The sequence below is a fragment of the Lolium rigidum genome, chromosome 4 (genome assembly GCF_022539505.1).
Source record: "Lolium rigidum isolate FL_2022 chromosome 4, APGP_CSIRO_Lrig_0.1, whole genome shotgun sequence".
NCBI lineage: Eukaryota > Viridiplantae > Streptophyta > Magnoliopsida > Poales > Poaceae > Lolium > Lolium rigidum.
In genome coordinates, this window is record NC_061511.1 from 51,250,763 (window position 1) to 51,322,851 (window position 72,089).

Consider the following 72,089-nt stretch of genomic DNA (forward strand, 5'->3'; position numbering starts at 1 on the left):
ACACTTATGGATTTATAGATATGTAAAGAAAAGTATGATAAATTATAAAAAACCCCTGGATTTACCATGGCCAGATTCGAGGCAAGTGATTTTGCAAAGGGCAAATACTTTTATCCATGATGATTTGGCTACAAAGTTTCCATCCTTGATACCTTTCAAGATTTAGTTTCGCAAAAAAAAAACTTTCATGATCTAAATGTCGGATTCATACAACCTCCAAGAAAGATAAAAAAGGAGAAAAAAGTTGTTTACCAAGTGTTAGTTGCAAGCACTCAACAAATATATTTTCTTGAGTGTCCGCCAAATGACACTCGGCAAAGATTCGTTGGGCAAGTTCTTTTCTTTTTCAATAAAGAAAATATATTAGTATTTGGTGGGTAAATAAAAAGGACGTGGGAGATTTTTTTTGAAAACAAAGAGTGGAGAAGGACCCGGCGTCCAGCAGGGATCAGGTGTCACGCTGCAACATGCACCCCCTAGATGCCCTACAATCCTCATCCAAAGGCCCAGAATAACCTAAGGCAAAAAAGATCTCAGAAATTTAGATTGCTTCAGATTCAACGTTTTGAACATTATAAACAGCACAGAACAGTTACTTAAGAGTTTTGAACATTACATAATACAAACATCATCCTTTCACTGGTTAGACAGTAAAACAATATTTCTGAACAGTATATACTACAAACAGTATACTGTGAACAACAGTACGTACAAACAGTATACTTTACCAGATTTACATAAGTTAACTTTGAGACATTTCTAAATAGTAAAATAACAGTAATTTAACAATACAAATTCAGTACCACTTGCTTGTACACTTAGGCCACAAAATAATATAGTTAACCCATACCAGAACAGATTTGGCCATACCTATTAGATATCTTGGTATTCCAATTCATCACCGTATGCTACGTAATTCTGAATGGAATCCGGTGGAAAATAGATTTGCTGCAAAGCTAGGTTGTTGGAGGGGAAAGATGCTATCATATGGAGATCGCCTAACCCTTATCAATTCAGTTCTTACTAGTTTGCCTATGTTTATGCTATCTTTTTTGGAGATTCCGATAGGAGTGAGAAAGAGACTTGACTATTATCGATCTCGTTTCTTTTGGCAATCTGATGAACATAAGAAGAAATATAGATTGTCTCGTTGGAACATAATTTGCAGACCGAAGGATCAAGGGGGTTTAGGTATTGAAGTTCTTGATCTAAAAAATAAATGCTTGCTAAGCAAATGGCTCTTCAAATTACTAAATGAGGAGGGAGTGTGGCAACAATTGTTACATAATAAGTATCTCAAACATAAGACTTTAGCCCAGGTTGAGGAGAAACCCACTGATTCTCCATTTTGGAAGGGCTTAATGCGGGTTAAATCTGATTTTTTCAAGAGGGGCAAATTCAAAATAGGTGATGGGTCGAGGACTAGGTTTTGGGAAGATGTATGGCTGGGTGATGTACCGTTAGCACAAAAATATCCATCTTTGTACAATATTGTCCAAAGAAAAAATGTGTTGGTATCTACGGTTTTGGGTCAAGTGCCTATTAACATTGATTTTAGGAGATCTCTAAATGAACATAAGTGGAATCGGTGGTTGCATATCTGTGAGCGTTTAATGTCGGTACATCTAACTAATGAAACTGATAAGTTTATCTGGAACTTAACAGAGTCGGGTGTATTTTCAGTTAAATCTATGTACTTGGATCTTATGAACGGCCATACTAGATTTTTGCGTAAGTATCTTTGGAAGATCAAAATCCCACTTAAGATAAAAGTTTTCATGTGGTTCCTAAATAATAAGGTGTTGTTAACTAAAGATAATTTGATAAAGAGAAAGTGGACGGGTTGTCAAAAATGTTGTTTTTGTGATGAGAATGAGACTATAGATCACTTGTTCATCTCATGTCCGTTCGCAAAACTAATTTGGAGGATGGTTTTCTTCTCTTATAATATTCCTCCTCCATCCAACGTTACTAATATGTTCGGTAATTGGTTGAATGGAGTGAATAAGAAAGATAAAGAACATATACGTATTGGTGTTTCAGCCATTTGCTGGTCGATATGGACTAGTAGAAATGATATTGTGTTTAATAAACAAAAGGGAACCAATTTTTTGCAGGTTATTCTTCGTGCGGCGCATTGGATACAGCTATGGGCATATCTACTTCCGGAGGAGCAGCGGGATACTATGGCTACTGGATGCAACCATCTATTGACGGTCACACGGGATTGTTATTTCCAGGCTACTGGATGGCGGCATATTAGAAGAATTGAAGATGAATAGTCTTTGTATTCTTTTCATCTTTGTTTGGCTGGTCCTTGTCGCGACCTTGGATACTGCATGATTGTAATAAGTATACACTGTGAACAATTTTTAATAAATGACATGGCTGTGTGCATCGATTGATGCAGAGGCCGAGGCTATGCTCCCATATCGAAAAAGAACAGATTTGGCCACAAAAGGGCCATTTCAAATTCTCCACGAAATGGCCATTTCGCTTGTACACTTAGGCTACAAAATATAGTTCCATGCTAGATCAGATAATGTTCACCTCATCACCATGTACAAAATATTATGTAACAAGTTCCATGCTAGAACAAATTATCAAGGTCAAGCTCGTAATATTTTTGCACTTGAAGCACCAAATTTCCATGCTAGAACAAATTATCAAGGTCAGCCGTCAAGACTAGTGCCTCCGCGATGGTCTGGTTCAACGGCGGCGCGGTGGTGAGTCTCCTCCACGGCAGCGGCGCGGTGGTGAGTCTCCTCCGTGGCGTGGGGATCTCCGCGGCAGCGGAATCGGCAACGGCGGAGGGATCGGCTGCGGCGACGCACGGCAGCGGCTGGTTCGGCAGCGGGGCACTCGGCGGAGCCGGGATCGGCAGCGGCTAGGGCTCGGTGCGTCGCCGCGTCCTCTTGCAAGCACTGTTGCAGCATCGCGTTGGCGGCGTCGTCCTTGAGCATCTCGAAGGAATCGACTATAGCCCTCTGCTCCGCCGCCCTCTCCTCCGGGGTAGGCGCATCAGGATCATCGGAAGACCATGATATGCCGGATTCGGAGTCCTCTGCGGCTGCGGCGGCCGCCACCCTGCGCTGTTCCAGCTCGGCGTCGACCGCCGCATGGGCATCCCGCTCCTCCTTTGCTTCCTTCTCCGCTTCAGCCAGGGCCTCGGTGTCCCTGATCGGGTCGAGGAGGTCGGTGCTGTCGTCGGAGTAGAACTTCTCGTCGGAGCTCGAGGCCAGGGGAGGTGGAGTGGGAGGTGGAGGTGGAGGTGGAGACGCGACAGCCTGGCCGCTGCCGGCGCTGCTCATGGTGGCTCCGGTGGAGGCTGAGCGGCAGCGGCGGTATGGTAGAGGTTGTGCGGCGGCTAGGCTTTTGTGGGGAGGAGATGAGATGCTCGCGCCCCTGTTTATATAGATCGGAGGCAGGGCGACGGCCGTGGCACGCGTGACATCGCCATTACTTCGTGCGCAAAGGTAGGCGGCGGCCGCGCCACGCGAGGCATCGCCATTTACGCGGCCGCAGACTGTCGAAGCGACGCCTCGGTGCCAGTACTAGCGGAGAAGACGCATCGAAGCTCGGTCATTGCCAGGCGGGCCAGACGAAACGTCCGCCTGATGCGAGCATACACTTTGCGCCTTGGTTTGAGATCTTTTTTCTGTTGACAAACTAGTTTAAGATCTTCTTTGTAAACTGTATTCTCACCACTCTACCAAAGAAGTCCACGGTAACATTGTGAAGAAACAGGCCGTTGTTGCGTAACGTGCGGACTGTGTGTCGGTGTCGGTGCGACCGCGGCGGGTGAGTCGGTGGCCGGTCAGTCAGTTGCGATGTCGCCTGAACGTGAAGGTGATATGGTAGGGATATGCGTCGGTGCGTACGTTTGTGTTTTTCTTCCAGGTTACGTTCAGACGACGTGTTGCCACGTGTTCACTTTACGTGACATCCCATGGTTTGACTTGACTCAATTGCTGCCTGATTCGCTAGCTGTTGCTGCCTGGACTGCAGCCAAAGTCAGTTGACTACTATTCTACTCCACACTCTCCAAGCTTTACCTGTACTACTTCAGTTGACTACTACTCTACACTTCAAGCTCTTAGCTGTACGCCTGTATACGTCTTGATGCACGTCACAACTTTTGACTTTACAAAACAGAGTAGTACTCCGTAGTATATCCAGGAGTATATTACCTTTTGCTTGCGCCGACAGTCAATTGTGTAGTTATTACAAGGATATTTTAGCAGCGCAATTCACATATACAACAGAATTTGCTAAAATTGTACACGCAAAAGTGCTTACATGACATGTTGCAAAATAACTTAGTATGTGTAAACCGTAAAATCATTTAAATGCTTTTGAAATTTAAAAATTCATTGGACTATTTTTGAATAATATCTAGAACTTTCATAAAATCAGTGGAATATGTTGAAGGCTTTGTACTAAAAAGTTAACCGAGTGATATATTCCTTTGTAATTTTTGTTTCTTTGTAGAGAAGGGAATAAAGGAAGGAATGCATAGCAATACCTGTATATCACAAGTGCACGGTCCGAATCTCCAGTCGAGATGGACACGGTAGATTCTTTTTCTTTTCAAGTGGCGATGGAGTTTCCTTTGCTCATTGGGCACAGCTATATCGTTGGCTACCAAAACAGAGACAAAGTCAGGTGCAGACCCCTCCCAGCCAGTGCATGCATCATCGAAGATTGAAAAGAGCTAATGCAGCTGGAACGGATTTCCTTCAGAATAGTCGACAGATCATAGTTCTTAACTTCAGGGCTGAGACTAAAGTCTGAGAATCAAACTAAAAAATCACTCGGTTTAAGCCAAGTGCAGTCGCTCCTTCTGTTTTGATGCCGCCAAGCACGCTTCCGTCTCGGCCTGGATTCTTTGCCGGCACAAACCGTACATGTTAAGAAATGACCTTTCACCAACGGATCCAACTGCCTAGAAATCTTTTATGTTCACAACGTCTATATACACTGTCTAGAGAGCATAAGTGAAAATTTTCATTATGAGAGAGCACAATTTCTCTACAGATGTGCCAACATTTGCCAATTTTTTACACACAGAGATGCTTACATGGCATGCTGTAAATTTACATGTATGGCTGACGAGAAGTGCAAACCCTTCTCTCCGCTCCTCTGTAAGCCCGGTGGGGAAAAAAGACAATACGATTATAACATGTCTTTGAATAAAACCATGATGCTACTTATGCTAGTACAACATCGCCGCCATCATCTACAACCTGCAAGGGCTGCTGCCGCAATTTTACTTCGAACTCCTCCAAGTACTCTCTGCTATTCAGCTCCGTCAGCCTGCAACGACAGTCGACAACACGTCAAAAATTCAGAACAGGAGCTGCTGATTCATTCAGCCTGCTAAAGCACACACACACACTATCGCATTTCCCATTACCTGCTGATCGTACGGTCTTTGGCGAATCCGAGCTCGTTGTCCACACACAAGTCAGGATTATCGCTCTTGCTCGAGCGTGAAGACCTTGGCGAGCTTCTCTGTGCTTCGGCGACCGTCACTATGTTCTCAAACAGCTCTATCGGTCTGGCCTCAGCTGTGCATAATAGCCTCGCCTTGTTCTCGTACATGACCTGGGAAACCATTTGTGCCGTTAGAGTTCAAGATTATTTGTGCTGCCAGTAATATAGTGCAGTCTACTGTTAGCAGAGAGTTTCACATGCTGTGTAAATTTATTCAGATCATCAACATTAAAAAAATAATATTTTACTACAATGAACCTTTTTTTATGTATAATCAGATCTAAATTAGATTCAGGAGAATGCATTACTACTAAGGAAAGAGTATATCAGCCACCCATGTACGGTTCAAATCATCAAGATATCTAGTTCAAAAGTAAAACAACGGAGGAATGACTAAACATGGGGATAAGGTAAACTAAAATATAAATGATGACAGAGTGAGGTTAGATGAAACATACGTCGACTAATGTGACAAACCGATACGCTGCTGCTCTGTTGTGAAATCCAAACTTAGGGACACCGTCAACCGCGAGGGTGTGAAACCGTTCTGTGCATTAATATTTTTGTATCAGTTAAATCAAATCAAGAGTAGCATTTTATGATCCCTAACTGTAGAAACTGCACTGAACCAATACACTTACTGAACAGCCCAAAATAGTCTGCTGCACCAATAGGCCTGTCACAAAGATCTTCAAACGTGAAATATGCACATCCATTTGCTCCTAGTGGAACCTGCATAGCCAAGGTTCAGTAATTAGTGTTTGAATGAAACAAAAGTAGCCCCACTGAATATAGTATGTAGCTTCCAGGACCTGCAATTTCCGTCCCATCACGACTTCGACTGTTTGAGGAGTAGGTTCCTCATCTCCAACTAGAGATTGGAATTTCTCTTTAAGAACAGTACTGCATTGGTCTCCAACAAAGTAGAAACCTTCTTCAGCCTGCTCATAAATACCAGAGTGAAGATGTCATAAAATGGGAAATCGAAACAATAAGACACCAAGTAACTTGCAAAAGTAGGCAACATACCGAACCCAGCTGACGATAGTCTACTGCAGAGCCAATGGGGTGCGCAATGCACCTGTCCTGGAGCGATCCCCAAAATTAACATGAGCATACTACCAGATTAAACTTCAGATAGCAGCTAAATTGAAAAATAAAACAGTACGTACTTTCAAGGTTGCAATGAACGGTAAAAAAAGGTTTCGCTGCAAGCCACCTTCGTATAGCTGCTCTGGAGGACGATTAGAGGTCGAAACTAGGATCTGAACAAAAATAGCCATGCAAAAGAATCAGCATGAGGTATTCTTGTGCGAACAAGAAGGTCATTTCGGTGCCATTAATAAAAGGAAATGCAGGGGTGAGGGGTCACATACAACGCCTTTGCTGAACAAATGTTTGAACAGCCGGTTCAATAACATAGCATCAGCAACATCAGTTACCTGTATGGTTTGTTTAAGATATGTTAGAAAGCAGGTATAATGATACATCATGACACAAATACAATATTGCCATAATAAGGATAAGGATAATAAGCATACCATAAACTCATCAAGACATAATATTATCGCTTCATCTGAAATCTCAGCTGCTACCATATCAAGGGGATCTGAAACACCTTTATGCATCTGCATATAGATGGATGTTTATGAAGAAATCAACTTAACAAGACTGAAGAAGAAAGCTGCACATCCTACAATAAAAAAGAATACCTGCAGACGACTATGTACATTCAACATGAAATCATGAAAGTGAATACGTTTCTTCCTCCAATTAGCTGGCCTGCCAAGAAGTAGTACCGTTAGGATAGCATCGGATTATTGAAGAAAAAATATCTTATGCAAGTCCCAACTGATTGTCTAATTACTACCACAAAGCTGAAGGACAAAAGGAAATCAGAATTAATTTTTTCAGCCAACTGAGTTATGCTGATTATTAGCATGTCACTGTAGATTCCCAACTGTTGGAAGTTGGAACTCTAACAGTAAATGGAGCTAATAGCTTGTCAACAGCTTTTAGGCAAATCTCAAAATAACCGAAAAGAATTAGGTACACTATTTGACTATTGCAAATACTCCACCCAAGCCTTTCTTAACCATATACACTGAATACAAAACTGTTGCATATAATCAATAAAGGTTTCCATGTTAATTCTAGAATGTCAAGCCTCACCGATTACCATTAACAATTCCCTCATGTGCAACTCACTGTGAATGATTTCAGGTTGACTTATTTAGCTTAACTCCTCTCATAAGGTTCTGACAAATCTTTTACTCACAAAAGCAGAAGGTTCTGGTTTGGTGAACAAGAAACAATATAGCCTCAACTAAACTAAAACAATTCAGCCTTTTTTAACACGGTCTTCTATGAACATACACAAAAATACTTCGCTTGATGTTTAATCATTTGATTCATTTCTATAATTGGCAAGCCCCACTGATTCCCATTAGTACTTCTCTTATTATTCAAGGGCCCAAGAACTGCAACTCATAGTGAGTGGTTTTCAACCAACTACAAGTTTTTTTCCCCGAGAATGGACCAACTACATGTTTGGAAGAGTTATTTGGACAATTCTCCCAAACTTTTTTTTATATGATCGAGGCCAAGGGCTACCTACAATGCACTAGCTAAGCTCAAAGTAGAGTACATGTGCGAGCTGCAGATTAGAATCAAGAACAAAATGTATGCACTAAAGAGTTATCTCACATGTTCTCCTTGACAGTATTAAAAAGTAACATCGAGAAATTTCAACAAATATGTAGGTGTTGCATCTTTATGTATCTACTAGACTACTAGTGCGTGGTATCACTATAATAAAGTAAAAACTGCATAAATCTGAAGCATCTAAAGCTCTCGAGAGCTTAAAACGTTGATAGTAGCATCAGTATGGACAGCTAACTTCATGAAAGAAAAGGAATTCAATGATGTTACTCGCATGGATTACATGCCATCAGTCTTACGACATGTGGAGAACATAAATAGCCAAAAAGGATAACTGAGCACTGTATTGTTGCAATATGATTGTGATATGAATGCATTCATGTAAACCAATCTAAGGAAAGAACACTAAATATATTTCTGAACTGACAGACCTCCGTGAATTTGTCTAGTGGCATGTTCAGTAGTATGTCCTTGTGTAGTTGTGTGCATTATGAAATTCGTAATCCTTAACTCAAACCAGCACGAAGGAAGTCCCAAAATTTTATAGATTCACTTACAGTTGTTCATAGAAGAGGTCCATAAGCATTGTCTTCCCTGTACCGACCCCTCCATATAGATACAACCCCTTTACAGGTGCATGGCTAGTAGGCGGAGCCATGATACGAGACCATAGCCATCTACTCCTGTTAAACAGAAACCAGTAAGGTTATGATAACTGGATCAGTCCCTTGCCATGTGAAATCAGTGCTTTCAAACTGCTCTTACCTTCCAGATTTCTCGGATGACTGGTATCTATCCAACTGGCAGGCTTCTTCATTCTCTACAAGATCCTCGTAAAGCCTTTGTAATTGCTGAATCGTGTCGACCTGCACCAATTGGTAAAACATAAGAAAAATCTCAAACAAAGCGTTTAAGGAAGCCATCCAAGAAAAAAAAATCGACCAGGACCAATTCAACAACCTGAAAGCTATCACCATCCACAAGCTCCCCTGATGCAATTCTCTTCTCATATTCCGCCATTGGACCACTTTGTGGAACATCTGCCACAGTTCAGGAAAGTAATCAGGTCGATCAAATGCTCCCAACAGAAAATAAGGCTCCACGCATAGAAAAGGAAGAACACTGATACCTTTGACTGAATCAGCCGCTATGGTGGAGAACATGTTCCTCAGTATCTCCACGCCTGGACTCATAAATCTGGTAGCTTCATCATTACGACGTAATATTGTGCTGAGTGAACTGAGCGAACGGGATGTCGAACTACACAAGATCACGGCATTCTGCTGCCTGGTCACTCTGTTTACTGATGTGTGTCCTCCCTCTGCATGGTGCTTTGTGAGACGGCGAAGGTGCCGTAGCGAGCGAACTAGCGCTCTCATCTTGCACTGTCTAGGCAAACTTGGTAGGCAGAGTTGTGAAACCTACAATCACAGCAGAACTAGAATATATTAGCAAACTGTAGGTAGCTTCTCCTGAGATGAAATACTCAAACACAAGTGGAATAAGCTGGAAAGTAAATACTGATAGGGAGGGATCACGTGGTTTGGAATCTGGTAGAATTATTGGGAAAATGACTTGCAAAGGGTGGACAATAATAAAGAGAAATGCAACTAAGTCCAATGGACAAAAAGGAAAGGTTTCCGCGCCGATGGTTTCTCAGGTCCAACAGTGGATTTAGGAGAATCTCCTTTCTTTTCTAGCCAGTTGCTTTCTAAGTTCAACGAACTAGGATCAAATTGATCAGAAACAATGAATCCGCATCAATCAGCTTGGTAACTGCTATTATAGCCTTAAAGATGAAATATTTCGCCAGCAATCAGCATATTCCCGGACAAGGAGCTTGGAAAAGGGTGGCCAATAATAAAGAGAAATGCAATTAGTAAGTCCAATGGACAAAAAGAAAAGGTTTCCACGCCAATGGTTTCTTCCAACGGATTTAGGAGAGTCTCCTTTCTTTTCTAACCAGTCGCTTTCTAAGTGAAACGAACTAGGATCAAATTGATCAGAAACAGCTGAATCTGCATCATCAGCTAGGTAACTGATATTTATTTAGCCTTAAAGATGAAATATTTCGCCAGGAATCAGCAGATTCCCGGACAAGGAGCTTGGAAAAGGTTGGCCAATAATAAAGAGAAAATGCCACTTTCTAACTCCAATGGACCAAAAATAAAGCTTAAAACTTTCCGTGCCAATGTATCCAAAAGGATTCACAAGGAGAATCTTTAGACTTATCTTATCAGTGGCTTTTCAAGTTGAATGAATACAGAGAATACTCAAAAGTAAGCCAGCAAAGCAACAAACTAGGATGAAACTGACGCAGAAACACGACAAATCAGCTAGGTCAGTGATACGTATTAGCCTTAATAAGGTGGGACGTCTCGCCAAATTCCGGGAGGGAGCTGAAGGACAGTAAGCTCCATGACGGTGGGAGGATTATTCGAGATATAAATCTAGAAGGAAATCCCGAGTCCCGAGCATTTGGGAGCGACGAACAAATCAAGAATCGCGGGAAGGAGGATTTTGGCGCACCTAGCAAATCAAGGAAAGATCCAATCTTGGCGCCGCAGAAAAGCCGCCGCCCGTCCGTCCGTTCGTCCTCGCCGGCGCGGAGGAGAGGGATGCCTCTTTGTGGGGGCGCGCTGCCGTACCTGTTCACTCGTCCGGCGGCGTCGGCGGTCCGCGGCCTCCTCCGAAGACCTTCCCAATCGAATCGCGGCGGAAGAGAAAAACGTGAGCGAATAAGAAGAGGCTCGGTGGCAGTCAGGGAGCGCAATGAATAAACCGAGACGGCGACGAGTATTTACCTACGGACGGAGCAGTTAAGATGGACGAAGCCAAGACCGAATCGAATTTGGTCAGTGCAGCCAAGAACCCGGAACCGCGACGGCCAACCTCGCCGTGGCGTCGCCGCGTCGCCGCGTCGCCGAGGAAACTATTCCCGTCTGTCTGTCCGTCCGTCCCGAGTTCGAGGAGGCAGCGGGGAACGGACTCCGACTCCGCGTCGCCGGCGCCGAGGAGAAAAGAAAGATGGAAAGAAACAGGCGCAAGATGGGAATTGGGAACAGGATGAGAGGCGTGAGCTGGAATAGTGTTGGCGCCTGCGTGTTCCTTGGGATAAATAATCGCGTGCTGGACTCCTCCTCGTGCTCGTCACTTGGTCGCCGCCGTCAGGGTCGGAACTCGGAAGCCGCGCGCGCCACACTACTTGCTCTGGTTTTCCAGAGTGGAATTGGTGAACAAGGGGATAATTGTTACCGCTAAATTAGTTTCCACCATGTCTAATCAGCGGTTGACTGGTAATGTCTGGCATAAAGAATACTCCTGGGAAGAAGACCATATATCAGAACGAAGAACCAAACTGCTGCTCGTACCTTCTTCGTGCTTGGAGGTCCGGTCGAGCTAGTCGGAGACGAGGACGAACGAAGGCGGCTCGCGCGGGGAGAAGGTATGGCTAGAGCGAATCTGACCAGTGCGACAGCAAAATAAACACGAACCGGGACCAACCATAGGCATGTACGTACACATCACCAGTTTAGGTATATACTCCTGATTACAATATCGTGGATCACGTTTGTCAGCACACCCACGACATGACAGACACCCACCATTATACTAGTGCATTGTGCATAGTGCATAGTATGTCCTGTCAGCTTTGCCGTGTCACTCATCGCACTAGCGCTACTTCACCTAATCTATCTATACCCATCTAAAATAATTTTAGCTAGGAGGCTTGAGCGGAGCGTGACTTTAAATTAACGAAGTTATTAATAGTCTAGGAAATACATAAGGCTACACACCGTAACACAACGCCACACACCACAACGTGCCATCGGCTGAGCAATGCCAGCGAGAATACATAGACACACAAAAGGTGTTGATGAACAACTTACAACATGACATACAACAATAGAACAGAGAACCAACTTATAGTTGTCGATGCTCTGGACTACGAACGAAGCACCATGGGAGGTCGAAGACGATCGTCAGGGAGAAACTCCAACGAGCGAGGTCGAACACTCCAACATCTACTAGGACGAGTGAGCCATCACCTGACCAACCTCCTCCATGACCGAAGAGGGCCCCCCTGCCCTCTCGCCCTGGCTCAGAGGCCGCCGAACCGTTGACCATGGGGATGCTCACCCTAGAGTAGAGGAAAGGACCACTGATCAAGATGCTGAAAAGGCCAAACATTAAACCTGCCACCGCGCGGCACAAAGCCAACCTTGTAAAGCCTTGCCGTCGAACATGGAGTCAAACACGAGGAGAGGAAGCTGCTTGGGGAAGCCGTTGATGAAGAAGGTGTAAAGAAGGAGAGCCACTGCCACGTCGTCGAGTGTCAGAACAGAGCCTGCAAGAAGCGTCGTGCTCACGTCGTCCTAACACGCCGCTACAATCGGGGGAGGGGAACACTTCCCCTCACTGCCTAGGCATGAGGGCACCGATCCTCCCGTGAGTGAGCGCAAGGGGTTGTCGAGAACACCCAAAGAGGATGTAGGGGACCTAACCCAATACTAGCAGCGCCACCATCATGGCTCCAACCTTGGCACCGACAACCCGAACCAGAGCACGCCCACTACCATCTCACCCAAAGCACCACAAAAGAATCATTGGCACGCATGAAGCTCATCTCTCCAAAGTTTATGTTTCTCTACCCGCAACTTTGGGAGTGGTGTAAATAGGGGGTGCCATTTCGTCGGCGAGAGATGACCGAATTCTTCTCGCAGGATTTTCCGAATGCGGTGAACTCCCACCATCTCTCTCTTGCACGAGCTTGGCGTAAAATTTTCCTAGCGAGCGTGAGAACAGGTTGGCTCACCAGAGACGGCTGAACTGAGCGTGCCTTCTCATATAGGTTCTGGGCTTCTTTAATAAATATGCACTGCATGAAAAAAATTCGCCATGTGCAACGAAACGAGCGAGTTCCTTCTCCCTTGATTCGAGAAATGACTCCGCCAGAAACCATACATGTGGCAAATGATTTCCAACCCAATTATTTTCCATGTAGACACGGTGTCATGTTCCCAACATCCATCTAAAGATTGTGAACAGTAGAGGGCTTGAAGAGGGATGTGCGATCAGTGGCGGACCCATGATCAAGGAGCGTTCCGAGCCACCTTCAGTGATAGAGTAGCTATGTAGACTTAGGGCGCGTTTGGTTGCCTGAGCCGATTTCTTGCATCACTGGCGCAGCGGGAAGGAGCCCCCTGCGTGTCCAAGACGGGCCATGGGCCATAAAAGGGACTTTGTTTGGTGGCCTGCACGGAGATTTTTTTGGCCCCGTGGAGATTTGGGCTCTGCCCATTTGGTTGGTCGGTTTTCAGGCCTTGTAGCAGCCCAGAACGGCGCACCTGCTGTTTGGTTGCAACACATAATCCGGTTCTGGTAACCTCTTCCCTTCAGTGGTGAGGTTACCAGCGATCAACATCACAAGTAAGAACACAATCATAGAGGAAAGATAAATTAGTAGTGATCATAGATTACACAAGTTCACGGCACAACAATTTTCAGACACGATTTTAGTTTTGGACACGACAAACAGGATCATAGTTCAACACTACATATGAGCAGCAACTAGACAGGACATGGTACCAGGTTAGCTTCAGACATGGTGCTTGGAGACGACGCACCTGGTGTCATCGCCATGGTACGGGCACCTTGTCACCACCTTAGTGCAGGTGTGGTTGAAGATGACCACATTGTACTCCAAGGAGGACACCCTTCTGAAGGTGACGAACTGGCCTACCTTGAGTTGATGGGCGACGGCGAAGGCCGACTATCTCTGGTTGATGAATGTGTCATCGCCTTCTATCCTCGTAGTCATCCTCCAGTTGCATCCGGTGTTGGTGGTGACGATGATGTTGGAAGGGATGTCTCCGAACCACTTGACGAAAGCTTTAGGGATGATGAGGCGACCGAAGGTGGGTTTGAAGATGATCTTGAGGAAGTGGTACGGCCCTGGCTCGTCGTGGAAGTGGCCGACCTTGGCCGGCCTTCCACGACGCTTCTTCGCAGGTCCTTCGCCGGGAACCTCACCAGGCGACCCAAGCACGATCTTCTCACTCTGCCAGAAGAACACAAGCAATTAGTAACAGATGCGTGCTCACAGGTAGTGTAGATGAAAACGGCCATTGATAACAGTTGTTAGGCCTCATACAGTTGCTCACACGGAAGGCATATGGAGTGGCCACAAACTAAGTGTACTGTGCTACGACAGTGGCACACTATTATCACCATATTTTGGCCAAATCAGGAGATGGGCCGTAATTGAGATGGGCTTGAAGGATATACACGTGGAGCGTCTCTGAAGCGGCCTTGTGCGAAGAGTTTGGGCTAGATTGCCCGTGTATCTGTAAATTATAGTAGATTGCATCTTAGTTTAGAATTAGAAGATAGAGTTTAACCCGTGCACGGTTAGGTGCACGCCCGAATTAGAAAGTCCCTTGGACTATAAATATGTACCTAGGGTTATTGAGAAAGGAGGACAATCACGTTCACAACAAACACAAACCAGGCGCATCGCCACCCCTTGTTTCGAGGGTTTCTTCCGGGTAAGCATCATGCTGCCTAGATCGCATCTTGCGATCTAGGCAGCGTACGTTTATTCGTTTATCTTGTGTTACTCGTGCTGAAGCGTTGTTGATGGCGAGTAACACTACTTATCATAGATGTTTTGGGGCTTGCATTGGTGCTTTTCTTACACATATCTGCTTAGCTATGCCGTCCCTCGATATCTAGCTGCCCTTATACCTATCTAGGTGTAAGGGCAGCATCTTGCTTGTTCATCGTTTAGTAGATCCAATCTGTTATAGTTGCTCCTTGTTCTTTCAAGGATTAGTTTAATATCCGTATGGTTAGGCCTTGCAAACGGGTTGAACGATCCGGTAGTGCGTAAGGTATAGTTTGCTAGCTCTAAGAGGGATTGTTCCGGGAAATTAACTTAATGTTGGTTTTTAGGCCTCTTTTACGGTTAGCTTTCTATCATCTTTCGTGTCTATTAGGCTCAGCTACGCGTAGGATGTTCCGATCATACGGTGAAAACCCTAAACTGTCGTGGATTGGTTTAACTTTGTGTTGATCAAGCAGGAGCCCCATGTCATCGTAAACCAAACGTGAATCATGGGGCGATCGGCTCTTTGAGCCGATCCACAGGGCAACCTGGGAGCCGATCGGGCTCGTATTTAATGTTTACGTGTCTACCATGCAGGAGACTAATCGAAGCAATCCAACACCTTCCTGACCAGGTATAGGTCAGGTGGCACGCCCTTGCAACCGCCGGGACGTGTGCCGGAACATTGCGGGACGACGTCGAGGGACCAGGGCCCACCCAACAGTCTTGGCAGCCTCCCGGCTCTTCGTGTTGCTTAACCACTGCTCGCCGGTGGGTTTTGGCAGGTAACACATTCTGGCACGCCCGGTGGGACGATCTTCTACGACAACCACGTCAACACCTGCATCCGAGATGCCGGAAGAACAGCTCAAGTACGAAGATCTGCCTGCAGAGCACAAGAAGAAATATGATGATCTCAAGGCCATCTTTGAAGCCGATCTCATCGGCTCTTTTGAGAAAACCCGTTCGTATGGCATCAGATTCAAAGGGTTCAAACCCGAAGGCGTGCTTGAAGGGATAGATCTGTCTCTCCCTTCGGAGGACCGTACCAGAGCCCTGCGCCAGGAAATTAACTATGCTGTGGCTCATTCTCTACATCGGTATTCTGAGAGCCTGCTGAACACTCTTGAGCGAGTTGCGCTCCATGTGGTGCAAGAAATCATGAAGCATCAATATTCTCCGCCAGGACCTGCTCTAGGAACTCACCAGGGAGAAATAGCGTTCTACACTAGGCCACCACTGCCGTACACATTGGCAGCTCCACAGCAACAAGGTTCACCGGCGTACGTCGTCTACAAGGTTGGAGGTGATCCTGGCGATTACCAATTCCTGTATGAGCCGCCCAAGGAGATCCCGCATGGATACGTGTGCACATACGTGCCGGACTGCAACAACTGGACGCACGCAATTACAGCAGGAGGGATTGCCACAGCAGGAGGGATTGCTGGAGCAGGAGGGAGTTCTGGAGCAGATGCGGAGAAACAGGCGTTGCTAGCTAAATATGCCACCGGAACAAGTCATGAAAGCTCAACTGCTTTAGCTCCCACTGTGGATCAGATCAGTGCAATCTTGAGAGACCAGTTCGGCATCCTGCCGAAGAAGAGAACAATCGGCTATTCCAAGCCGTCTCCCAACGACTATGACCTGATCCCACTACCGCCTAAATATCGGCTCCCTGACTTCACAAAATTCAGTGGATCAGAAGGGTCTAGCTCAATCGAGCACGTGAGCCGATATTTGGCACAGTTGGGCATGGTCTCAGCATCAGACCAGCTACGTGTGAGGTTCTTTTCGCAATATCTCACGGGCCCAGCCTTTGGGTGGTACACCTCGTTGCCACCAGATTCAGTTCGGACGTGGAAGCAGCTGGAAGAGCAGTTCCACATACAATATCATTCGAAGCTATCGAAGCCGGCATTGCCGATCCGACTCGGAGTTCGGCGAGGCGAGGAGAGATAGTGTCCGAATACATTCAGCGTTTCAGGATCGTCAAGAACCGATGTTATTCGGTTCATTTGTCCGAGAAGGAAGCGGCCGAGCTGGCAATAGCAGGACTCTCAGCGCCGCTCAAGGATCTGACTTTCCAAGCAGACTACAATTCACTGGCGCACATGGTTCAGAAATTGACATCATATGAACAGCGCCACCCAGAATTGTACCAGGACAAGTTCAAGCGCGTTGCCCTGGTCGAGACGGAAGAAGATGAAGACTCGCGAGAAGATCGGGGAGGTCGCCGTAGCTGAATGGGCTCGGGGGCAGCACCGTGTTCTGCAAATGGGTGAAACAACCAGGGACTGCAAAAGGGTTTGACTTTGATTTAAGTAAAACGGAGCAGATTTTTGATTTGCTGCTGAAGGAAAAACAGCTGAAGTTACCTGAAGGCCACAAAATCCCTACGTTACAAGAGATGAACGGCAGGCCATACTGCAAATGGCATCACACGTTCACCCACGCCACCAATGACTGCAAAGTACTGCGCGGACAGATTCAAATGGCGATAGAACAAGGCCGATTACTTTTCAGTCAGTTTGCCATGAAAGTTGACACACATCCGTTTCCTGGCGTCAACATGGTAGATCTCAGTCACTGCTTAAGAAGCGAGCCAGGCTTCTCTTTTGATATCAACATGGCAGGACTTGTAGACCGCCATGGCAAGGATAAGCCAGAGAGCAGTCACTCCCGTGGCAAAGATAAAGCGGAGGCCGATCCACGAGACCGGCCCCAGCATGATAACAGACGATACTTGACTGAGGAAGAAGTGAGAAGCGTGCGGTATCAACGACCACTCTCCGCACATCTCCTTAACAAATATGAGCAGCAGTATGACCGACGTCGGCGCTACGACGTAGATGATGAGAGATATCGTCGGTCTGATGCAGATGACAGAAAGTATCGTCGATATGATAGAGACCACGAAGGGTATGAGCGACACGCTAGACGGAGGTCGAGAGAGCCAGAGGACATGGATAAGCATTGGAACTGTCCTTTCTTCAAACATTGCTGGGACTCAGGAATGAGCCGATTGCCTACAATCGAGAACTGCCCAGAATGTAAACGGCAGAGGAAGGGAACAAATGAAATTTCAGTGTTCAAGCGTCTAGGGCCTCTCCCACCTCAGAACAAACGAGCTGAGTCGTCTCAAGATGAAGACTTCGAGGAGTCAGATGAAGAAGAAGATAGGTATCACCGGCCAAGGTGGTGTCCTGATGGACTCAGCCATTCCCAGAAGCGTAGGGTGCAGCGGCTACGAAGCTTAGAGGAAGCCGAAGCTCAGTACTTATATACGTTGAGGAAAGCACGGCCCGATCTGGCCGTGAAAATTCAGCAAACATTGGAGACAGAGGCACGGCCACAGAAGAAAGTGTGGCGCCCCAAGCAGACAAGAGCCGATGCAGAGGCATCGGCTGATACAAACATGGTGTTCATACTCCCGTCAGAGTTTTGTGCTCTGAAGGACGAGGAGGTATCAGTAGCACAGTTTGACTGCGGTCCACGGCCAGTCATCTTTGAGAAGCCGCGAGATAGAAGCTACAGGCATTTGAAAGCCCTATACCTGAAAGGTTACATCAATGGGCAGCCTATCGGCAAGATGTTGGTTGACACAGGAGCGACAGTCAATATAATGCCGTACTCTATGCTACGACGTTTGGGACGTTCCAATGAAGATCTGATCAAGACCAACGTCACATTAAGCGATTTCAACGGCCAAGCGTCAGAAGCAAAGGGTGTTCTGAACGTGGAACTGACTGTAGGCCGAAAAACCATCCCTACATCGTTCTTCATCGTCGACAGCAAAAGCACTTATGCTGTCTTGCTAGGGAGAGATTGGATCCACGCTAACTGTTGCATTCCATCCACAATGCATCAGTGCATCATACAATGGGATGGAGATGAAGTGGAAGTTGTTCATGCAGATGACTCGATCGAGATTTCGCTAGCTGCCATGAACATTTGGGATGCAAACGACCAAGAGCCGCTCTCTGGAATTAATCTGGACGGCTGCGAGCGCATCGAAGCTTCAAAAAACGGGGTGAGGCTGGTCTTATCCACTGGCCTGACAGAGTAGCAAAATCCAAGTCTATGGACGTGCGTGACAAGGCCGATCCTAGCGATCGGCCCCAAAAAATAAAAAGCAAAGATCTTACCTCGAGATTGTCACGTAGTAGAGAACCAAAAAGTTGTAAACCCGCATTGAACGTTGCAATGAAAAAGGAGGCCGATTCTAGCAATCGGCCAAAATTATCCTCAACATCCCTTTTGCCTGTGTTCAGCATTGATCTAGCAAGCGATGGAAAGCTGGGGTATGGGTTCACATCCGCTGATGAGCTGGAAGAGATTGACATTGGTCCTGGGGATAAGCCACGACCAACATTTATCAGCAAAAAGTTGGATCCACATCTGAGGAGCCGGTTGAGAGCCTTGTTGAAAGAGTACCCAGATTGTTTTGCATGGGATTATACAGAGATGCCTAGGTTAGACAGGAGCATCATTGAGCATCGGCTCCCTCTGAAGAAAGGATTTCGGCCGTTCCAACAGCGAGCACGACAGATGAAGGCCAAAATCTTGGTGGAAGTCAAGAAGGAGATCCAGAAGATGCTGGACGCCGGGTTCATCAGGCCATGCAGGTACGCTGAATGGATTTCCAATGTCGTACATGTGGAGAAGAAGGATGGCCGATGGCGCGTCGCCATAGATTTTCAGAATCTTAATAGTGCCACTCCAAAGGATGAATATCCGATGCCAGTAGCAGAGACATTGATCAATGCAGCTGCTGGTCATAAAGTTTTAAGCTTCATGGATGGCAATGTCGGGTACAATCAAATCTTTATGGCTCCGAAGATATAAACAAGACTACATTCAGAGTTCCAGGCTCGGTGGGCTTGTTTGAATATGTAGTCATGACATTTGGACTGAAGAATGCCGGCGCAACATACCAACGAGCCATGAATTACATCTTTCATGATTTAATCGGCAAATTGGTGGAGATTTACATCGATGACGTGGTGGTGAAGTCTGTTTTGGTGGACGGACACTTGGAAGATTTGCGACACGTCCTGGACCGAACTAGGAAATTCGGACTAAGAATGAATCCAAAGAAGTGTGCCTTTGGTGTGACGGCCGGTCAGTTCCTGGGTTTCTTGGTTCATGAACGCGGAATTGAGATCGGCCTGAAAAGTCAGGAGGCAGTGCGAACGATGAAACCACCCACCACGAAGAAGGAGCTCCAGTGTCTCATCGGCAAAATCAATTTCGTCAGAAGATTCATCTCTAATCTGTCGGGACGAATTGAGCCGTTCATGGGATTGGTCAAAATCAAGTCTGATGAGGAGTTTCGCTGGGGGGCAGAGCAACAGCAAGCATTTGACGATATTAAGGAGTACTTGACGAAGCCACCTGTGTTGGTTCCACCACAGCAAGACAGACCCTTCTACATTTACTTATCAGTAGCTGGCACCTCCATCGCTTCGGTGGTGGTACAGGTTTATGATGGTCTGGAAAAAGTGGTTTTCTACCTCAGCAGAAGGATGTTGGATGCAGAAACGAGGTACCTTGAGATCGAGAAGTTGTGCCTCTGCCTGTTCTTCACCCGCACCAAGATTCAGCACATCTTGCTGAAGGCAGAAATCATCGTCATATGCAAATCGGATGTCATCAAGCATATGCTATCGGCTCCTGTGTTGAAAGGCCGACTCGGCAAATGGATGTTTGCTTTATCGGAATTTGATATCAGGTATCAGCCTGCGAAAGCAGTTAAAGGACAAGCGTTGGCCGATCTTATTGCTGAACAAATCAACACGGACGTTGCAGCACTATCTGTGCGTGCATGGACCATGTTCTTCGATGGATCGGTCTGTGAGGATGGGTGCGGCATCGGCGTGCTACTCGTGTCGCCTTGGGGGGCAACGTATTCCTTTTGCATTAGGATATCTACCCCTTGCACCAATAATGTTGCTGAGTATGAAGCGATGTGCAAGGGAATGGAGTTGCTATTGGACGGTGGGGCAGAGGCAGTTGAGATCTTCGGGGATTCCAAGTTGGTAATTTCTCAACTCACGGAGGAGTATAAGTGTGAGAGCGAGTTGCTCTTCCCATTATGGATGCAAGGCCGTGAGCTGATGGCACAGTTCAGGTATATCAACTTCCATTGGATCCCAATGTCGCAAAATACCGAGGCGAACGACCTCGCACAAACGGCGTCAGGATACAAGGACGTAGCCGATGGAGCCGATTTTCAAGTGCAGTTCATGGAACCCGATGATTGGAGAGCCGATATCTTCAATTACTTGAAAGATCCGGCTCGGGGGCACCTAAACGGATAAGATACAGGGCCATGAAGTACGTCCTGATCGGCGATGACATGTTCTACAGGACTTTGGAAGGGTTACTTCTCAAATGTTTGGGACCGGCCGAGTCTAATCGGCTCTTGCATGAGGTGCATGAAGGTGCCTGTGGAACTCACCAATCGGCTCATAAGATGAAGTGGCTGATCAGGCGATCGGGATTTTATTGGCCCACCATGCTTGAAGATTGTTTCAAATACTACAAAGGGTGTCAAGCATGTCAGAAGTTTGGGAGTATTCAGATGGTACCTGCATCAGCGATGAATCCCATCATCAAGTCGTGGCCGTTCCGAGGGTGGGGCATGGATATGATCGGCAAGATACATCCTCCTTCGAGCAAAGGCCATGTATGGGTTCTGGCCATTACAGATTTTTTACTAAATGGGTGGAGGCCGTCCCTATGAAGGCAGTGGCGTCATCAGATGTTATCGATTTCGTAAGGGAGCATGTCATCCACAGATTTGGTATTCCCCAGACTATCACGACCGATGGAGGTTCAGTCTTCGTTTCTAAGGAGTTTAGGAAGTTCTGCGAGGATATGGGAATCAAGCTGATCCGATCGTCTCCATATTATGCTCAAGCAAATGGACAGGCTGAAGCGTCCAACAAAAGTCTGATCAAGCTGATTAAAAGGAAGATTGACGAGCATCCTAGACGTTGGCACGAGGTATTGTCAGAAGCATTATGGGCTTATCGCATGTCGTGTCATGGAGCAATAAAAACCTCGCCATACCATCTGGTCTATGGACAAGAAGCTGTGTTGCCCTGGGAAATCAAGGCTGGTTCGAGAAGGATTACATTTCAAAATGATTTGACTACTGAGGAATATGCAGCCCTGATGAGCGACAACATTGAGGATGCAACGGAACTTAGACTTTGGTCACTTGAGAAAATCAAGGAAAATAAAGCCGAGGTGGCTCGCGCGTATAATAAGAAGGTGAAGCCAAAGGAGTTCCAGGTTGGTGATCTGGTATGGGAAGCTGTCTTGCCATTGGGGACTAAGGATAAAATGTATGGTAAATGGTCTCCAAATTGGCACGGCCCGTACAAAGTCGATCAAGTTTTGAAGGGTAATGCATACATGCTCGAGCAGTTGGATGGTGTGAAGTTCCCAGTGGCTGTCAATGGCCAGCATCTCAAGAAGTACTTCCCAAGCATGTGGGAAGATGGACAGTAAGATATGGAGGCCGACGCATGAAATCGGCCAGTAAAAAAATTTAATTTTTTTTTGGGAACAGCCGATGCACAACCATCGACTTCAGAATAAAAACAGCCGATGCACAGTCATCGACTTTAGAGGTACAAAGCATCATGGTCAGGTATCAAGTTATTGTCTGAATCTGAGGATTGTTTGCTTGAACCTGTCTAGTTGGTTATCAGATTGGCTTTATGGGCGTCTGATGGTAAAAAGCCGATACGATGCTATCGGCTCTTGGGGCGTTGACCACCTTTGACAATCGGAAGATGAAGAAGATATGAAATCGGATGATTGGAAGTTAAATTGGAAGAACATTTTCATTGATTCAAAGGGGGATTTTACAACGAAGAGCTAATTGCTCTCAAAAGGGATCATCTAAGTGCCTAATGCACTGCTACTAGCCCTATACTACTCCCTAATCTAAGGGCCGTCACTGCCCTCGTCGTCGCCGTCGTAACTGCCGTCGGCACTGCTACCGGCGGGCTCTTCGTCGCTGCTGATGAAGCCGCCAGTAGCGGCTTCATCTTCCTCGTCGTCGTCGTCGTCATCATCTGACCAGGCCCAGCCTCGGAGGCGCTTGGCCAGCGGGTACCCGGCGGAGGAGGAGTCTTCCTCCTCCGACTCCTCCGCCTCTTCTTCCTGCTCGTCGGAGGAGAGATCCGCCTCCCATGAGAGGAGGTCGTCCTCGCTCGCCGCTTCCAGCTCCCCGTCGACGAGGAACCGGAGGTCTTCTTCCCCGACGGTGAGGGGCTCGTCGTCCTCCGACTCGATGGCGAAGTCCCATTCTCTCGCGTCCCAATACTCGGGCGCGAGAGCCTCGTATATGGCCATCAGATTGACCTCTGGCTCCAGTTCACTCGAGGAAGAGGATTGGGAGGAGAGAGCCGATGAAGCGGAGGAGGAAGAGGAAGACATGGCTACAGAGGGAGGGGTTTTTTTGGCCGACGGCTAGTACAGAGCAAGAGGATGAAGAAGCGAACTGCTCGATGCGATTAAATAAAAGGATTATAGTGGAGATTTAATGCTTGAGCAGTTTTCGAGGACGCGGTGCCAAAACTGTCAATCGTGCAGCAGTCGAGAAGACAGGGTATCATGACGAAGGATACTGCGACGGTTCTGCTCTGCCACGACATGACCCTTCGAAGGAAAAACAGGGTGGTTTTGAAATTATCATTGCCAAAACCAGGGGGCATGTGTTATCACCAGATTTTGGCCAAATCAGGAGATGGGCCGTAATTGAGATGGGCTTGAAGGATATACACGTGGAGCGTCTCTGAAGCGGCCTTGTGCGAAGAGTTTGGGCTAGATTGCCTGTGTATCTGTAAATTATAGTAGATTGCATCTTAGTTTAGAATTAGAAGATAGAGTTTAACCCGCGCACGGTTAGGTGCACGCTCGAATTAGAAAGTCCCTTGGACTATAAATATGTACCTAGGGTTATTGAGAAAGGAGGACAATCACGTTCACAACAAACACAAACCAGGCGCATCGCCACCCCTTGTTTTGAGGGTTTCTTCCGGGTAAGCATCATGCTGCCTAGATCGCATCTTGCGATCTAGGCAGCGTACGTTTATTCGTTTATCTTGTGTTACTCGTGCTGAAGCGTTGTTGATGGCGAGTAACACTACTTATCATAGATGTTTTGGGGCTTGCATTGGTGCTTTTCTTACACATATCTGCTTAGCTATGCCGTCCCTCGATATCTAGCTGCCCTTATACCTATCTAGGTGTAAGGGCAGCACCTTGCTTGTTCATCGTTTAGTAGATCCAATCTGTTATAGTTGCTCCTTGTTCTTTCAAGGATTAGTTTAATATCCGTATGGTTAGGCCTTGCAAATGGGTTGAACGATCCGGTAGTGCGTAAGGTATAGTTTGCTAGCTCTAAGAGGGATTGTTCCGGGAATTAACTTAATGTTGGTTTTTAGGCCTCTTTTAGGGTTAGCTTTCTATCATCTTTCGTGTCTATTAGGCTCAGCTACGCGTAGGATGTTCCGATCATACGGTGAAAACCCTAAACTGTCGTGGATTGGTTTAACTTTGTGTTGATCAAGCAGGAGCCCCATGTCATCGTAAACCCAACGTGAATCATGGGGCGATCGGCTCTTTGAGCCGATCCACGAGGCAACTCTGGGGGCCGATCGGGCTCGTATTTAATGTTTACGTGTCTACCATGCGAGAGACTAATCGAAGCAATCCAACACCTTCCTGACCAGGTATAGGTCAGGTGGCACGCCCTTGCAACCGCCAGGACGTGTGCCGGAACATTGCGGGACGACGTCGAGGGACCAGGGCCCACCTAGCAGTCTTGGCAGCCTCCCGGCTCTTCGTGTTGCTTAACCACTGCTCGCCGGTGGGTTTTGGCAGGTAACACACACATGACTAAGTTTGAGGTCACCACCTAGTCTTCCATTGTGCCTTTGTTGAATCATTGGCCAATGCACCAGACATACCAAAACGAGGCCTCATATGTAGGATCACATGGCAGGCAGAGGGACTGTCCCCAAACTAAGTCTAGTGTGCCAGCATTACGGCACACATGACTAAGTTTGAGGGCAGCACCATGCCTGCCGTTGTGCCATAGTTGAATCATTGACCAATACAGAATTGAAGAAGCAGAAACATGCAAAGCAGGGAATCAGAGGCCTCATACAATGAGGACATAGTATGAGGAGATGTTTGAACAGAACCAATGACATGGTCATGTTAAGTCATGGAATAGGTTCTGATCAATCATCTCCTCATACTATGATACCAGGGTATAATCATTGGCCTAGTTCAATCAAGAAACAAGACAATTGGCACTTCAAATTGAGTACATTACCAGTGGTACTTAGGGTACATTACAAATTGTACTTAGGTCACATTACAAATTCTCATACAGTACGTCTACATCACATTCATCACTCCTTACAAGTAGTCCTGATCCTCTTGAGCTTGTCCTTGAATGCAAAATTCACTTGAAGCAGATCGTATATGTCATACTCTAGCTTTCTCTTCTCAGCCTCCAAAGCCTGTTTTTCTGCCTCCCATTCCCGTTTCTTAGCCCTCATCACTTGTGCTTGTGTTCGCTGCATGTTCTTGAGCATTGCAACTTCGTTCTTCAAGTCCTCCCACTCCTCTTGCGTCTGAACAAACTAGCGCGACTCAGCTCAACTTTTCGCTCAACAATGACAACATGGTAAACCCGAACACAAAAAACCCTTCCCCTCTATGCATGCACAGTAAGATTTGCCAGTTTCAGCAATCCAAAGGCCGGTGTAGGAAGGATCTACCGCAATCCGACACTATAGTAACAGATCTAAGCAAATCGACACCGTGAAATGCAAGAACTGGACAAGAACGGCAAGAAATAGGGACGAACACCTTGCAAATCGTCAATCCGACCGCTATCCTAACGGAAACCCTAGCAGATCTAATGTGCATGTCGTCCGAAATATCCGAGATACGCATGTTTGAACAGAACGAGTACGGAGGTGGAAAGGAGAGGTCCTTACCGCCATTCTTCCGGCCGAGGACGAGCTCGAGGTCGTGGGCGAAGACGAGATGCCGATGAGGATTGCGGAGCAGATTGCGGCCGATGTCGAGGTCCCGGTCGCCGACGTCTCCTCCTCTGGTAGCGGTGCTCCTCCCTGCGTCGGTGCGGCGGATTGGTCGCCGGGAGGGGAACCGCCGGGTGATGTGACAGTTTGGGGGTGGTGAGACTGCGGTCGCGAGTGAGAGGAAGGAGAGGGGAACGGTGAGGCTAATTATGGCGCGTGTTCCCGAAGGGACGAGGCGTCTCCGCCTCCCTTCCCCACGCGTGCAGCCTTCTGGCCGCAACGGGCCTGGCCCCGGAGAAACTGCCATTCCGGGCGTTCCTCCAGGGTCTGTCCCAGGGGTGCTTTGAGAACCGGTTCATGCGACAACGCGCCTCGGCCCAGGCATCCAAACGGGCCGAAATTTTCTGCCCCCATGCGAGCCAAGGGGTATGCAGGCTACCAAACGGGTCCTTACTGGTGCTCTTCAGTATCTCACTCTTACTCGTCCTGAAATTTTCTTTGCTGTCCCCCAAGCTTGTCTCTACATGCATGATCCGCCTGTTGGACATTATAATCATGTCAAACGCATTTTTCGCTATCTTAAAGGCACTCTTAACCATGATCTTCACATCAATCACTCCTCCCCCACCTCTTTGACAGCATACTATGATGTAGGCTGAGCTGGTTGTCTAGATACTCGTAGGTCCACATCCGGATTTTCTGTTTTTATTGGTAACAACTTGATTTCTTGGTCCTCTAAAAGATAGTTTACGGTCTCTCGCTCGTCTGTTGAGGCTGAATACCGTGTTGTGGCACATGCTGTTGCTGAGACGGTTTGGCTTCGTCAGTTATTGTCAGAACTTCGTCGTTCCATTGAGCAGGCTACTATTGTTTATTATGATAACATCTCGGCTATTTACATGTCTGGGAATCTTGTTCAACATCGGCGCACCAAGCATATCGAGATTGATATCCAATTTGTTCGCGAGAAGGTCGCCTTGGGGCAAGTTCGTGTTTTTCATGTTCCATCGACGGCTCAATTTGCATATATTTTCACCAAGAGGCTTGCTACCATTTACAGATATTCGATTCAGTCTCAACGTTGTTCAACCCCACGTTGATACTGCGGGGGGAGGGGGGGGGGGATGCTAGAGTACATCTTCGCTTATAGTTTTAATAGTTTAAATTGTAGTCCAAGTCTATCTCTTTTAGGCTTCTTGGAGTCCAAGCTTTGTATCCTATATAAACAGCCCATTGTGGCCACAATTAATACAGTTAATATTCCGCAATTCTACACTGCCCAGCCACCCCTCCTTCGGTGACGACGGCATCGACACGGTCAACTTGTCGGCGCCGCCCGTTGACGAAGCGGGTCACGACACGTACACGACGAGCACCGCCACATGCAGTTTCGTGGAGAACACCAGTTTCTGGAGCAACGCCGATGGCACAGCCTACGGGATGGCCCCGCACTCCCACCTGGCGGTCTACAAGTACAAGGTCTTCTCCATCATGGACATCATCCTAGGCTGGACGTTGTCGTCAAGGATGGCGTCGACGTGCTTCCCTTCTCCATCGACGCCTCCTCCGGCACGCAGTTCAACTACGACCCGATTGCAATCACCGCGTTCAAGGCCAAGAAGCACGCCATCCTCGTCAGCTGCGCCGCGGGAGACGTGGGTCTGGAGCCCGGCTCTGTCGGCAATGGCGTGCCCTGGAGGCTCACCGTCGCGGTCGGCACCATGGACCGCGCCATACGCACCACCGTCACGCTCGGCAGCAGCGACGAGTTCGACGGCGAGTCCACCGTCACGCTCGGCAGCAGCGACGAGTTCGACGGCGAGTCCACCCCGCTTCCGGTCGTGTACCCCGGCGCCCACGGCTTCGAGGCCAGCCATGACTGCAGCATTCTGCGCGACGCCGAGGTGGGCGGCAAGGTGGTGCTCTGCGAGAGCAGAGGCCTTAACGGACGCATCGAGGATGGCCAGACCGTGGCGGCTTACGGAGTAAAAAATAGAAAAAAAAACTGAATGTATCGTTCGCCGTGCGTCCGGCCCGGCAGTGCCCCACGATTCCTTTTCCCGTGATCATGTCATTGCTTGCTAGCCGGCAGATTGATTGACAACGCTGTTCATTGACGATTACGAGCAGGGAGCAGCTGCAGCAGATCAAGGCCCCAGTCGCGAGTTTCATCCATCAAGGTAAGACAAAAACTGCTGCGTTGATCTGGACATCCTAGTGAATTATTTTGTTAAACTCTTAGCTTGTGGAACAGGAGGAATCATCAATCATGAGAAGGATGAAGTGTCTAACTGGTGCTGAAAAGAAGAAGAAAAGAAAGAGACTAGATGCAGTAATTCAGTCTCAAAAGGGTGCCCTAGATAGATTTGTGGTGAAAGAGTCTCAAATAAATTTTGGAAATCAAACTGGCGATGAACGTGATGATGCTAATATTGATGATGCTAATATCGACGATGAATTTGATGATGCCAATACTAGTGATGAACACGATGATGCTAATATCGGCGATGAAGTTAATGATGCTTATACAGGTGTTGAAGGTAACGATGCTACTCTTCACGATGACACCAATAGCTCTTTTCATCATGATATATTTGATCCAAGATATTGGAATGGTCTTGATGCTAAAACAATAGATATTTTGGTGCAAAAGGGTACAATAAGAGACTCGTCTATTGAGCATGGTCCTAGAGACAAATTATCTAGAAGGTTTTCTGCATCTCCATATAATAGAGTTCTTCCAAATGGAGAAACATGTGACAGAGAATGGCTTGTATACAACAAAGATCTAAATATAGTTCTTTGTTTATGCTGCAAATTATTGAGAAAAGGGCTTGTGAGAGGATCATTACCAAATGAGGGTTTCACTGACTGGATACATCTTAGCATTAGACTTCAACAGCATGAAACTAGCAGAGAACATGTCACAAATATGAGTACATGGTATGACTTGCGTATGAGGTTGCAGAATAATCCAACAATTGATAAAGTTGCTCGGCAAGAACTTGAAAAGGAAAGGGAGCATTGGAGAAAAGTTTTATATAAGATTCTCTTGATTGTACAATTTCTTGGAGAACATAACATAGCATTTTGCGGCAGTAATAGCAAGTTGTACCAAGACATCAATGGAAGTTTCTTGGGACTGGTTCAAATGTTGGCTAAATTTGACCCGGTTATGAAAGAGCATGTTGACCGAATTACCAATGATAGAACTCGTGATCATTATCTTGGTCCTTCCATCCAGAATGAGTTGATAACTTTGTTAGCTACTGCAATCAGGTCTGAAATCATTGAAAAGGTAAAAAAGGTGAAGTACTTCTCAGTTATTCTTGATTGTACTCCTGTCTCCTGATGTAAGCCACCAAGAGCAGATGTCCTTGATAATAAGGTATGTTGATGTATCTTCTGGTTCAGTTTGCATTGAGGAATCTTTCTTAGGTTTTTATAGATGTCTATGATACCACTGGGCAAGGATTGTTTGATGTCTTACAAGATGAACTAAAGAAGCTTAAACTTGATATAAACAATGTGTGAGGAAAAGGATATGATAGTGGGTCAAATATGAAAGGAAAACATCAAGGGGTACAAAAGAAACTCTTGAATATAAATCCAAGAGCTTTTATTCAGCTTGTGGTTGTCATAGTCTGAATTTGATACTATGCGATATGGCAAATTCTTGTCGTAATGCAACTGATTTTTTTTTGGAATTATCCAGCGCATGTATATGACATTTGCTAATTCTACCAAGAGGTGGCAAATTCTTAAAGACAATACAACAGGATTGACTCTCAAGTCATTGCCAACTACTCGTTGGGAGAGTCGTGTTGAAAGTGTTAAGGCTATAAGGTTCCAAATGTTACATATAAGGGAGGCTTTGCTTCAAGTGGCTGAAACTGATAAGGAACCCTTGACAAGTAGTGTAACTAAATTATTGGCAGAAAATGAACTTGGTTACTTTGAGTTTATATTATCTATAGTCATCTGGTATCAAATATTATCATATATTAATGTGGTAAGCAAGCAACTACAATCAAAGGATATGCTTATTGATATTGCAATTGAGTCCATACATGGGCTGATGTCCTTCTTCAGTACGTACAGAGAAACTGGCTTTTCAAAGGCACTGGAAGATGCTAAAGAAATTGCAATGGAGATGGATATTAATCCAGGGTTTCGCACCAAGCGTAAAATTACAAGAAAAAGACAGTTTGATGAGGGCCCAGTTGATGCACCTATGGAATCACAATCTGAGGAGTCATTTAGGATCAATTATTTTTTGCGTATTGTTGATCAAGCTATTGCTTCACTTAAGACCAGATTTAAACAATACCAGGAGTATGATTTTTTTTTTGGATTCTTGTTCACTTCAGATAGGCTTGTCTCAAACTTGAGGCTGCACTTACACATGAAAAGGAAAAAAGAAAAGGAAAAGGAAAAGCACATGGATATTGATGGAGAAGAATTGTGGAGGGAATTAAGTTTTATCCAGGATTTACTTGAGAAATCTATGGGTCCTCTTGATATTCTGAATTTTTTGGAGAAACACCCCTTTTATCCATTTGCTAATATTGCATACAGAACCATTCCTGTTACTGTTGCATCTGCGGAAAGGAGCTTTTCTAAACTTAAGTTGTTGAAATCCTACATGCGTTCTACTATGATTCAAGAAAGACTCAGTGGATTAGCGACAATAGCACTTGTATAAAGATATAATCGAATATTTTATTTCAAGAAATACCATACGGATGCTTTTCGGTACAACATGAGGTTCGTTTATTAGTTTAGTGCTATATTTACTCTTTTACTTTTAGAATGAATACTTGGTATATTTTTGAGCATTGTACGGAATAGAAGTTATGAAATTAAGCAAATGTATGAATTTTTTTCCTAGTGATCAAGTTTGAACAAAAAAAAAGTGGCTCCATTTTGTAAGTCGAACCAGCGCCCCCAAATCCTGGAGATGGGGCTGTTTTTGAGGATATACCAGTAATACCTTACAAAAAAAATAAAAAAATCTAGTTTTCGGTGCCAATTTCGGTATCTTGTGCAGATAACTTACGCTCTCCACTCAAAAAAGGATAACTCACAACCACAAAATGTCTGTTTCGGTTTCGGTTTCTTCTGCGTCGAAGTCGTCGGCTGGGACTCCCGTGCGCCTTCTTCCACACGCTCTCACCCAGTTGGCCTGAACCGCGCAACCAGAGACCATCTCTCTTCTGTGATGCACTAGCTTGCGGTTTTCCTGTCTCTTGAGTGTGTTCTTGTGAGCTGGGATCAGTGAGAGCACGAATGGCTGAGTTTGTAATCAGGCCTCTGGTCTCCATGTTGATGGGGAAGGCGTCCAACTACCTCCTGAAGCAGTACAAGGTGATGGACGGCATGGAGGAGCAGCGTGAGATCCTGGAGCGCAAGCTTCTGGCCATCTTGGACATCATCGAAGATGCGGAGGAGAAAGGAGCTCACCGACCTGGAGTGACTGCTTGGCTCGAAGCGCTCAAGAAGGTGGCCTATGAGGCGAATGATGTCTTTGACGAGTTCAAGTACGAGGCGCTCCGGCGTGACGCCAAGGCGAAGGGGCACTACAGGAAGCTTGGCTTTGATATCGTAAGCCTCTTTCCTGCTCATAACCCCATTGTATTTCGGTACAGAATGGGCAAGAAGCTGTGTAGGATTGTGCACCTCATCGAGCTCCTTGTCGTAGAGATGAATGCCTTTGGATTCAGAAACCAGCTGCAAGCACCACCATCCAAGCAGTGGCGTATCACAGATTCTATAATCATGGACTCCGAGAAGGATATTGTCAGCAGGTCCAGAAATGAAGAGAAGAAGAAGATCGTGAATATATTGATTGATCGAGCTAGCGACAGAGATCTCACTGTCCTTCCCATTGTTGGAATGGGTGGGCTGGGCAAGACCACCTTTGCTCAGCTTCTCTACAATGACCCTGAAATCAAGGAGTATTTCCAGCTCCAGAGGTGGTGTTGTGTGTCAGATGATTTTGATGTTGCTAAGATTGCAAGCAGCATCTGTCAGACCAATGAGAACAATCGTGAAAAGGCATTGCAGGACCTTCAAAAGGAAGTAAGTGGGAAGAGATACCTTATTGTGTTGGATGATGTCTGGAATGAAGATGCTGATAAGTGGGAAAAACTCAAGACCTGCCTGAAGCACGGTGGCAAGGGGAGTGTAGTAGTGACGACCACCCGTAAAACAAAAGTGGCTCAAATTATGAAAACGTGTATTGATGATAGCCATAATCTCGGAGAGCTACATAAAGTATTTCTGAAGGAAATATTTGAGAATAGAGCATTCTGTTTGCAGAAGCCAAACGCTCCTGAGCTAAGCGACGTGGTTGAAAAGATTCTCAACAGATGTGGCGGCTCTCCTTTAGCTTCCAAAGCCTTCGGATCTCTGTTGAGCAACAAGACTAGCATGAAAGAATGGACAGATGTACTGACCAGAAGCAACACTAGCAATGAGAAGAGAGGAATTTTACCTATACTCAAGCTCAGCTACGATGACTTGCCACCACACATGAAACAATGCTTTGCTTTTTGTGCTGTATTTCCCAAAGATTATGAGATTGATGTGGAAATTTTAATCCAGCTATGGATGGCACATGATTTCATACAGCTGAAGGAAGGCGACAACCTTGAAAAGGCGGGCAGAGAAATTTTTTACGAGCTAACTTGGAGGTCATTCTTTCAAGATGTCAAGCGAAAACCTCAAAGTGACAATTGGCAGCTCCGTTCTAGTAGAACAGTATGCAACATACACGATCTTATGCATGACATTGCCTTATCTGTCATGGGAAAAGATTGTGTTACTATTGGTTATGGGACTAATAAGAAGGAGTTGTTGTCGGCAGGCCCTACTCGTCACCTGTTTGTATCATATAGTAATATCAGAGCTCTTTTAGATGATTATGTGAAGAAACATTCTCCAGCTCTCCAGACACTGTTATATACAGTTAATAAAAATTCCACTTTTTGCTCAGCACCACACATGTCGCTACGAGCACTGAAATATGAATTGAGAAAGTTTCCACTGACACCAAGGCACTTACTGCACCTGAGATATCTTGATCTCTCAAATAACTGGTATATGAAAGATCTTCCGAAGGAAATAAGCATACTGTATCATCTACAGACTCTTAACCTTTCTAATTGCAAGTGTCTTGTTCGACTTCCAAAGGATATGAAGTATATGACAAATCTCTGTCACCTCTATACTAATGGATGCAGGTCACTGGAGTGCATGCCTCCATACCTCGGGCAACTCACTTCTCTACAGACTCTAACATATTTTGTGGTGGGTTCTAGTTCTGGTTGTAGTACTATTGGGGAACTACAGGAGTTAAATATTGGCGGTGAATTAGTGCTATCTCGTCTTGAGCATGTAACTGAAGACCATGCCAAAGCATCCAGCCTTGGAAATAAAGAGAACCTAACACATTTATCTCTTCAATGGAGCGACGAGAACAGTGAGGAACTGGACCAGCAAAGGAATGTGCTTGATGCTCTCAAACCTCATGCTGGGCTTCAGTTTCTAAAAATACACTCCTACAGAGGTACTGGCTTTCCATCATGGGTGACAAGTCTTACTTCTCTGCAGCATCTGACCGAGCTCCACCTAGATGGTTGTACGATGTGTGAGGAATTTCTGCAATTTGGTCAAGTTAAGGCTCTCAAAGTCCTTGTTTTGAGAAATTTGAGCAAATTGAAAAGCTTATGCAGTCACGATTCATCTGCAGCATTTTCATCATTAAAAGACCTCACATTAGAAAATTTGGAAATTCTTGAGAGATGGGTGGCAATAGATGGAGAAGAGTTAACATTTCCTCTACTTGAGAATGTTAGAATTAAGAAATGCCCAAAGCTAACAACTCTGCCTGAAGCACCAAAACTCAAAGTTATGCAGCTAATAGAAGACAAGGTTCATCTATCCTCATCAGTATTTAGATCGAGGTGCATGTCTTACTTGTCTGATTTATTACTCGATATCATGGATACCGAAGCAACACCAGCACTAATGCTTGATCAAGATCATGAAGTGTGTATTTCGACAATGCAGCTGATTCATTGCAGCGTTTTGTTCTCCTCAAATCCATTGCAGCCAACAGTTGGGGTCTGGAAATGGTTTCATCAGCTTGTGGATTTGAAGATTATAGGTTGCCACATGCTCATCTGCTGGCCTGAAGAAGAGTTCCGAAGCTTGGTATCATTGAAGAAACTGTCAGTTGCTATTTGCAGCGAGCTAATAGGCCCCACCAAAGTGAAAGGAAACTGTACTCGAGGAAGGGATCAGCTGCTTTCAAATCTTAAAGAACTAGAAATAAGCAATTGTGAAAGCTTGACAGAACTTTTCGTTCTTCCCCCATCTCTCACTTGTATTACCATTTCGTTCTGTGATAGTCTTGAGTTCATACTGGGGCAGGATGATAGAGAGTTGGAGAGTCTACAACATTTTGATACAGCAGCGTCGTCGGAAAATTCCGATGACCTTACAACCACAAGTATGCCAGAGCAGTCAGCTTCACCTAGAATTAATCATTTTCCATGTCTCGTGTCTTTAGATATATTTCGCTGTCCGAAACTTCGTTTGGTGTCAGCGCAGTTGGATGCACTCCTACGTTTAAGTTTTATGGAATGCAGTGCTCTGGAGTCACTGGACTATTTGGGAGACCTACCATCACTTGAATCACTACTTCTTGCGAATTGCAAACATCTGACATCCTTACCAGGTAGTCTTGGAAATTACTCAGCCCTTCAGAAGCTCACTGTTAGATACTGCCCAGCTATAAATATGAAGCCAATATATGGACACCTCCAACACCGGCTCAATAGCCTTGAATACAAAGATATATCTCATGTTTGTTCAAGCGATCCTGACGAAGGTAACTTTAATTTTCATTTAGTTCATTTAGTTTCTTTTTTTTCCCTTGTCTATTCTGTTACAACTGTACAACTTATATATGTCTGCAGTTTGAAGTATTATCCAACTCCCAGTGTATTTTCACTTTTGGAAACACATTAGGTACATCTATCATTAACTCAAAGTTAAGAAGGTTGTCAATAGATTTTTCTCATGTCTTGAATAAGGACGTGAGGTTTTCTTTTTGATACATAGCTTTTTAACTTTGATTCAGTGAACTTAAATCACGCCTAAATCATCATTTACACTAGATATGTCCCATTTGCAGTGTTCCCGCACAACAAATATGCATATAGTTAAGCAGTACTATTAGAAGGTGAGATAAACTCTGTCAGTTGTATTGATGAGTCGAAAATCCCATGCTACATATATGTGGGTGTCCCCGTCTTATCCTATACCGCTACTTTTGCGTCAAGATCTGTGCAGCCACTTCTCTGTAATGCAAAGAGCCCCTTGAATATATGTCTCTGTTTAATGCATAAAACACCTCCGACCTGAAACAAATTTGACATGTGATTTGCAGTCATCTTTGGTTCTGGAACAAAGTTTCCAAGTTACTACAGAATGCATCTCGAACTGAAAAACTAGTACAGAATCACCCGAATAAATCTCGAACCGGAAACTTAGTACAGGATCACCAGAATACATCTCGAACCGGAAAATTAGAACAGTATCATCTCGAAACAGAAAATTAGTATATATATTAGGCACAATTAGTATGGTATTAGGCACAATTAGGAATACGCCCCGTTTTCAAATCCACCATGTTTCATCAATAGAACGTGGACCTCCATCGAAGATGGACAGGATGGTCTCCCGAAGTGTACATGTACATCTTGACTGCCTTAGTAGTGCGAAGATGGACAATGTGTAGGTTGGAAGTGTAAAACGCACCGGCACGAATCTTGAAACCCTGCAGATCGTTGGATAAGACTGGGACGCCCACGCCATTGTAGAATCACTGCGTTGTGATTGATGAGTGCCCAAGAGGGTTAAGTACATGGGGCGCACACTCAGGGACGCACACAGGCGTATGGTGGTGCGTTAGCTAGAGAATAGGGTAGTGGGTTAGACCTAATACGAGTGTCGTTCAACACCCCCCCACCCCCGCAGTCACAACTGGGCTACTGAGAACATTGAGACTGGATCTAAATTCTTCAAAAATCACCGTCGGAAGCCCCTTTGTAAAAATATCAGCAAACTGAGAGCTTGTAGGAACATGGAGGATCCGTGCTTCCCCAAGTGCCACCCTGTCCCGTACAAAATGGAGGTCGATTTCAATGTGTTTTGTTCGCTGATGCTGAATTGGGTTGCTGGACATGTAAGTTGAGAGAGCTGATCGCTCAGCTCCTCTGAAACTTGCTCTCTGCTACCTCACGTATCTTTCACAGAATACACACAGAGACAAGTGCTTTTGGTCTCGGCTGAATCGCACAGCCTCACCTTTTCTTCTCTTAATCTCTCAAATGAACTTGATGGATACACAGGCTTAAGTACACACACGCACGCACTGCTGGAGCACCACTTCTGCCACTAACCCATGCACGCACTAACTAAAGCCACTACTACCGGCCACTAACTTGACCATTCCAACGATGCACATGCATAGCTAACAACTTGCACGTCGGTAGCTAACAGACTAACTATATACCGAATCACTCGGCTGGTTTGTATGCAGCTCGATGTCTTCAGCACTGCGCGGTAGCTTCACGCCACCATCGGCATCACGCCCGTCCTTGCCGCTTCACACGGTCACATCTGGCATCGCACCATGCGCACATGCTTGAGCACTCTCGTCCGAGCCACACTACCTAACTACATGCAGAAACAAATTAAACATGCGGATACATGATCAAGATTAAACCCAACAATCTCCTCCTTAATCTTGATCCATCACTTGTGATGCAGCTTTAGAGAAGAGCTGGCTCATCCTCGATGAAGCCAAGCAGCGCCTTCTCCTCATTGTCCTTCTTCTTCTCTGGACACTCCCAGGCGAAGTGTCCAAGATTCTGGCAGCTGTAACACCGCAGCTTCCTCTTGTCACGTCCACGGTTCTTCTTCCTCGCACGTTCCATCCACTCCTCCTCCGTGAGGAGAAGGTGAGTCCCGCCATGCTGTCCACCCTCCTCGTCCTCCATGTCGAGCTCCTCCTCCACCGCCAAGAAACGGCCCGTCAGCTCCTCAACCGTCATGTTCTTGAGGTCGAGCAGCTGCTGAATGGAGTGCGCGAGCTGACGGAAACGCTTGGGCACGCAGCGCAAGAACTTCAACACGGCCTTGTGCTCGGTGACGCGATCTCCGAGGATCTCCAGGTCGTGCATGACGCCGGTGAGGCGCATGGCGAACTGCTCCACCTTCTCGCCATCCTTGAACCGAAGGTTCTCGAACTCGGAGCGGCGGGTCTGCGCCCTTGCTTCACGGACGCGCTCGGACCCCAACCTCAAAGTTTTGAGGGCATCCCAAGCCTCCTTGGCGGTGTCCTTGATGGCCAGCGAGCGCAACATCTCCGGCGGCACAGCGCCGAGGATGGTGCCCAAAGCCTCACGGTCGTCGTGGTAGTCGCCGACGCCGTGCTCGACCACCTCCCACCGGCCTTGTCCCTGCAGCCTCACTCGCATGACGAGCGCCCAGTCGGAGTAGTTCGTGCGGGTGAGCATGAGAGGCAGCGCCGCCACCATGGAGCTCTGCTGGATGACGCGCTCGACGACGCGGACCTCGCCACCGCTGCTGCTGCCGTCGGTGAGCTGCGCCCTTGGTGGAGTGCGCAGGTCCTTCTCCTCCGCCATCTTCTTCTCCAGCTCCGTCGCCTTGGCCTTCTCACTGGCAGCGTCGTCCGCCATCACCACAGGAACCAAGAGCAAAGGGCTCTGATACCAAATGAGAGAGCTGATCGCTCAGCTCCTCTGAAACTTGCTCTCTGCTACCTCACGTATCTTTCACAGAATACACACAGAGACAAGTGCTTTTGGTCTCGGCTGAATCGCACAGCCTCACCTTTTCTTCTTTTAATCTCTCAAATGAACTTGATGGATACACAGGCTTAAGTACACACACGCACGCACTGCTGGAGCACCACTTCTGCCACTAACCCATGCACGCACTAACTAAAGCCACTACTACCGGCCACTAACTTGACCATTCCAACGATGCACATGCATAGCTAACAACTTGCACGTCGGTAGCTAACAGACTAACTATATACCGAATCACTCGGCTGGTTTGTATGCAGCTCGATGTCTTCAGCACTGCGCGGTAGCTTCACGCCACCATCGGCATCACGCCCGTCCTTGCCGCTTCACACGGTCACATCTGGCATCGCACCATGCGCACATGCTTGAGCACTCTCGTCCGAGCCACACTACCTAACTACATGCAGAAACAAATTAAACATGCGGATACATGATCAAGATTAAACCCAACATAAGTGGCAGATATATTATCACATTAAACCACCGTTGCTTTGGAGGCGGGATGATGAAGCTCATTGAGAAGCTGACGGAGTCACACAGTTTCAGCAACACAATTGGCCACCGCTCTGTATTCCGCCTCGGCGCTCGAACGTGAAACGGTGTGTTGTCTCTTTGATGACCAAGACACCAAGTTACCGCCAACGAAGACGCAAAAACCGGAGGTGGATTTTCGTGTATCCGGGCAGCCCGCCCAATACCGGCATCAGAATATGCAATCAGTTCACCGGAGGAGCGGGCATGAAGTTGCAGTCCAAGGTGGGAGGTAGCTTTGACATAACGCAGGATCCGTTTAAGGAATTGAAGATGAGATTCCCGTGGATCATGCATGAAGAGACAAATCTGTTGAACTGCATAGGACAAATCCGGTCTTGTAAGTGTCAGGTACTGCAATGCACCGGCAAGACTTCTATACTCTGACGGATCTGAAATCGGTTTGCCATCTTGTCCAGAAAGCTTTGGTTTGGTATCCGCTGGGGTTGCAATGGGGTTGCAATTGATCATGTTGGCCTGGTCCAACATTTCAAGGGCGTACTGCTGCTGTGACAAGAACATACCATGTTCGCTGCGGTGAACATTGACACCCAAAAAATGGTGGACATCACCCAAGTTACTCATGGCAAACTCATTGTGGAGGGAGGCGATGATGTGGTGAAGAGCACTAGTGGTATTGGCGGTGAGAATTATGTCATCTACGTAGAGGAGTAGGTAGGTAGTGGTATGTGGAGTGCTCATGGTAAAAAGAGAGGAGTCACTTTTGGACGAAGTGAAGCCAAGAGAGTGTAAGTAGGTGGTGAAGCGGAGAAACCATGTACGTGGTGCTTGTTTGAGGCTATAGAGAGACATTTTGAGACGACACACATGAGTTGGGTGAGTAGAATCGGCAAAACCAGAAGGCTGTGTGCAATAAACAGTTTCAGCAAGTTCACCATGGAAAAAGCATTTTTCACATCAAGTTGATGAATGGGCCATGACTTGGATGTTGCAATGCTGAGAACAACCCGAATAGTGGCCGGTTTGACAACCGGACTAAAAGTTTCTCCATAGTCCACACCAGCTTGTTGAGTAAATCCACGAACAACCCATCTTGTTTTGTACCGTGCCAAGGAGCCATCAACATTCAGTTTGTGGCAAAAGATCCATTTTTTGGTTACAACGTTTACACCTGCAGGACAAGGCACTAAACACCACGTGTCATTCCGAATTAGATCATTATATTCATCTAACATAGCGTCGTGCAGTGTCTTTCAGTGTTGCACGGTAGTTGGAAGGGATGGGTGAGAGGGAAGTAGAAATGGATAGGTTGAATTGTTGTGTAGGCATAAAATACCCGGTGATCATTCGGTGTGCATTGGTGGGTGGACGCACTGCTATGGCTTTGGACGGGAGAGCGTGGTGAGGTGGCGAGGCAGGAGTGGTGGAGCGTGTGCTGGCAGGGTCCACAGGGGAGCAGAAACCGCGGTCGGGCGATGGAAACAAGGGGGATTCGGTGGGGCCAGTTTGGTTGGTGGTTGTCCGGATCGTGGGCGCGGCAGGCGAGGAGGAGGGCGGGGGACCAGGTGTGGGCGCGGCGGGCGAGGAAGATGCGCGGGGCAGGGGAAGCGTGGGTGGTGGGACCGGGCGAGGAGGTGACAGCTGGCGAAGTGGCCGGGGGCTGGTACGAGGTTGGTGGGATCTGCCGCGTCGGGTGCGCACCGGATCCGAGGGAGATCAGAGTGGCAGGCGAGGAATCGGCTGTGGCGGGCGAGTTTGGAGCGGCTGGTGTGTCTGGGGTGTATGGAAATTGTGTTTCGTCAAAAACAACGTGGCGGGATGTGATGACTTTGCGGCTGGTCAAATCGAAACAGCGATAACCCTTTTTCTCTCGAGGAAAATCGAGTAGGACACACCGTGTTGCACGAGGTGAGAGTTTGTGGTCGACGGTGGAAGACATGTTGGGGTAGCACAAACAACCAAAAACGCGAAGGTGGTCATATGTGGGTTGAGTGCCATAGAGGAGGAAGTAGGGCGTGACGTGTTGAATGGCACGGGATGGGCGAAGGGTGAGCAAGTGCGTGGCATGGTGGAGAGCTTCAACCCAAAAATGTGAGGGGAGCTTGGCCTGGAATAACATGGTGCGAATAACATTATTGGTTGTTCTAATCATGCGTTCAGCACGTCCGTTTTGTGCGGAAGTATAAGGGCAGGAGAAGCAGAGAAAGATGCCATGTGTGGAGAAAAACAGACGTAGGGTAGCGGTGAGAAACTCACCACCATTGTCACTTTGCATGCAGCGGATTGTGGTATGAAATTGGTTTTGGACAAAGGTGATGAAGCGTAATAATGTGTCACAAGTATCATATTTTGCACGAAGGGGAAACGACCAAGAATAATGTGAGTAATCATCTAAAATAATAAGGTAATATTTGTATCCAGAGTTGCTAATGATAGGCGAGGTCTACAAATCATAGTGAATCAAATCAAATGGCATAGTGGAACAAGAATGAGAAATAGAAAATGGTAGCTTGGTGTGTTTCCCTAATTGGCATGCATCACACAAGGTAGTTTTGTCCTTATTTGGAGTACAATGTGAAAGAAAATCTGAAGGAAAATGTGGCATGGTGGTGGAGCTAGGGTGGCCAAGGCGGCAGTGCCACAGGTCAGTGGTGATGGTGGAGCTGCTGACATAAGCATCCTAAATGGGCCTGCCGAAGATGGTACCCGAGGTTTACTGAAGGCCCATGGCCCGAAGATTACAAAGCCCGGAAACCCATTAAAGCATCGACTATGGAAAGTAGAGATAGATTAGGAATAGAGGGATTTGTAACTGTACGGGACAAACTCAGAGAGTCTCCCGATATTTGAAACTTGTACGACACGAAAACCTCGGCTCCGCCTCCTAAAAGGTTTCAGCCGAAAAGATGCTCGACTGCTAAAACTAGGGTTGTGTTGACAATGAAATCGATCCTTTATTTGTCTCTCGACTCCTCCTTATATAGGAGGCGGAGCCGAGGGTTTCGTGTCGTACAAGTTTCAAATATCTGAAACTTGATGTAGTCTGTGATGTTGACGTTGAGAAGGGGATGAGGGGCGCGTGGTGGGTAGGAGAAGTAGATCGGCCGGGCGCTGCCGGCAGTCATCACGGGAAGGGAGTCGGTGAACCCCTTGAAGTTTAGGGGATCTGCGTGTTGTGGGGTTGGTTGCGCTGTTGTTGGATTGGGGTTCGTGGGTCAGTGTCAATGGGGTTGATGAGAGGAGGTGAGGTTGCCGTGGCCGAGGAAGAACTTGTTCCGGCCATGGCCAGGGTTTCAGAGAGAGCTTGTGCTTTGATACCAAGAAGGTGAGATAAACTCTGTCAGTTGTATTGATGAGTGCCCAAGAGGGTTAAGTACATGGGGCGCACACTCAGGGACGCAGGCGTATGGTGGTGCGTTAGCTAGAGAATAGGGTAGTGGGTTAGGCCTAATACAAGTGTCGGTCAACACTATTGACGACATACTTTCTATAATTTGGTCACAGTATTTACCATGGGTGTATGTTTCTTGTGTCCACGATTCTGAAATATCATTTATTTGTATCATTCTGTAATTTTGACTTGGATGCCGTTAATTTTCCTAGAGATGCGCTGACATGGTTTTCATGTACAGGGCCGAAACTATGGGAACCAAAATCTTGGAAATATGTTATTCCTCGACGCCAGCGAGCTGGCTGCTTATCTTGAGTACTGATTGAGATACACATACCATGTAAGTTTGTGGAATGAATTACTGCATCTTGAATTCTACAAGTCTGATATACTGAGGTGTTGATTTTGGTACGTCCCATCTTTCTTGGGCTGATTGCGTGATTTCTTTACAGGAGAACGTAATTGATAATTTCCTTCTCCAAGAATCCTTCGGTGTTAGGTGTATTTGCTCTCCTTGATCGTAATTTTTCCTGAAGCCACTCGAAGACCTGAAGTTCTGACAAGAGAAATTCCAAGTTGCAAAACAACTGCAGAAGGTCATGCTGAATCCTGTTATTATGTGCAGAGCAAGCATATCCTTGATGAAATGTTATCTGACTGAGTACACTTGCAGTCGTGTGCAAAGCTTTGGGGCACCTCTGTTTTCATTTTTCTTGCGTGGCACTGGCCCGTTGTAGCTTGTGGTGTACAGTTGATGGTACTATGTTGTTTCACATCTCTTTTTATTTTCATAGCCTGTAGAGTAGAAAATGATTGGATGACGACTAGCGGAATATTGTGTGTGGCATATGCCGTGGTTGATTTGATTTGGATTGCTGGGGTGCGTGTTATTTGTAATTTTCACTACTCATAGCTAATGATATGCAATTATCTCCTAAGCATAAATTTTATCTTCTTCATATTTAGATTCTATACACGAATATCAAAGACTCATACACGAATATCCTCAAGACAAATAACTTAAATCTTGATACGTATGGATGATTACAAGATTAATCTCATCCAATCCCCATCCACCTCACATGCATGCCTACAGAGAATTACTCACACATGATGATGGAGAGTGAGCAGATGGTTGTTGGTTATAACGTTGGTGTCGATGATGGTGGAGAAGACCTCGAAATCCCCTCTCCGGCGTGGAGAGCAAGATCAATCTGACCCCCGAAACGAAGATCGTCGTGATGGAGGTGCTCTGTTTCGTGAAAAGCTCCGGGCTCCTAGCCAGGTAGGTTTTAGGGTATATAAGGGGATACACGAAAGGAGGTGGCGAGGCGATGCTCGAGGGACATAATAGCCCAGGTGACGCGCCCTGTGGAGGTGGGCGTGCCACTGGTGCTCTTTTGGGCTTCATGACCACTCTCGTGTGATTCCAAAGCTCTATACCCCTTATTTTGGTGAAAAACTTTCGTAACATTTTTCTCGATTTTAAGAGAAGACTTTTGCTAAAAACAGCGTTAGATTCAGCAGTTTGACTCATGTATGGTGAGATTCTGGAGCAAATCATCGAGCAAGGTACTTGCAAAAGTAGATACATTTCAGACATCAACATATCAGTCGTATCCTCCATACGAATCATGCTTAATCTTCGGTCACTTGTGTTTCGAGGTCATGTCTACACATGCTAGGCTAACCAAAGTAACCTTAGTGTTTATGTAGTGCAACATGTCTTACACCCACGGTATATGAACGTCGGCATTTTTAGCACCCGATCGTCACGGCCTGCTTCACACCGGTGAGCTGTCTTGGTGGTGCGCGCTATGGGAGAACAATAATGTTGGTATTTCATTGAGGGGTCATCTTATAATGCCACCGTCGTATATCAAATATAAGCTACATAAGATAAAATAATAACATCACATGAAATTAAATGGTGACATGATATGGACGTCCTCCCGCCTTGATCTCTGTCGTGCGCTCCGGTACGGCACCAAGGTCCACGGTGCCTCCTCATCGGTAGCCTTCAAACAATTCATAAACCTATCTCGACCATACCATATCATGTGCCCTCTCCAAAACGAAGTTATACACCTCTACTTTTATCGTTTGCAAGTTTTATGTGGCTGTTAGGGCTGTCGCGGAAGAACCATTCATTACCTACGAACTTCAGAACCACTAACTAATTGTCGATTTCAATCCCTTGTTGAGGGCCTCCCGTTGCAAATGCCACACCACTAAAGTAAGAGAGACTGACACCCCCTAGCCGCTTATATGGTACAAGCCATATGTCAAGTACGGAACCAATTGCGCGTAAGTGTACGTGTGAGTTCGGTCGGGGCCGCTTCAACAAACAATGCCATAATAATGAGCAAGTACACACGAGAGGGTAACAATTAAAGAATAAATGCCCACATAGATATCTATGTGTTCTAACCGTACAAATACATCTACGCATAGATTGCTCTAATACCACTGTAGGGTTCAGTTGCAGAAAACAAAGTTTTTCCTACGGCCCAAGATCTATTCTATGTAGATGGATGAAAAGTAATGAGGGGGTTCGGTGTTCATACCCTTGAAGACCAAAAGATTTACGTTCACGATGAATGTTGTCGATGAAGGTGTACGTCAACACCGATCTCAATATCGTGAAGACGTGCAAAAAATGAAGCGCTGCAAGTGTCGCCCCTCCGCAGTTTTACACACATACGGTGTATAGATGTCCCCCGGGCTCCGGTCCAGCGAAGCGGCGGAAGAAGAAGATCTGTACTGATATACCAACACCACGACGGCATGCATATGGTGTTGAGATCTCCTGAATGCACGTTCCTAACTTGGGAACATGCACGCGAGGGAGAGAGTGATGGCAAATGCCAAGGGGATGAATGAGGTAGAGCCCAAGGGGGATCTTTATATAGGGGGATGGGGAGAGGATGTGGGGCCAAGCCACCGCCCCTCCATGCGCTGCAGCCTCCCCCTAGGGTTAGGGTTTGGGCCGCCGGCCCACCCCTTCCCTTGGGGCTCGACCGCCTCCCTCTTGGGCTGCCCAATGGTGGCCCAATTAGGGCGGTGTCCCTATTTTATTTATTTATTTAGTATTTAATTCATATAATTAAATAATAAAACATATTATTAAGTCTCCAACGATTCATTGACCTTAGAAATTATTCCGATAGCTCTCCAGAACAATTCTGGTGTTCTCTCTGTTTTCTTTGACGACCCCGGATATATCTCAAAGCATCGTATACCCTTAAGTGTGCCACCCTACGGGTTTGGAAATATGAAGACACGATCGACACGAATCTGCGATCAATGGCCATCAGGGGTTCTAGAAAACCATAACGGTCCTTACGCCTTCCACGAATTTATCTTTATCGTTTGAACCCCAATGTCGAGTCCCATTCCCTTTGTTACACGATACCTAGTTTGTTTGAGACTTGATCTTTCGGTATTCGGCATACCTAGTTCGATCTCGTTGCCGACAAACATGTTCAACTCGTTCTCGTGGTATCATATCCCACTAGTAGGAAAAGGCTCGTTAGTGGTGCACCAAAAACACATTCTGTGGCGCACGGGCGGTGCGCCACAGAAACTTCGCCACAAAAATAAGATTTCTGTGGCGCACCGGCCCATGCGCCACAAAATTAAGGTTTCTGTGGCGCACCAGTGCTTCGGTGCGCCACAAAAACAGGTGCGCCACAGAATTATTGTTCAGTGCGCCACAGAATTTGCTCGTATTATACACGATTTTGTACCGCGTGCTATACACATACAAGTTATATACATCAATATACATATATTATACATATTATATACAGAAATATGCAGATATAATATAAATAGCATGTACATTTCACATATATAATATAGATATCATCATCACATTACTTAGAGCCCGATCGATATACATAAATAGTGGCAAGTGTCAAATGTTTTACATACAACTCTTAATTCATACAAATTTCACCATTTCGAGATACAAAGTGGTCTTCATCCGGTTCCTCTTTTGCTCCCTCCTCTCTACCCGCCAGGCTCACTTGCATCGGGGTCTTTATCCGGTTCTTCCTCTGATTAAAATGGAAGAAAGTGAGACCAAGTGAGACCAAGTTCGATGCACAAGAGAAATGGAATAAATGCCTCATACATTGTTGGTCAACACAAATATTAACATTCAGGGATGGCGTAAGTGAGACCAAGTCCGATGCATAAGAGATTGATATTTGTGCTATCTTACCAGGCTCACTTACGCCACCCCCAAGTGTACGATGACCAAACATTTTAATCATCGGCGCTATCTCGAAGAAAGACCAAAATAAACGAATAAGTCCAACTCAAATATGAGCGAAGTAGTATCAACTAGATAGCATATGCGTCATACGTTGTTGGTCAAAACAAATATTGACATTCCAGGATGGAGTCAGTGAGGCCAGGTAGGATGCACAAGATATTGATATTTGTGTCATCACACCAGGCTCACTGGCTCCACCCCAGAGTGTAAGAGTGACCAAGCATTTTAATCATCGGAATTTTGAAATACCAAAGCAAATGGAATGACAAGGGCCTCATACATTGTTGGTCGAAACAAATATTAACATTTAGAGAAGGCGTCAGTGAGACCAAGTAGGATACACAAGAGATTGATATTTGTGCCATCGCACCAGGCTCACTGGTGCCTCCCCCCAAGTGTAGTGACCACAAAACTTAATCATCGGCACTAAATGGAAGAAAGGCCAATGCAATTAACACGTACCAACTCGAATAAGAGATAAGTAGCTAGTATGAACTAAATGGAATGCCTGATACTTTGTTGGTCGAAACAAATATTAACATTCAGGGATGGGGTCAGTGAAGCCAAGTAGGATGCACAAGAGGTTGATATTTGTGCCATCACACCAGGTTCACTGGCCCCACCCCAGAGTGTACAAGTGGCCAAACATTCTAATCATCGACCAATGCAATTAAGAAGTGCCAAGTCAAATAAGAGACAAGTAGATAGTATGAACTAAATGGAATGCCTCATATTTTGTTGGTCGAAATAAATATTAACATTCCGGGAAGGCGTCAGCGAGGCCAGGTAGGATGCACAAGAGATTGATATTTGTGCCATAGCACCAGGCTCGCTGGCGCCTCCCCAGAGTGTATAGGTGACCAAACATTCTAATCATCGGCACTAAATGGAAGAAAGAGCCAAGTGGTATCAACTAGATAGCATATGCCTCATACTTTATTGGTCGAAACAAATATTAACATTCAGGGATGGAGTAAGCGAGGCCAGGTAGGATGCACAAGAGATTGATATTTGTGCCATCACACCAGGCTCGCTTGCTCCACCCCCGAGTGTACAGGTGACCAAACATTTGAATCATCGGCACTAAAATGGAAGAAAGAGACAAGTGGTATCAACTAGATATCATATGCCTCATACTTTATTGGTCGAAACAAATATTAACATTCAGGTATGGCGTAAGCGAAGCCAAGTAGGATGCACAACAAATTGATATTTGTGCCATCACACCAGGTTCACTCACGCCACCCCAGAGAGTAGTGATCGACCAAACATTCTAATCATCGGCAAGTACAAATAAAATTAAAGACCAAATCATTTATAAAGAGAACCATGTACAACATATACACATATATAGCAACCAGTGAGCATGAGCATTCATCCATATTGCTAGCAACTAGTGAGCATGAGCATTAATTTATTCCCTGACCCCTCAGTAAGTGTTCATCTAGACACTACTGCTTGCATTAGCTTGCTAGTGCAAGTGCTAGTGGTTGTTGGTGTTGTTGTTGCTAGCATGTCATCTATTTGAATTACCTTGTGCTAGTGTGAATGCATTAGGACAGGTTTGGATGTTCAATGCATTAGGAAAAATATGCATATACATGACCAGATGCAAGCCATATGGACTGTGCATCAATTGTATTTTTCAACCACACCAAACTGAATATGTAAAGATATGGTGTTGTAGCTATTTTCTATACGAATCCAAGGAGCCCAAAAACACGCCAATCGGAGTCCGTGTGAAGAAATAACGCCCAACACAAGTACCGTCAAAACTTAAGGACCATTGGTATGGTAGAGATGGTTGTAGCGCTGTACCGACCTTTTTCGGGACTGTGGCGTCAAACCAAACATCTTTTGTGAAGTGTCCACCGGCATATTCGATGTGGAAGACTCCAAAAAAACTAAACTGGCCTACGGAGCCTATTTAAGGTGGGAAAACCCTAGCCGACATCACCAACTCATATACCTCTTCACCACCGCCACATCAAGCTTTCCATTCTTCATCACCACATCGGAGCCCTGCTGCCATGCCACCTCAAGATCCATCCCCATCCACATACACCTTGAAGGAAGGCCGGGGAAGAAAACAACAAGGAGTCACCTCCATGCATGCGCCACTGCCTCCGTGTCACCAATGCCATCACCACCTTAATCACCATCAGCATCTTTGCCACTCCTTCCTTCCCCATCATGGTCTCTGTGATGGGTTGTAATATGAATTGAACCCCCTTATGAATGATTATTTAAGTATTTGTGGTGCGGCGTGGTTTGTGCAACTCATTTGAACCATGGGGAAGAAGAGCATCATTAATATCTTTTGAGGGGCACATCTTACCTAGAAGCACAGTTGTCAACAGAGTTTATGGGGCAAACTTAAGCCATGTGAATCTGCATGTTTTCATGCATTTGAGAAAACAAAACTTTATGTCGTATGACCCCAAAGTTGTTTTCTTTTGCATGACTAATATCGACTTTATAGAATCAAATGCTATTGCATACGCTACACTCTCGATATTCTTTCTGTAATTCTCGAGAATATGGGGTTCCAAACAAGATGAGCGCATGAATTCTAAAGATTTATCGATGAAATTTCATTCTCGCTTCTGAATTACATAGAAAAAATTGGCAAGCCAATGTGAGCAAAACCCTATCAAATATGCAACAACCGCCCAATTACCAGCAGCGCCGCCGCCTGCTCGAGAGCTATGCCGACGACGGCAGCGACATGTACGTGGACCCGTCCTACGAATTCCGCAACCAGCACCTCCGTGATGCCTATGTGGCACTGCATGCCTGGAAGCGCGCCATCCTATCCGACCCGCTCAACGTCACCGGCTCCTGGTCCGGCCCGGACGTGTGCGGCTACTACAACGTCTACTGCGCGTCGTCCGATCACGACTCCTACGTCACCGTCATCGCCGGCGTCGATCTCAACCACGCCGACCTGGCCGGCCAACCGAGCACGACTCCTACACGAGCATTTTGTCGAGCACGTTGTGCTCGCGCGGGAGAGGAAGAGGGAGGGGAGGGGAGAGAGCTCACCGACGATGATGGCAGGGTTGGAGGAGGATGTTGACGACGACGACAGAGGTGGAGGATGCGGCGGCTCCTCCTCCTTGACGCGGCGCCGGCCCCTCCTCCTTGATGCGGCGGCCCCTCCTCCTCCATGCTGCAGCGGCTTGTGTTGCTGGTGGCGGGGATGGGTGGAGCGTGGCGACATGTGGCCCTCGCGGAGGAAGGCAGCGGCGATGGCGACGACAGCGATCACAATTTCGTACCAGGAAGGCGGTGGCGCCCGGCGGTAGGGAGAGGGAGAGAGGGGTACGGGTGAGGGAGGGGCACGTCAGGTGATATAAGCGCGCTATTTCTGTGGCGCACCAGCACGAGTGCGCCACAAAATCACTTATTTATGTCGCGCACGAGCACCAGTGCGCCACATAATCACTTATTTCTGTGGCGCACCCTGTCCTATGCGCCACAGAAATAACGACACCAATTATTGGTGGTGGCAGGATGTGGGCCCCACCTTATTTCTGTGGCGCATGGACTTACAGTGCGCCACAAAACTAAGCTATTTTTGTGGCGCACTGTGTCGGGTGCGCCACAGATATTGTCTCTGTGGCGCATATAAAGTTGGTGCGCCACAGAAATAAGATCTCATCTATAAAGCTTTTCCTACTAGTATCCTCGTGACCTAATCACATGCTTGCAAGCGTTATTGATATAATATCACCGAGTGGGCCCATGGTATCTGTCCATCACGCGGACCCACGCTATTGACACATACGCCTCAACCCATCCCATTGGAATACCGGAGTAATAGTTTTATGACAACCCTGTTACGGAGTAGCGATTGATGATGTATAATTAGCCGCTGGTGATAGTGATTAAATATGGTCTCACGGTATAAGGATTATGTTACAATATTTCATGTTAGTGTTGCAATGTTAAACTTTGTGACTTGATCACATTGCAATACCTTATATGGGTGTGAATCCATGATGCCATTCATCCAGCAACATGAATCCATTATTAATGATGTTGTTGTCCATGATCAGGAAATTTGATCATCTTTTTAATCAATGGACTATTTTACTAGGGAAAAGGTTTTATTTAAATACCACACGTGTATTAATATTTCCGATTAATACAATTATAGTATGGCATAAAACTTATTATGAACAAATACAAATATGATAATAAAACATCTTTATTTATTTTCCTCTAAGGCACATATCCAACACGAAAATCTATGTACCTCGACTTGAACCATTAAACATGAGTTACGCTGCCTGTTGGCATTACATTACTTCACCTGCAGCTGCAATCCCTTCTCTTCTTCATCACAGTCAATGCTCCCCCGAAAATTAAGCTATTGACGCACTTGTTCTGTGCTCCCAATTCTCCGCAGTATCCGTTCAATGTCATCACACTTAGATCATAAACTCACCATATCCGATAATAGCGATGTATCGTCACCTTGGTAGCATCTTCTGATCTATGTCAAAGTGAACAACTCTCACATATTAGGTCACATATAAAACTTACCATAACTCATCATTCTCGCTATTGTTGACCGAATGTCTGAAAGCTTGAAAGAATTACATCGTTGCCTTGAGTCATCTCTATTCAAATTTGTAGTTTGCTCACCAATTTTCTAGATTCTCTATTGTCAACCTCGACCACCTCCTTAGGAACTCAATAGACAGTTACCATCATGAACCTGATACTCGCCAATACTGCTCAACCTCCACACTTAGCTGACAACATGTCTAACCATCAGTGTCCTATTTTTTCGCCGTGTTCATCTACAGTCCCGATGAGTCTTCTAGGTCACGAATTCACACCAGGTCATCCTCCATTGTAGAACACCACATTTCATATCTGATCGACTCCGAGTTCATGTATCATTTGTGATGGATTCGTTGCATGGAAAACAAAAAATTCTACCGTGAATAAGAACAAAACCAAGATCCAATCTAGGAAAAGCCAAGATCTAATCTATGAAGATAGGAGCAACGAGAGAGATGCGAGACTAACCCTCGAAGATCCAAAGCCTAAACGAGATCAGATCTCATGGTTGATGTAGGCGTTCCGGTGCTGCAATCCGTCAGCACTTCCGTACTCGGTCGTGCGTACGATGTCGATGAAGTCCTTCCTCTCCCCGTTCCAGCGGGCAGCGGAGGTGTGGTATATCTCCTCGGAATCCCAGCAGCACGACGGCGTGGTGGTGGAGGAGAAGTTTCTGCAGGGCTTCGCCAATCCGGAGCAGATTGCGGTGGAGGAGGGAGAGGGGCGGCTAGGGTTAGGGGATGAAGGAGGGATGCGCCCCTGCCCCCTCCCCTCTTTATATAGGGGGAGGCCAGCCAGGGTTTGCCTTGGCCCCTCCTCCAAGCCTAGGGCCGGAGGCCAAAAGAGGGGGGAGATTTCTTCCCTCAAGTCTCCCCGTAGGGTTTTGGGGAAATCGTAAAGGGGTGGTCGGCCTGGGCCTTGAGGGGCTTGCGCGCCTGGCCCATTGGGGCTGGGCTGCACCCCCTAGGCTCATGTGGCCCCTCCTAGGGTTGTGGGCCCACTGGTGGACCCTCCAGACTATTCTAGAACCTTCTCGGTCTTCCACCGAAAAAATCCTGAACTTTTCCGAACCCTAGAAATTAACTTCCCTTATATGAATCTTATTCTCCGGACCATTCCGGACCTCCTCGTGATGTCCTGGATCCCATCCAAGACTACGAAAAACATTTGGTCTCCATCTCATATTTCGAATCTACTTATACAACATCGAACCTTAAGCGCGTCACCCTATGGTTTGTGAACTATGGGGACATGATCGAGACTCTTCTCCGATCAATAACCAATAGCAGGACCTGGAGATCCATAATGGCTCCCACACATTCAGCGATAACTTAGTGATCGAATGAACCATTAACATACGATACTGATTCCCTTTATCGCGCGATACTTTACTTGTCCGAGGTTTGATCATCGGTATCTCCATACCTAGTTCAACCTCATTACCGACAAGTACTCTTTACTCGTACCGTCATGTCCTCGCTCGCTTTTTCAGCTGAATTAGGCTTCGACACTCTGCATGCTTACATCATGGCCTCTCATCATCCGAGTGGAATCTTTACTCTAGATCCGACTTCAACATTACACCATGTAGTTATACATACTGCTCATGCCCGTCAACTCCAAGCTCTCTGGTGCGCACCATCTTGAATTGATCTCACACCTTATATTGTAGCGCGCAAATCAATGCGCCACTTGCTGCCATGCCACATAAACCAGAAAACACCAGCATCACACTCATATATCGTTGTCGATCTCATTGTCTTTTTCTATTCCGATCGACCTTTATATCGATCCGCCATACAGACATCTTACTCGTTTATCCAGCCAAACTTATATGACAGTAACCATGCCCCACATCAGCCAACACCATCATGCATTGCTTGATGCCAAGTAGATACATTTTGAATAAAGTGAATATATTAATATCAGGATACCAATTACACCCAGCCTCTGTAACAACACAATGTTCTAATAACATTACAGATGCACACAGCCAAAAAAGAGAAAAAGAAAACTAAGAAATAAAAGTCTCGCTACAGTACCCCAGCCCTAGCAACAGTAATACATCCACCACCAAGACAACACCTGAAATTCAGACTCTTCAAAAGCAACGCCTCCAAGAAGGGAATAGTGCACCAACACCGTCGTCGCCTGATCAAAGATCTTAGGTTTTCACCCTAAAGATAATCTCCACTCTCAAAACAATGCCTTCAACGAGGACATTGCCAGGTGATGGTGCTTATCGTAACGCCGACTTCACACTGTTGGAGAACCCCAAGAGGAAGGTATGATGAGCACAGTAGCAAGTTTTCCCTAAGAAACCAAGGTTTAATCGACCAATAGGAGAAATATGTGACTTCGGAAGGTGTTGTTGGCTGACTAGTGGCAGGATGCACTACCGGCGTCAGCAACACGTAGAACCTGTACACAACACAACCAAAGTACTTTTCCCCAACTTGCAGTGAGGTTATCAATCTCACCGGTTTGCTGAACACAAATGATTAGACATATCGAATGGAAGGAGATGTTTGCAGAAAGTAAAAAAAACGTGATTGCAGTTGAGTTTATCAGTAAAGGAAATAGGATCGGGGTCCACAATTCACTAGAGGTGTCTCTCCATAAAGATAAATAGCATGTTGGGTGAATAAATTACAGCTGTGCAATTGATAGAATATTGACCATACATAACAAGATGATTACTATGAGATTTGATTGGGCATTACAACATAATACATAGACCATAATCTAGCTGCGTCTATGACTAATAATCATCTTCAGGTTATTGTTCGAACCCCTTTCAGAATTAAGTTGCAGGCAACAGACTGTCGCATTAAGAAATGTGTGTAAAGTAAACAATAGAATTACCCTCGGATAAAACAAAACATTGTTGTTTTATCCCTAGTAGCAACAACACATCTACAATCTTAGAAGTTAATGTCACTCTCCCAGAAAACTAGAGGCATGAACCTACTATCGAGCATAAATACCCCTCTTGGAGTCACAAGTGTCCACTTGGCCAGAGTTTCTACTAGCAACGGAGAGCATGCAAGATCACAAATAACACATGACATGAATATATAATCAATCTCAACATAGTATACAATATACATCGGATCCCAGCAAACACAACATATAAGATTACATAAAGATGATCTTGATCATGTAGGGCAACTCACAAGATATATACATGAAGCCCAAAGTGGAGAAGAGAACCATCTAGCTACTGCTATGGACCCATAGTCCAGGGATGAACTACTCACACATCACTGCGGAGGCGGGCATGGCGATGTAGATGCCTCAGGCGATGATTTCCCCCTCCGACAGGGTGCCGGGAAGAGCTTCAGAACACGGCCCTGATACGTCTCCGACGTATCGATAATTTCTTATGTTCCATGCTACATTATTGATGATATCTACATGTTTTATACACATGATATGTCGTATTTACGCATTTTCCGGCACTAACCTATTAACAAGATGCCGAAGAGCCGCTTGTCGTTTTCTCGCTGTTTTTGGTTTCGTAAATCCTAGTAAGGAAATATTCTCGGAATTGGACGAAATCAACGCCCGGGGTCCTATTTTTGCACGAAGCTTCCGGAAGACCGAGGGGGAAAGGAAGTGGGGCCACGAGGCGCCGCCACAACAGGGCGGCGCGGCCCGTGCCCCGGCCGCGCCGGCCCGGCGTGTGGGGCCCTCGTGTGGCCCCCGCGTTGCCCTTCCGCCTACTTAAAGTCTTCGTCGCGAAACCCTCCGTACCGAGAGCCACGATACGGAAAACCTTCCGCAGACGCCGCCGCCGCGAATCCCATCTCGGGGGATTCAGGAGATCGCCTCCGGCACCCCGCCGGAGAGGGGAATCATCTCCCGGAGGACTCTTCATCGCCATGATCGCCTCCGGAGTGATGAGTGAGTAGTTCACCCCCGGACTATGGGTCCATAGCAGTAGCTAGATGGTCGTCTTCTCCTTATGTGCTTCATTGTTGGATCTTGTGAGCTGCCTAACATGATCAAGATCATATATCCGTAATACTATATGTTGTGTTTGTCGGGATCCGATGGATAGAGAATACTATGTTATGGTGATTATCAATCTATTACCTATGTGTTGTTTATGATCTTGCATGCTCTCCGTTATTAGTAGAGGCTCGGCCAAGTTTTTTCTCTTAACTCCAAGAGGGAGTATTTATGCTCGATAGTGGGTTCATGCCTCCATTAAATCTGGGACAGTGGATAGAAAGTTCTAAGGTTGTGGATGTGCTGTTGCCACTAGGGATAAAACATTGATGCTATGTCTAAGGATGTAGTTGTTGATTACATTACGCACCATACTTAATGCAATTGTCTCGTTGCTTGCAACTTAATACTGGAAGGGGTTCGGATGATAACCTCGAAGGTGGACTTTTTAGGCATAGATGCATGCTGGATGGCGGTCTATGTACTTTGTCGTAATGCCCTGATTAAATCTCACTATATTTATCATATCATGTATATGCATTGTTATGCCCTTTTCTATTTGTCAATTGCCCGACCGTAATTTGTTCACCCAACATGCTTTTATCTTATGGGAGAGACACCTCTAGTGAACCGTGGACCCCGGTCCTATTCTTTACATCGCATACAATCTACTCGCAATACTTGTTTTACTGTTTTCTTCGCAAACAATCATCTTCCACACAATACGGTTAATCCTTTGTTACAGCAAGCCGGTGAGATTGACAACCTCACTGTTTCGTTGGGGCAAAGTACTTTGGTTGTGTTGTGCAGGTTCCACGTTGGCGCCGGAATCCCTGGTGTTGCGCCGCATCACATTTCGCCGCCATCAACCTTCAACGTGCTTCTTGGCTCCTCCTGGTTCGATAAACCTTGGTTTCTTTCTGAGGGAAAACTTGCTGCCGTGCGCATCATACCTTCCTCTTGGGGTTCCCAACGAACGTGTGAGTTACACGCCATCAAGCTCTTTTTCTAGCGCCGTTGCCGGGGAGATCAAGACACGCTGCAAGGGGAGTCTCCACTTCCCAATCTCTTTACTTTGTTTTTGTCTTGCTTTATTTTATTTACTACTTTGTTTGCTGCACCTAAACAAAACACAAAAAAATTAGTTGCTAGTTTTACTTTATTTACTGTCTTGCTCTCTATATCAAAAACACAAAAAAAAATTAGTTACTTGTCTTTATTTGCCTAGTTTACCTTTACTACTGTTATAATGAGTTATCCTGAAGTTGAAGTTCGTTCTTTTAAGCAACAAGGGGGAGAAAGTTTTAAAGATGCTTGGTACGGAATTAGTAATGCTCATCATAGGTGCATTAAGAAACACTCCACCACTATCCTTCTTAGGAACTTTTATGTTGGTTTATCTAGTTGGAATAGGTATGTTCTTGATACTCTTTCGGGAGGTAATTTCCTAGGTACTCCCGCTTTAGAAGCTAGCTGCATCATTGAGAGTCTAGTTGGAATACCACCTGTTAATGAAGTTAAAATTGAAATCTCTCTTGAAGATGTTATGAAAAAATTGGAAACCATAGAGAAAAATTTTCCAAGTGTTGAAACTAAATTGGAAATGTTATTTGATAAAACTGATGAACTTGATAAATCCTTAGGAGGAATTGATGAAAGAATTAGTGTCCTAGGAACTTGTGTTGTCCATGATAATCAAACCAATAGGATTGATGAACTTGAAAAAGCTATGGGAACCTTGGGTTCAACCTTTTCTTCTCTCAAGTATAAGGAGAAAGCTTATATGGGTAGAGAGCAAAAATTCATGTATGCCTCTAAAGTGCCTAAACAAAAGAATTATTATAGGCCTAAAATTGCTAAAACCCCTAGCACCACCATAGAAAATTTAGATAATGGAGCGCTTAAAGTACCCTCTGCAACAAGGTGTGTTTGCAAGAAAAATAATAATGTTGATGCTTCTACTCTTGATGTTACTTGATTCACACTTTCTGCGCCTAGCTGAAAGGCGTTAAAGAAAAGCGCTTATGGGAGACAACCCATGTTTTTACTACAGCAATTTTTGTTTTATATTTGAGTCTTGGAAGCTGTTTACTACTGTAGCAACCTCTCCTTATCATGTTTTTGTGCCAAGTAAAGTTTCTATGTTAAAATTGATGTTATATTTGGGATCGCTGCGCAGAAACAGCATTGCTGTCTGTCACGAATTCTGGCATAAGTCTCTGTAAAAAATTCGAAAAAATCTTCAAAATTACGAGCGTGATCCTCAGATATGTACGCAACTTTCATTAGTTTTGAGTTTTTCCATTTGAGCAAGTCTAGTGCCCCTTTGAGGTTCGTCTTTACGGACTGTTCTGTTTTTGACAGATTCTGCCTTTTATTTCGCATTGCCGTATTTGCTATGTTGGATGAATTCCTTTGATCCATTAATGTCCAGTAGCTTTGTGCAATGTCCAGAAGTGTTAAGAATGATTGTGTCACCTCTGAATATGTGAATTTTTAATTGTGCACTAACCCTCTAATGAGTTTGCTTGAAGTTTGGTGTGAAGGAAGTTTTCAAGGGTCAAGAGAGGAGTATGATATACTATGATCAAGAGGAGTGAAAGCTCTAAGCTTGGGGATGCCCCCGTGGTTTATCCCTGCATATTTTAAGAAGACTCAAGCGTCTAAGCTTGGGGATGCCCAAGGCATCCCCTTCTTCATCGACAACATCATCAGGTTCCTCCCCGGAACTATATTTTTATTCAGTCACATCTTATGTACTTTGCTTGGAGCGTCGGTTTGTTTTGTTTTTGTTTTTGTTTGAATAAAAGGGATCCTAGCATTCACCGTATGGGAGAGAGACACGCTCCGCTCGTTGCATATGGACAAATATGTCCTTAGGCTTTACTCATAAAGTTCAAGGCGAAGGTTGAAACTTCTTCGTTAAATTGTTATATGGTTGGAATCGGGAAACGCTACATGTAGTAATTCTAAAATGTCTTGGATAATGTGATACTTTGCAATTGTTGTGCTCATGTTTAAGCTCTTGCATCATATACTTTGCACCCACTAATGAAGAAATACATAGAGTTTGCTAAAATTTGGTTTGCATATTTGGTCTCTCTAAGGTCTAGATAATTTCTAGTATTGAGTTTTGAACAACAAGGAAGACGATGTAGAGTCTTATAATGTTTACAATATGTCTTTTATGTGAGTTTTGCTGCACCGGTTCATCCTTGAGTTTGCTTCAAGTAACCTTGCTAGCCTAAACCTTGTATCGAGAGGGAATACTTCTCATGCATCCAAAATCCTTGAGCCAACCACTATGCCATTTGTGTCCACCATACCTACCTACTACATGGTATTTCTCCGCCATTCCAAAGTAAATTGCTTGAGTGCTATCTTTAAAATTCCATCATTCGCCTTTGCAATATATAGCTCATGGGACAAAATAGCCTTAAAAACTATTGTGGTATTGAATATGTACTTATGCACTTTATCTCTTATTAAGTTGCTTGTTGTGCGATAACCATGCTTCTGGGGACTCCATCAACTATTCTTTGTTGAATATCATGTGAGTTGCTATGCATGTCCGTCTTGTCTGAAGTAAGAGAGATCTACCACCTTAATGGTTGGAGCATGCATATTGTTAGAGAAGAACATCGGGCCGCTAACTAAAGCCATGAATCATGGTGGAAGTTTCAGTTTTGGACATATATCCTCAATCTCATATGAGAACACTAATTGTTGCCACATGCTTATGCATTAAAGAGGAGTCCATTATATGTTGTCCATGTTGTCCCGGTATGGATGTCTAAGTTGAGAATAATCAAAAGTGAGAAATCCAAAATGCGAGCTTTCTCCTTAGACCTTTGTACAGTGCGGCATGGAGGTACCCCTTTGTGACACTTGGTTGAAACATGTGTATTGCGATGATCCGGTAGTCCAAGCTGATTAGGACAAGGTGCGGGCACTATTAGTATACTATGCATGAGGCTTGCAACTTGTAAGATATAATTTACATAACTCATATGCTTTATTACTAACGTTGACAAAATTGTTTCATGTTTTCAAAATAAAAGCTCTAGCACAAATATAGCAATCGATGCTTTCCTCTTTGAAGGACCTTTCTTTTACTTTTATGTTGGGTCAGTTTACCTATCTCTCTCCACCTTAAGAAGCAAACACTTGTGTGAACTGTGCATTGATTCCTACATACTTGCATATTGCACTTGTTATATTAATTTACATTGACACTATCCATGAGATATACATGTTATAAGTTGAAAGCAACCGCTGAAACTTAATCTTCCTTTGTGTTGCTTCAATACCTTTACTTTGATTTATTGCTTTATGAGTTAACTCTTATGCAAGACTTATTGATGCTTGTCTTGAAGTACTATTCATGAAAAGTCTTTGCTTTATGATTCATTTGTTTACTCATGTCATTACCATTGTTTTGATCGCTGCATTCATTACATATGTTTACAATAGTATGATCAAGGTTATGATGGCATGTCACTCCAGAAATTATCCTTGTTATCGTTTACTCGCTCGGGACGAGCAGTAACTAAGCTTGGGGATGCTGATACGTCTCCGACGTATCGATAATTTCTTATGTTCCATGCTACATTATTGATGATATCTACATGTTTTATACACATTATATGTCGTATTTACGCATTTTCCGGCACTAACCTATTAACAAGATGCCGAAGAGCCGCTTCGTTTTCTCGCTCGTTTTTGGTTTCAGAAATCCTAGTAAGGAAATATTCTCGGAATTGGACAAAATCAACACCCAGGGTCCTATTTTTGCACGAAGCTTCCAGAAGACCGAGGGGGAAAGGAAGTTGGGCCACGAGGCGCCGCCACAACAGGGCGGCGCGGCCCAAGCCCTGGCCGCGCCGGCCTGGCGTGTGGGGCCCTCGTGTGGCCCCCCGCGTTGCCCTTCCGCCTACTTAAAGTCTTCGTCGCGAAACCCTCTGTACCGAGAGCCACGATACGGAAAACCTTCCGCAGACGCCGCCGCCGCGAATCCCATCTCGGGGATTCAGGAGATCGCCTCCGGCACCTCGCCGGAGAGGGGAATCATCCCCCGGAGGACTCTTCATCGCCATGATCGCCTCCGGAGTGATGAGTGAGTAGTTCACCCCTGGACTATGGGTCCATAGCAGTAGCTAGATGGTCGTCTTCTCCTTATGTGCTTCATTGTTGGATCTTGTGAGCTGCCTAACATGATCAAGATCATCTATCCGTAATACTATATGTTGTGTTTGTCGGGATCCGATGGATAGAGAATACTATGTTATGGTGATTATCAATCTATTACCTATGTGTTGTTTATGATCTTGCATGCTCTCCGTTATTAGTAGAGGCTCGGCCAAGTTTTTGCTCTTAACTCCAAGAGGGAGTATTTATGCTCGATAGTGGGTTCATGCCTCCATTAAATCTGGGACGAGTGATGTAAAGTTCTAAGGTTGTGGATGTGCTATTGCCACTAGGGATAAAACATTGATGCTATGTCTAAGGATGTAGTTGTTGATTACATTACGCACCATACTTAATGCAATTGTCTCGTTGCTTGCAACTTAATACTGGAAGGGGTTCGGATGATAACCCGAAGGTGGACTTTTTAGGCATAGATGCATGCTCGGATGGCGGTCTATGTACTTTGTCGTAATGCCCCGATTAAATCTCACTATATTTATCATATCATGTATATGCATTGTTATGCCCTTTTCTATTTGTCAATTGCCCGACCGTAATTTGTTCACCCAACATGCTTTTATCTTATGGGAGAGACACCTCTAGTGAACTCGTGGACCCCGGTCCTATTCTTTACATCGCATACAATCTATCGCAATACTTGTTTTACCGTTTTCTTCGCAAACAATCATCTTCCACACAATACGGTTAATCCTTTGTTACAGCAAGCCGGTGAGATTGACAACCTCAACTGTTTCGTTGGGGCAAAGTACTTTGGTTGTGTTGTGCAGGTTCCACGTTGGCGCCGGAATCCCCGGTGTTGCGCCGCATCACATTTCGCCGCCATCAACCTTCAACGTGCTTCTTGGCTCCTCCTGGTTCGATAAACCTTGGTTTCTTTCTGAGGGAAAACTTGCTGCTGTGCGCATCATACCTTCCTCTTGGGGTTCCTAACGAACGTGTGAGTTACACGCCATCAGGCCCCCGAGATGGGTTCTGCGATGGCGGCCGCGACAGAACTTTTCGTGGATGGATGCTCAGGTATCCAGGATTTTCCCAAGAAGATGTTTAAATAGGCGGATGATTTAGGTCGGTGGGGTGCCTGGTGGCCCCACACCTACCCTAGGCGTGGGCCAGGTCCAGGCCGCGCCTGGGGGTGGTTTGGGCGCCCTGCTGCGCCTCTTCGACCCCCCTTCGAACATCGTTTTCGTTTCGGTAATATATTGAGTTCAGCTTTTGTTTCGTCCAATTCCGAGAATATTTCCTGTACAACTTTTCTGAAATACAAAAATAGCAGAAAACAGGAAACTGACACTATGACGTCTTGTTAATAGGTTAGTGCCGGAAATCATGTAAAAGTGCAACAAAGTATAAGGAAAACATATATGAATTGGTGTAAAACAAGCATGGAACATCAAAAATTATAGATACGTTTGAGACGTATCACCAGGCACAACCAGTTAAGGCCAGACCTTGGGTTTTCACCCTGAAAGGTAAGACTCCGAACTTAACATGTGTTGCCGCCCCCACTTTCATACCACTGTTGCAAAGTCCGGAACACCAAGCACGCCCCTCAACAGCGCAAATACTTGAACCTCCATTAGCTAGTCCTCCAAATCCCGCTTTCATGATATTCTCTTCTTCTGACTTCACCATGGATCAGCTGTAACTTGGTGTCAACACGGAAAAGAGCTTCGGGCAGCACCTCCAAAACCAAACGGTCGGAATAAAAGCATGGGCGTGCACGACCGAATACCACCGCTCAAACAAACTCCAGGCAATATAAGCATTGTTACATTCGCCGGCGGCGCCTTCCGAAACTCAACTCTCCGGCCAGATCATGAAGGGCAGGGCTCCGGCAGGTCTTCATCTTCGCCCAAGAGAGACCCTAGGACCGCGGCCTTTATTAAGGTTGTCCCCCCACGCCGGCGACCATCCCAGGTTGGCCATGGTTGCCGCCGGAGACACCAAGAAGATCGCATAGTCCGAAGACACGACACACGCCTGGGCACCGCCGCAGCCGAAAGCCAGCCCTCCACCACCGGCCACCGAGAGGCGAGGAGAAGGGGACCTAGGGTTTCCCCTTGCAGCCCGCCCTGACCCCTCCCTCCGCCGCTGGTGGGGCACTCCACCACCTCCTCGTCCGTCATGGCGTCCCCGAGCCAAGGCCAGGCGCCGCCATCGAGGTCCCCGACAAAAGGGCCGCGCTCCGGCCCGAGGAAGACGACCCACGCCCGACCTCCTCGCGGGAGATGACGAAGAATCCCCGCCGGCGCCAGCGCCGGTGCCGGCCGACCTTTGCCAAACCACGCCCCTGGCGGCGGCGAGGGAGGGGAGGGGGAGAGGGGGGAGGCGGTGACGGCGGGGTAGAGTTCCCCCCGGCCGCCACGCGGGGGCGGCTCGGAGGAGGACAGGAGTCACACTACATGCTCGTGTGAATCTTATGCGTACGTCGGCGTTGAAAATGAATATCACGGTTGCCTTTGTTAATGTTGTCGGCTCGCTCCTGGTACTGTTTTTGAGCTCCACCAGCAAATTGACCCAAAAAGAAAAACTTCCAGCCGTTGTAAAACTGGATTGCACAACACCCTTTTTCTCTAATTTCTATTGTCTGCGTGTGCTCCAGCGAGGACTTTGGCGAGCGTGCGCATCAACACCAACGTACATGCAACCAATTCATATTGAATGGAAATCTTCTTTAACTCTCTAAGTGTGTTTAGTTGCATAGAAAGTTGGCATTGAATTGAATTGGACTAAAATTTCAAATCTAAGATGGAAATGAATCCGCTTATAATTCGATTCTGTTGTTTGGATGTGTTTGGAAACTGTTGCTGAAATCAAATGGTGTTCCTATTTCCAAATCCTGCTTGGATTGCAGCAACCGTGGAAATGAATTGGCTGCATTGGAGGGGCCGTCGGTGGCCAGAGGCGACCGGAGAGAAGGGAGACGGGGAGCTGCGCTGCCGCCGTTTCCCCCCACTGCCGCTGTCGTCACCCTTCGAACCCAGTGGAAACTAGGGTTATGGCAAGCGCACGGAGGGCCGACGGAGCTGCGGATGGGGGCGAGGAGGGTGGGGAAGGGGAGAGGAAGACGGGGGAAGGGCGGGGACATGGAGCCAGGAGGACGGCGAGTGTGCGGATTGGGAGCGACGGCAGGGGAACCGGGCGACGGGGCCATGCGGCAGCGGCGGGGAAACGGCAGCGGGCGGCGGGGGAACTTGGTGGCGTGGCCATGTGGCGACAGCGAGCGGTGGGAGGGAGGCGGGGAGGGTGACAGGAGGGAGGCGAGGAGGGAGAAGGGCGAAACGGTACGCTCGTTTCTGAGCGTTTCCGAGGGAGCGGGCTTGGAATGTTTGGCCGACTCATTTGCACACGAGGATTCGGAGTGCCGAATTTTGTTAGGTTTCCACACGAAGATTTCGAGCACAAACCATTCCAATTCCACGTCCCAATTCTATGCAAGCAAACACAGTGATGAAAATCGACGGGGTGCCTGTTGGGTAAAAAAAATGCGACCAATTCACAATAAACCTTCATTGGCGATCTCGTGCGCATCAATACCAACGTACATGCAACAAATTCACACCAGACCCTTTTTTTTCGCCAAACAAAAATCACATGCATGCATTGTTTCCTATCAATCAGGCTTAATCCAGCTGCTGTATGGTCTTGATGATTTATGGGCTATTGCGACATATTCCAAACAAGGAGTGAGATGAGATGGCATTTAGAACCTACGTTGGTAAAAGGGAAGACAATTGGGGATGCCGTGCAGATATGGTACAAGAAAATATCTGAGGGACGTGACTAATCAGCAGCAGCACATACTGTACGTATTTTTTTCTACCCCTTTCCGCCATCGATAGTCGGCGCGTCTGTGATGAAAATATTATGTATGCGACCACTTCCAGACCACACGCACATTTCAACCTTTCCGTCACTTTCACTCGTCGCCTCCGGAGGAAAATGGACAAAATCTTTTGCTTTCCCACTGCCGCCCTACCTAGCTTTGGGACGATTTTCTTGACGAAGTAATTTTCATGATAAATCTGGTGGTGCCTTTTCTTGGCAATCTTGAGCAACAAGGTGTAATACACCAGGCGCTTCCTCTGCGTTCACGCACCGGAAGAATCAACCATCATTCAAGTAGGAACCGACTGCATTAACACGCTCAAGATGATTCATATACAGGACGTCCACAAAGCCCCACAACAAAAATCAAGGTTCTCAGAAGGGAAAGAACTTCGACTCTTCAAGACCGCTGATCCAGTGGCAATTTTTTATAATTTAATCAGCATACGGTTAAGTTATAGTGTAGGATAAAAATAAATTTATAAAATAAAGCATCTGGTTCCCATGCCTATACATATATATGCATAGTATTGCATAATTTGTGCTATTTAGGTGGCACTTCTCTGGAAGACCATGTCAATTTACATATATCCATAGGAAAACAACATAACACAATAGGCTAGAGAAAATGTCCCATTATTATAAACAGTCCATGCACATACATACATAAGAAGTATGGCGAGTCACGTCCATCGATAAACATGAACAATCGAACAGGTAAAAAATAATCAAAGAAGTCGCTACACTCATCGTGGATACATGGATAAAAGATAAGAGGACTGGAATACATGAAATACAAAAAGATTCATATCTTCACTATCTAGATATCGGGATACGGTGATATGATGTAATGGCGCCACTTATTCCAGGAATAGCATGTTGTGACGATCCATAAGCTAGCTCCGCACTCGGACAACATGTAATCTATCAAATGTCAGTTGACGGTGGTTTTCCCTTTGGTGGTGGCTCCGGTTTTGGTTCAGGCTTGGGCTCTGGCTTTGGTTCAGGTTTAGGCATTGGTTCCGGCTTTGGCTCTGGCTTGGGCTCTGGCTTTGGTTCAGGTTTAGGCATTGGTTCCGGCTTTGGCTCCGGTTTGGGCTCAGGCTTAGGCATTGGTTCCGGCTTTGGCTCCGGTTTGGGCTCAGGCTTAGGCATTGGTTCAGGCTTAGGCTCCGGTTTAGGCTCTGGCTTAGGTTTGGGTTCAGGTTTGGGCTCGGGCTTAGGCTCGGGTTTGGGCTCTGGTTTAGGCATTGGTTCTGGCTTAGGCTCTGGCAAAGGTTTGGGTTCAGGCTTGGGCTCTGGCATAGGTTTGGGTTCAGGCTTAGGCTCGGGTTTAGGCATTGGTTCAGGCTTAGGATCTGGTTTTGGCTCTGGCTTAGGTTCCGGTTTGGGCTCCGGTTTGGGCTTTGGCTCAGGTTTAGGTTCAGGCTTGGGTTCCGGTTTTGGCTCTGGCTTAGGCAGTGGTTCAGGCTTGGGTTCAGGTTTGGGCATTGGTTTAGGTTCAGGTTTGGGTAATGGTTCGGGTTTTGGTTCTGGCTTAGGTTCAGGTTTGGGCTCTGGCTTAGGCAATGGTTCGGGCTTGGGCTCTGGTTTCGGCTCAGGTTTGGGCATTGGTTCAGGCTTGGGTTCCGGTTTAGGTTCTGGTTTAGGTTCTGGTTTTGGCTTTGGCTCTGGCTGTGGCATGGGCTTCGGCGTTGGCTCCGGTTTGGGTTCGGGCTTTGGCTCTGGGTACGGCACAGGTTTAGGCTCTGGCTCCGGGAGCTTGTCCACATCAGCAAGGCCTCGGCCAGCGGCGGCCGCTTGGTGGAAAGCGGAGGCTGCCACTACTCCGACGAGGAGCAGGGCAAGGAGGCGATGCCTCGCCATTGCCGCCTGCTTCTTGTGCTCGCAGCTAGCACTGTAGGCTTGCTTCTCTGCTCTGCTCTTGCCTGGATGGATGGATGGATGGATAATGGATGGGTGAGCTTGTGTGTGTTGTGCGGAGATACATATGTGGTGGTTTATATAGGCCGGAGGAACCAAGCAGAGTTGGACGCGTGTACCTTCTCGACCAGTGAGTGACCTGTGGGTGGATGGACCTGCTTCATTCACCTTCTCTTCTGCCTCCCTCCCTCCCCCGTCCGTACCATCTCTCTTCTAGACTGAAACAGCACGCCAATTAACGTGAGTTTTGGAGAAGAGACTGCTAATAGCATAGCGTGTAGACGCCGGACGGCTAGCTGGTCACCATCTGGCCATAAATCCATGTCGCGACCTTAATTTCTCTTAATCGCGTGTACCATTGACGACACTTGATGTACGCAGGTCAAGTTTGAGGACTGATTCAATAACTGGCTGCGCAGCTAGCCGATGACCGGCGGCTGGCCATGGAAGATAGACATTAAGGGCATCAATACCTTTGACACTAGCGCGTACTCGATCAGGGGCATCGATACCTTGTGCTATCTCTACAGCAATATCTCTTCGGTTCAATTCAGACGGTAGAGGAAATGTCGCCGGGAATCAAAGGAGATGGACCCATGGATGGCACCTAAGATGCACAGATGCGATTTGTATCGTTGTGGCGTGCAGTAGATCGAGATGGAAGTTGCCGGTAGGTACAGGTCGACATATAATTACATACATACAAGAACATACATCGACAGACACAGTACGGGAGCAACGTACGTAGAGCGGGGCCGGCCTACCTAGAGGCATCCTTGTCAGATGGACGGGGGCGTTCGCCATTTCCCGTTTGTGAGGGGGACGTACATTCAATCGGGTGGATCCGCCCAAAATCTTCCATGGACTCGTTGCGCGGACACGAGAACGACCTCGCATCCGCTACTCACTGCACCATGGCATTTCTTCTACGCATGCCTCCCTCCCGAATTGGTTTCTGTTGTAGCGGTAGGGCACGGGGCATCTCGTGCGCGATAGCTACTGCTCTCAAACAGAAACCCGGCGTATGTTCTTGTTGCTATTGATTAGTATGGCTGGCAACTGGAGTGCCGTACGTACGTCCTTCTCACTCTTGTTTCGGTTTTCTTCTTTTGCCGTGTGCTTGTGTCAATCTTGTTGTCATTTCCCTTTTACTGCTTGTGTTTCCATCTGCCCGCCGACAAGTACCTAGCTAGCTCTTCACCATTTTCTTCCTAGTTCAGCGACAGAGAAAGATGCATACGGAGTACTCCTAGATTGATGGATGTGCAATTAATTAACTTGACATATAGCAAACCCCACCAGCTAGCAACCCAACCAACATAGGGGAAAAAATTCTCAGGGGCCGGGCCGCAGTGTGCTCCTCCTGGGGCCCCTTCTAGGATGTTGACACATCACAGTTGGCACGCATCCCAAAGCAGCTTCTAATCCCGTTACCAGTTAATACGTACACTAATGGTGCATGTGTATACAAGGAAACGTATAAGAGAGAAATCCATCCGTTTGCTCGACGAGGGCGGGAATTCAGGCACCAGCGAGGCCGGGAATTCAGGCACTCTCCCCTGCACCGGCGAAGGCGTCGAGATGAGTCAAGAATTTGAAGCTGCTCGCACAATTATCTTGCGTTCCCGCGCTGCTCGCTATTTCTTGTGGAAGCAACGACGACAGTCCACACGCAGGATTCCACCGTCGCCCGCGCCGCCACCACCCCTCGTGAAGTCGTGAGTTTGCCATCCCTCGTGGAAGCAGTGGGACATGGAACCAATCGAGCTCAATCCAATGATAGCTGCCGTGGACGTGAACTGACACTTGCATCTTCTTGTCACCAGCCACGGGCAGACCCACAGATAGTTCGCCATGGCAACATGATCACTCAACGAGTGGACCACCGTGAGGTACGTGATCATCTCATCACCGGTGAGCAGTGCGCCGGTGCCGGCGACATTGGCGGTGTGCTGGAAATCCGGTGCCTTCATGCCATTGATCAGCTCAATAGCTCATGACTGCCGTCGTCGTCTCGGTGTACTCGACAACGGAGGTCGCTGCGGACGGACAGTCTGACCGATGACGCCATGATTTTTTCTCACCTCACCACCAGGCACCAACGCGACCCAATTTCCGGCCTCGTCGAACAAACAGATTGCTTTCCCTCATACGACGGTTTTCTTGTATAGATGCGATTAATGTACATGTACGTATCAGCTGGTTTAAGAGGATTAGGCGCTGCTTTGGGATGCGTGCCAAGTATGAGGTGTCAAAATCCCAGAAGGGGCCCCATGAGGAGCATGCTGCGGCCCTGCCCCAGAGAATTTTTTCCCCCAACATAGTAGTAAAATCTAAGATATTTGTAGCAGGACATAATGAAAACGGATGGGTAGATCGACATGACCCCATTGAACTAGTTTCCAAACAAGTTCTTAATATTTGTTGGTGATGAGATATTAAAACCCATATGAACAATACTCCATAAAATCTTTGCAAAAGGACATGTGATGTATTGTTTCGTCATGGTCACGGAAACAACACTTCGTACATCCATTGCAATTCCGATTTATTATATTATTATCCTTAGTAAGAGTTACCTTTTACTGAAGGAATCACTTGGAAATTCTGATTTTAGGTGATACTTTAATCTTTCAGATATACTTACGTGCAAACCTTGTGTGACCATTCATCACGTCTAAACACATAGATTAGACCGTAAGCCGGCTGGCCGTTGTTAAATTCCATTTTAAAACACATTCTGGCACAGACAACTCAACTTGCATGAGTCTCTATACCAAATGCAACCGTCTTTCCCATTTATTACCCGCCGAGGTTCTTCTAAAACATATGTTCAAATGAACAGTTGACATGACAATCGCAAGTGAAACATTTTTTCATTGAGCAATTATCGAGGGTACTCCCCGGCAATGCCCAATCCTATAGGCTGACACGAGACATTGGTTATCAAACAAGCGGGGAGAGCGATTTACCCAGGTTCGGGGCCCTCGATGAGGTAAAACTCTTACGTCCTGCCTGTCTGATCTTGATTGCTAAAAATATCGGTTACAATGGGGTGCCGAAGGTTTCGACTACGATCTCGTCGAGAGGCTAAGTTCTACGATGACCTAGCTCTAGACTTACGGTGGTTATGGCTGTTATGATTGTATCCCTCGACAGACCCTCTCATGACCCTTATATTGGGAGCCAGGTCTCGAGAAATCTGTTCGAGAACGACTAGGTTACAAAGAGCCCTAGGTCTGAGAACCAACCTGAGGTTGGGTGGTTATGAGGGTGGTTGTACCCCCAGCCCACCAGAGTTCAAACCCCAGGTTTGACATCTGTGTGTCTCATAAAGGCGGAATATTCATTCAGTGGGAGGCGACGTTCCCGTCGACAACGATGCGCTTGTGGTGACTTCGTTAATTTCAAGATCCAATCTGCCAGCTCAGTATTTCGAAGGTGCTCATAGGGGTAGGGTGTGTGTGTGTGCGTTCATAGGGGTGAGTGTATGCGCGTGTATGTGAGCGTCTATGTTTGTAATGTGTTTCTCAAAAAAAAAAGAGCCCTAGGTCTAAACTTTCCTTGTATTCTTCGTCTTCTTGCCTTGTTCTTCAAGAATTCTTCTTTGGAACCGACATAGCAGCCTATCTTGGTTGATGGATGACATAGGCACCCCCAATGGGCCTGCCAAAGATGGTACTCGGGGTTTACTAAAGGCCCAGGACTCGAAGAATAAGAAGACTCGGAAGCCCATTTAGCGTTAAGGAAAGATAGGTTGTATTAGGAAAGATAGAGATTTGTAATCTTACGGGTTGGGTACGAAACCCTCCCGAACTCTGTAACTTTTCATAGTCAGCGTGTACTTTTCGGCTGAAACCTTCGAGATCTACTTGCCCTCTACTTCCAGCAAAACCCTAGTCTACAATCTGTAGGCATTGACAAATTAATCCTTTGTCAATTGGCGCCGTCTGTGGGGATTAGAGGCTGCAAGGAACTGATCTCGATGGCACGTTCAGAATCGTCGACTTCGTCGGTGGCTAGCAATGCGATGGATAGAGGTAAACGGGAAAAAACTGATCTAGTCGATTTTATTCCTCACCCGCCCTCCCGTATGGATGCATGTGCCTATCTGGAGGAGCCCATCGTCATTACGTTCGGAGAATTCCGATTTGGCGTCAACAAGGAAGGATCCTATCGTCTCGAAGTTCCGATCTCGTCGGAATTTTCGGCGAACGATTCTGGCTTTTCGTCGAGTGACGGGGAGTTTTCGTCGCCACGCTTCATCGACACCATGGCAAGCGGAAAGCTCGCCAAGATCTTCAGCGACACATCTTTCGAATCGTCTGCGGACTCCTTTATAAGCAACGATTCCGACAGCGTCGACAGCTTCAACTTCATCGACAAATCTGCTGCCATCGGAAAGGTCTTCATCAATCTATATGATGGTGTCACCAATCCCGACAAAAATCAATATTCAAAATACCATCAAATATATGCAATTGAAGAGGCAGGCCGAGCAGAACCAGAGACGTCAGAGGCTTTCGATGATTTGGGAAATCTATACGTCGATCCCGCTGATCTCAGAAGAGGCCTAGGCACTAAATATGTCGGGACCTCACATCGCGAAAGAGTTCAACTCTCGCAAGCAGCGTGGGATAGGGCCGCAAAAGCCATGGACGGGACAGAACCAATGAACACAACCGCTACAGTACAAGAATTGCAAGCCTATCAATATAGACTTGCTCGTGTGAGTAGGGAGCTGGAAAAGGAGACAACATCCTTGAATAGAAGAAAAGAGGCAGCCTCCGCATCAAGCAGGCGTCGAGCAGAGCTCGGTCGACAATCGAGAACTTCGGCGAGACAGATCACGGAGACGCTCGGAGGAGAGCAAGATCTCGGCTGCAAAACATACCCGAAGAAGAGAGAGGAAACATAATTCAAAACCTCGACATGTCCTTCATGTCGATTGATACAAGAGGAAATATCATCCCGAAAACGCCAGAAGCAGGATACATGGCAACGCAAGCTTACATCCTCGCGTCCAGACCACCCCCCGGGGACCCGAGAGAAGCATTGTTCAATATGACGAAGATATGTGTGGGCTCCCGTGCTTTACGAGAAGAGTTCGAAAGACTCGAGTCCCAAAAGGGTTTAAGTTACCCGAGAATTTCAAGAAATTCGACGGCCTGCAGGATCCCGAAGATTGGCTCGTTGATTATCTCGAGATGGTGAAGCTGGTAGGAGGAACCAGAGCAACAGCCATGCAAAGTATCCAAGTTCACTTGAGTGGTGCCGCGAGATCTTGGATAAAGAAACTTTCCCCAGGTTCCATCGACAGCTGGGATAATTTTGAGGATATCTTCGTGAGAAACTTCCGATCCACCTGCAAGAAACCTGCGTCATTGGAAGAGTTGAGGGCGTGCCGACAGAAACACGACGAGTCGATGAGAAAATATATACAGAGGTGGAACATTATTAAAAACTCGGCAGAGGATATATCTGAAGAGAGAGCAATAGACGCGTTCGTGGCAGGAATCCGGCGGGGAGATTTCGTCGAGGACTTAGGGAGAACCAACCCTAAGACAATATCAGCACTGATGGAGATAGCCAACAAGTGGGCAGATGGAGAAGACGCAATATATAATAAGCGACATAGGTCGCCAGAAGAGGATCGCGGTAGAAATTTTCAAAATAGAAGGAGATTTTCTCGCCAGTTCTACAACAGTGACGCTCCTGGCCACATATCGGCTGGTTTCCGAGGAAACTCTGGAGGGAATAGTCGAGATGACTACCAAAGGAGTAATGAGCACCAAGGCGACAATAGAGGTGATTCTCGCGATAACAGGAAAAATAATGGACCAAGGTTTCAAAGACCTTATGTGTCCCCTGAGGAGATGATGAACGGACCGTGTCAGATGCATTTTTATCTCGACAGCAAGGGAAAGAGGCAGTCAGGGCATCTCCAAAAAGACTGCCGCAATTTTCAGGCAATGTTGCGAGCCGCAGGAATTGCAAATGCCCAAGCAATGAATAGAAATCCCCAGGGGCCAAGGAGTGAGATCCACCTCCCACCTCCTCCCGCAATTACGGATGAAAATCGGCACCAGCTCATAATAGCGGCAGCACCACACCCACCTCCATATGTTGACCCCAATTCCAACGGTGCGGTCTCGATGATTCAGAAAGCTAGGCCATCTAACAGGGCGCAGAAGGTAATCTCATGACAAGTGTTCATGGCAGAGAAGATGCCTCCACCAACAGTTGAGTACCTAAATTGGTCGGGACAAGACATTGGCTTCACAATTGCGGATCATCCACAGCAAGTTCCTCGACCAGGACAATCGGCACTCATCTTACCCGCAGTAATTGCTGGCTTTGACGTGTCGAGAGTTTTTATAGATGGTGGTAGCAGTTTAAACCTTATGTATGCAGATACATTGAGGAAAATGAACATATCCCTGGCAAACCTAAAACCAACTGATACACGCTTCCATGGGATCACACCAGAGAAGCCAAGTTATCCGTTGGGCAAGATTAATCTCGACGTTCAGTTTGGAACCCGAGAAAACTACAGGATAGAGAATCTGGAGTTTGAAGTTGTGGATTTCCCGTCGCAATATCACGCTTTGTTGGGACGACCAGCATATGCCAGGTTTATGGCGGTACCACATTAGACGTACCTATTGTGGAGGTTACCTGGACCCAAGGG

General features: G+C 46.3%; 3 protein-coding genes and 1 pseudogene across 4 annotated transcripts; 2 read left to right on the forward strand and 2 right to left on the reverse strand.

Moving 5' to 3' along the window:
• Window positions 1–4,985: 4,985 nt before the first annotated feature.
• Window positions 4,986–11,747, reverse strand: LOC124708193 (AFG1-like ATPase). Of its 2 annotated transcripts, none has more exons than XM_047239879.1 (15): window positions 11,529–11,747; window positions 9,287–9,578; window positions 9,118–9,197; window positions 8,923–9,023; window positions 8,715–8,840; window positions 7,209–7,278; window positions 7,038–7,124; window positions 6,873–6,938; window positions 6,669–6,761; window positions 6,526–6,582; window positions 6,309–6,437; window positions 6,138–6,228; window positions 5,955–6,043; window positions 5,417–5,607; window positions 4,986–5,316 (listed from the first exon to the last, which is right to left on the reverse strand). In XM_047239879.1, the coding sequence occupies exons 2-15, from the start codon at window positions 9,534–9,536 to the stop codon at window positions 5,211–5,213; spliced, it is 1,536 nt and encodes a 511-aa protein (XP_047095835.1). In that variant the 5' UTR covers window positions 9,537–9,578; window positions 11,529–11,747; the 3' UTR covers window positions 4,986–5,210. The 2 variants fall into 2 exon arrangements, with proteins under 2 accessions (XP_047095835.1, XP_047095836.1); XM_047239880.1 differs by lacking the exon at window positions 11,529–11,747 and adding an exon at window positions 10,687–10,795.
• Window positions 11,748–25,846: 14,099 nt separating this feature from the next.
• On the forward strand, window positions 25,847–30,547 carry LOC124647030 (annotated as a pseudogene).
• A 423-nt stretch (window positions 30,548–30,970) lies between these two features.
• Window positions 30,971–42,475, forward strand: LOC124708195 (putative disease resistance protein RGA1). The gene is made up of 3 exons (XM_047239881.1): window positions 30,971–34,738; window positions 41,870–41,968; window positions 42,081–42,475. Exons 1-2 carry the CDS (start codon window positions 31,132–31,134, stop codon window positions 41,941–41,943), a joined length of 3,681 nt encoding a protein of 1,226 aa, XP_047095837.1. The 5' UTR covers window positions 30,971–31,131; the 3' UTR covers window positions 41,944–41,968; window positions 42,081–42,475.
• Window positions 42,476–64,095: 21,620 nt separating this feature from the next.
• Window positions 64,096–65,411, reverse strand: LOC124708196 (protein TsetseEP-like). The gene has a single exon (XM_047239882.1). The coding sequence runs from the start codon at window positions 65,339–65,341 to the stop codon at window positions 64,403–64,405; it is 939 nt and encodes a 312-aa protein (XP_047095838.1). The 5' UTR covers window positions 65,342–65,411; the 3' UTR covers window positions 64,096–64,402.
• Window positions 65,412–72,089: the final 6,678 nt, after the last annotated feature.

Excerpts from the sequence above, each read along its gene's own strand:
- LOC124708195 (XM_047239881.1), top strand. The coding sequence starts at position 31,132 with ATGGCTGAGTTTGTAATCAGGCCTCTGGTCTCCATGTTGATGGGGAAG. Across the intron at positions 34,739-41,869 it reads TTCAAGCGATCCTGACGAAG|GGCCGAAACTATGGGAACCA; the intron begins GTAACTTTAATT and ends TTTCATGTACAG.
- LOC124708193 (XM_047239879.1), bottom strand. The coding sequence starts at position 9,536 with ATGAGAGCGCTAGTTCGCTCGCTACGGCACCTTCGCCGTCTCACAAAG. Across the intron at positions 6,939-7,037 it reads TATGTCTTGATGAGTTTATG|GTAACTGATGTTGCTGATGC; the intron begins GTATGCTTATTA and ends CAAACCATACAG. Across the intron at positions 5,317-5,416 it reads AAAGACCGTACGATCAGCAG|GCTGACGGAGCTGAATAGCA; the intron begins GTAATGGGAAAT and ends CTGTCGTTGCAG.
- LOC124708196 (XM_047239882.1), bottom strand. The coding sequence starts at position 65,341 with ATGGCGAGGCATCGCCTCCTTGCCCTGCTCCTCGTCGGAGTAGTGGCA.